Source organism: Embiotoca jacksoni, unplaced genomic scaffold (assembly GCF_022577435.1).
Source record: "Embiotoca jacksoni isolate LCO1_2020_lvr unplaced genomic scaffold, fEmbJac1.0.p SCAF_45, whole genome shotgun sequence".
Classification (NCBI taxonomy): domain Eukaryota; kingdom Metazoa; phylum Chordata; class Actinopteri; family Embiotocidae; genus Embiotoca; species Embiotoca jacksoni.
Genome location: NW_027185398.1, coordinates 462539 through 534627, shown reverse-complemented (window position 1 = coordinate 534627; position 72089 = coordinate 462539). Strand labels below are relative to the sequence as shown.

Sequence of the window (72089 nt, the reverse complement as noted above, 5' to 3'; positions counted from 1 at the left end):
AACACGCAGGATGTGGACTCCTCAGAAAAAGCTCGCAGACTCCGGCTTCCCTGTTTTTTTTGGTTTCTCTATCAGTATTCCAGCCTTTTTCCACCCGAGCAGGTTCAAACCCGTTCAGGTTCAAACTTTTGCTTTTGCTAGATTTGTTACAGTCTCCTGAATTCTTCTCAAATAAAGGAAGGTGATATTTAATGGAACAAACCCGACAAATTGATGGACTGAACGTGGTGTACTTTTACCTTAAATTGAGCATAACTGTTCTATTTGAGGAATATATAATCCTTCTCGTTGCAATATTATCTGTATTTTCTTTACATTTCACTGTCGAGGTCTTGATATAGCTTGCTTGTGTGTGTTTTTAGACAGTACATTGGTTTTGATTTTGTTTTTACATTTTTCTATACAATTTTCTCTTGAATCTATTCTTTTTTTATTCTTTGTGTATTCGTAATTTTTTTTTTGCTTTCGGTGTACTTCTTTCCTACCTTTATTCCTAAACTGTTGTGACAACTAAATTTCCCAACTGCAGGGTTAATAAAGTTGTGTCATTTCTTTTCTTATCTTAGTTTACATATCTTATCTTATTGTATCTTGTCATATCGTATCTTATGTATTGTATCGCATCGTATCTTAGCTTACATATCGTATCATATCTTATCGTACCTTTATTGTAATTTATAAAAGTACGCCAGACTAGCAGTTGTACTATATGGAAGCAGTTTTAAGTGTAGTGTGTGTTAAATGTATTAAATACGCCCTCAAGTTGCACAACAGACATCTATATTTCCGTTGGTGCAGGATGCTCGTAAAGCCTCTTAGGCTCTGAGTTTCCCTGGAACAGTAAAAGCTTTCATAGCTGCCAGTTTATATCACGACGCCTCATCCAGGTTTTTTTTTTAATTTTTTTTTTTTACCTTAAGTGAAATGTAATCAACTAATTATTCTGCATCAAAAGTCATCAAATTAATGTGTCCCCGCTCATCAAAATATTGGTCTAATTAAATTAAATGAATGGATGAGACTCATTAAGGTGATTGAATTAAATTCATATATATGTTCGATTAGATAAACAGTCTTAAAAGTTTTGAATTATGGATGCTCATCTTTCTAATTTGTTAAAGTGCCTGAGATTCAAGGTGCCCGAAGGGGTCTTCTTGTAAACAAACATAGATTTGTTCGCGTTCAACATTACTCACAAAAAAACATTTTAATATCTACAAAGAACAGGCTAAGCAGCAGCGTATTACTCATTACTCATTCAATTTATTAATAAAGATATTTCATATTTTAAGACTGGAATTTAAAAAAAAAAGACACTGCAGTTGCAGAAATGTGGATTGTGTCAGTTACATTGCACGTACTGGTATGCACATCCATCCTGATGGACATGCTGGTACAGATCAAATGAAATTCATGTTTTTGCTACTTTAGGCAATTAAATTTGGAATTGAAACACAACAGTGAGAGAAAGGTTTAGTCTGTATTTAGCTTTTGTTTCACACTGTTTAAATCTAAATAGTGTACACATGTATCTATGTGTGCATTTGAAATTATTCAGACGTTATAGTTACATCCAAAATGGGCATTTGTACAATCAAAAAGGAGCAAATGATCCAACATGTTGCTCGACAGCACTACTAGTGGTAAAAAACTGAAAAGCCACCTTTAAGGTGCACTATTCGCAGGGACGTAATAATCTCAGTGAGGGAATAACTTGTAGATTGTGGCCCCTAAAAGGAGACACAAAATGAATCATTAGGAGAATTACATTCAACATTATTAATCGAGTGCTAAATTCCTTGCTTGGGTGGGTCGGTCGCTCCAGTAGATTCAAAATTCACTTGATATTTACACCCATTAAGATGCAATAACTGCAAACGTACACCCAGTGGAGCATATCCGGTTCAATATATTCATCTATTGGGGTCTTGTCATACCGAACAACTAAATTCCAGCCTCGTTATACATTCGGTCTGCTTGGACTCATTGTCACATCTCAAAAGGAACTGCAGCCAAACCCGAAAGCGCTTAGCGTTGGACATTAACCTCCTTCTATTACGTTGAAGATATTAAGTCCTTCCACCGGCTGAACTCATAATGAAAAAACATCCATCACTTCAATTCACAGCTCACTTGGCATTTTTTCAGCCCTTTCCACCGCTCAACATTCACACAGGCTCTGCCATCTGGGCACTCTGCGAGCGCTCTTCACTGCAGCTCGAGGGAAGCTTTTTCTCTCCGACAATAAGACGCGTCTTTTCACAACTTTAACGAGAAGCAATCTCCGTGTAAGAAGCGGTTCAATGGCGCTGTGTATCCGCGACACAAAATGCCAGTGTTGGTGGCCGGTGCCGCTGTCCCAGAGAAAATAAACATGTGATAGAAAAAAGCCCCTGCAGACAACTCGGTATCTCTGAACACAACCGTTGTTGTCTCAAAGGACACACAAAGGAACGGCATTGTACAAGAGTCCGATGGGTAAAATGTTAATGGTTCTGCATGTTGGACTACAATAGTGCCCCGCATTCAACATGAGTCTCTGGAATATCAGTCTTTACGGGATTTAGTGGGTTTTTTGTGATCGTTGGGATTAAAAATGTTTTGATTTTCTCAAAAATTGTGGAGTTTTTTTGCATATAATTGCAGGAATTCCCCCAAAAATTGCAAGCTGTCAAAATAAGAGCTTCAGATACAGTTTGATTAATGTACATTCAACACATAGGCTGACTGTATGCACAAAAACAAAGTGCAGTCTCTTACAACCTGAAGTGTGTATAAAATCATTTTAGGATACAGTATTGTGAAATCACTTCCATCGATAATAAGCACTTCATTTGAACATTTTATTGTGAAGGCCACATTTCCCACAAAGCTCGTCACTTCTCCGTTTTTCCGCTCATTCCGGTTTCCGAGTTTTATTTGGTGATGAGAAAACCGGTCTTTCTGATTGTAAATGAGTTGTTTTTGTTAATAAAACGAGTTTTGTTTGAAAAGATTTACTTTGTGGCGTTAGTATTTTCAGCACAGCTTCTGTTAACAAACAAAAATCTAAATAAAAATTGTGAAGCTTGCCTGAGTTTGCGTCATTTATTGCGACCGCAGAAATCGCAATTTCCTGAAGAGACTGGAATATACTTCAGACGATACTGAAAGGACTTGCAAGGCGATTCCAACGCAGTAAGATGTCACTTTATACGTCTTTCTCTTTCTGTCTGAAGTCACGTATTGACACGCATGCCTCAAAACTGCAGGAAATTGAAAACATGCTCAACAGGCCCGAAGTTCAGTCGGGGGTACAGCAGTGTTTTAGACTAATCGATAGCTAAATGTGCTAACATGGACAAATTAAACTGACCTGACGGCGCCAGTGGGGGAAAAAAAAAATAAAAGTAAAGGTTCATCCATAGCTGTAAAATTAACTGTTACCACAATGGAACAAATTCCTCTCAGTGGACGTTAGCCCTTCGGGAACTACGCCGAAGTTGTTATTAAATGGATATCGGGGCAGATTTTTTTTTTTCTTGTGTTTGTTTTACATTTGTTATGCAAAAGTTTAGTTATAACCGGTCTAATAAAGCCACTTAGTTACAATCTATAAAGGTTGCTTTATCAGAAAGTAGGACCACAATGTCAAATCCAGACCGGCGTCAAAAGCATTGTTGTGTCTGTAGTTCAGAGACGACGTGTCCCCCAAAATTTGAGGAAAAAAAAAAAAAATCCACTGACGTAGCTTCAAAAAACAAGCTGATGGACCGACCCAAACAAAGGAAGAAGGGAAGAACTGAGCTGCGGGCCTCTTTGAGCTGTAAACACACCCACTCTTTTCTTTTTTTTTTTCCACAAAACTGAAACATTTACAGAAACTCTGTGGTGTTATATTTGGGTTATAAAAATAAAAAGCAGTAACACTTTGGATATAAAGCTGGGCGTAGGCTGCTGTGGGCCCGCGTTGAACCGACACAGTGTCGACTATGCGTCTCCTGCCTCCTTCCATAAATTCCTTATATCTCACCGACAACGATGGAGGAACAGAAGGAAGAGCACCACCACCACCACCCCCACACCAAAGCCCCCCGCAAAAAAAAAAAAAAAAGTCATGGACAATGCCGATTCACGTGCTTTTAAATCCATTTCATTTTTCAGAACCTGCACAGGGTTCCCATAAAAGGCCCATCGTAGCATATAGAAGTTAATGTCAATACACCCTGACTGGATAGCATTCCTACGAAATCTCCGGCACCTGCTACGGCATAGAGGCCACTTTAGGCAATAATTGCATATTGGTTGTAGAGAGAGGGTGGAGGGGGTGAGGGTGGAGGGGGTGGGAGAGGGGGAGGGGGGGCACGCTGTGAATCGCCACCTTTAAAGAGGTTGACAGAGCAATCTTCTCTGAAATGCATTGGATGAGTGCTGAAGCACGATCAAAGAGAGACAGAGGTGGGGGGGGTGAAGTGAGAGAGAGATGGAAAGAAGAGAGAACAGCTTGCGAATGTTGCAGATCATTTGTATATTCCTCGCGGCATTGAAGTCCCCGTTGTCTTCGTATTTATTGCGCTTCCAGGTTTTGCATTTTTTTTTTTTTTTTTTGGTGAAACGTTTTCCATAATGCTTTCTTATTACTGCGACAGAAAAACGCCGCGCCGCACTCGGAAGAATTACATTTTTGTGGACGAATCTTGACTTTTAAAAGCTGCAGCGAAGAAGATCTCAAGAAAAACAACAACAACAAAAAAAACACCTTGGTTTAAATGGATGGAAACGAGGCCCAAGTTTCTTCGAGAGATCCGATGGGAAAGCAAGAACATGCATCTTTTTAGATCCACCGCCCGAGTCTGAAGTCTGGAACCGTTAGACGGCAGGACGGAGCACCAGAGAAACGACCTCTTCATCCTTTAGATTAAAGCATCACAGACTTGCTGACTCGGCGAACGTGAGCTTTTAGTGTGCAGTGTGTTTTAGATTTTTTTTTTTTTTTGTCTAACTACAAGTGGAAATGCCGATTTTCTGAATGTCGACCATTTGGAACTGACGATGATATTGGAGCATTTAACATTTTGATATGTGCAAATATTATTTTGTAAATAGCCGAGAGTACGAGCCTGTTCACGCCCGGCATTATCATGTCTTTACATGTGTCTCGAGGGACCACTTATGATCGGATCTTGCTTCTCCGCTCCATACGCAAACGATTAAATACGTAAACAAGTAAATAAACATGACAAAAAAACCACAAGGACTTGTCTGGAGACTTGAGTGTGTAATTCACAATCTAAGACCATCAGGCAAATGATCCGATCACATCGCTTCAGCGTTAAATTATTGAATTGTCACAGCAGGTTTGAGAGGGTCGGGTCCTGCGCCGCGGTGGACAAATGAACTGTGCGGAGGCGGCGGTGGCTCTTCCACAGCTGTGGGTCTGATTCCTGTTTGAAATTACAGATGTGGTTCAACTTAAAGAAGAAAAAAAAGAAAAGAAAAACCAGTTCAGTTTACAAGTAAATCTCTTTCTTTTTTTTTTCCTGTTCTTTCTACAGGATATTTCTGTTGCTTAATCAAAGGACGTCACTTGATTAGGCGGTCCTTCAATTTGACCCAGGATGCATTTGGGTGCAGACTTCTGGAGGAATACGTACGCACCCTAAACCACCTTCAAACAGATCGGATCTCGATGCGTCCCGGTTGCGAACAGGCTCCGAGTCTTCAAACGCATCGACCTAAAACTAACATAACCGTTCAAACATACAGAAGGCCACTCGAATTTAGTTTACCCCGTCAAAACACGAAATCAGCTTTCACTTAACAACTCCAAGTCAAATACAGCTTCAGCTCTCCAGCCCGTCATTAGTCCCTCGCTCTGCCCGCCGAGTCTTTAAATGATCTTTCGCCGACGCTTATTAGAGCTGCCAGTGGGGAAGTCTGCAGATGTTGTTTTTTTTTTAGTTTTGTTTTCGTGCACAGTGAAAAGAATCGGCCAGCGAGACTGCAGATTCTTTGACATTAATGATGCCTTTGATCCAACATTTCACCGCCCGAGGAGCGATCCGATAAAAACGTCTACAGTGTTTAAGTATAAATGAGGCAAGATATGGGGAAATTGGTAAAAAAAAAAAAGAAAGAAAAGAAAGTGCTGTACTGCTGAGGAGTTCTAGAAATCATTAGGTACTCTGGTGATGCAGCACAATCCTGCACAAATATAACTTAAGTGATAAAACAAATGCGTATATAGGGCTCCCTTTACTTCAGAAGTCTATTCTATGATATTCATGGACTGGATTTTTATCACGGCTGTAGCTTCGTTTACGTAACACAGACTAAAAGAGTTTTTAATAGCAGAAGTTAAAATTGTGGTCAGCAGGGGTGGGGGGGGGGGGTTCAGGGATTTTAATGAGAGACATTTGGTTAATAATTTAATTCTTTTTTTTTTTCTTCTCTGTGACCTCCTGGCAGCACTTTCAAAAGTCCCACAGCTCATGGGCGGGTCGTAAACCTGACTTCAAAAAAATAAAAAAAAACATCCTATAATTTCAGCATTAAAAGTTGAGCTCCGTGAAGAACGGGATGAGTTCAATGTCACTTTTCCAGTTGTGGTTCCTACATGTTGCATGTTTACCGTCCTTCAAAAAATAAAAGGGTTTTTTACTTTCCTTCCTTTAACACTAATCAAAACACTTTTAAATAGGCATTTTTTTTTTTTTTTTTTTTGCGTCGATCCCTTTCATGATTTAAAGATAACCAAGATTACATTATCAGAGTTACGCCACAAAAATAAAACACGTGGCGAAAGCCGCAGTGCAGTGATCAAAGCGGCGTGAAAGAACCAGACTGGGGCGAAGCTGCATTTCTGATTGATTTCCATTTCACATTTCATCTCGCGCACTCTTCTTACAGTGTGTGAAACACGGCTGAGTGTTTTTTATTTAAAGGCTTCAGAACCAGTGAACCAGATTTCGGTTTTCACTGACCGTCCATGACTGTGACATTACCACCACCAGCCTCTGTGTTATAAAGAAGTCCTTGTTTTAATCCAACTCCCCCCCCCCCCCACTGCAAACAGCATTTATGGTGCATTTTATGGCTTCTATACACTGATTCGTTTATTAGAGGTTTTTTTTTTTTTTTTTTTACTGCGTGTGACTTCAGCTGCTCCCCTCTTACAACTTTGTGCGAGTCAACTATAGTCTGCGAGGCTTCGGTCATTAAGTCACCAAATTAGACCATGCGGAAGAGAGAGAGAGAGAGAGGGGAGAAAAAAACCTCAAGAGTGCAGTGACCTCTGACCTCCTCGGCCGGTGCACACTTCAGTGAGTGTGACCGTGTGTGACAGCGCGGGGTTAACTGGAGAGAGCATGAAGTCGGCTGGTACCTTGGATAATTAAGCCATTTGTTGCAAGGTCACTGCAGAGCAAACTCGCCCCCCCCCCCCCAACCCCCCTCCCCCCAACCTCCCCCTCTTTCCCCCCCTTCCCCTCCAAACCCTTGTGTAATCACCCGTCGCGACCGAAGCAACGGAGTCAGCGTTTCGTAGCATGTGTTGCAAAGATAGTAATTTGCGAAGGACTTGTTTTAGTCGTTTTTAGTGTTTCATACAGCGATGAATTCATTTGCAGTGGAAGATTTTAAGTGACAAAAACGACCGGATTGAAAAACATAAGACAAAAAAAGGCTTACTGGTGAATTAAAAACACAGCAACCAAATATTTATTTGTGAAGAAATATTAGGGTAGGATATTTTACTGCACTTGTCTATGCACTTTTTTTTATTTTATTTTTTATTTTATCCACATTGGATTTTAAAACACTTTTTAATTCATTGTTGAGATGGTTACTTTTTTTTTCAAATCATATACTTGTCTCCAATTTAAATGAACCCACGTAGAGACACGTTACGTCACTTTCTTACTTTTTGTTCATTTGCATTAATTTCACGTTTTCGGTTTTCATTTTTAGAACGTCTTCCAAACATGTAAAAACTGCGCTGGTGCCATGTTGGAGTGACTCTAGCGAGCGACACTGAGGTAACTCGTACAGAAATTTTATTGACAAAGAATTTTATGAGACTAGTTGAATGGGAGTCTGTGGAGTCGGGGGATTTTTGGAGTGCCTCTTGTGGCACTCGGCGGTATTGCAGCACTTCCGCATCGCCCCGACCTCAAAGCCACGTGCACTTTTAGATACTTTTAGTGGGCCCAATTCAAGACCAAACGACACGCGAACAAAAGATTTTCTTCCCGTCAAAAATATAACCACCCAACACTCACGACGACGATTACCGATGAATATCTGTTCTGTCCCGATCGGCCTCAACTCTTCTTTTTCTAAAAGGAGGAAGTCGTATAAAAGAGGAGGAAGCCCGGTGAAACCTCGCTGTAATTGACTTTACGGCCTCCTCACACAACAAGCGTGCAAGTTTTCAGCTGAGGGTGTGTGTCCCCGTCAAACAACCCCTCGCTCATAAAAATCACAGCCCAGCTCCTCTCTAAAACACAGTGGGGGAGACGCCGATTGGAGGTCAACAAGTCCCAGACATCAAAGAGAGAGAATCGTTTGTTTCATTTCACGTCGTCCCATGAAATTGTAAATTATAACTGCAACGTGTCCATCTGGGATTATGTACGCGCTTGCTCAAGGTTTATATGCGGCGGGCAGTCCGAGAGGTGGCCCTCGTGTTTTTGTCACTTCGTTCACTTTGGACTAAATTATTAGGAACACCTCTGGAACCCGGCGCGCTTCAGCAGACCCACAAATCGCAGTCTCCAAGCTGACCGAGAGAATAAATCCACGCCTCTCTCCATCAGATCGAACCGCCGGGCTGTTGTATTACCCGTCAGTGGCTGATGGATGGACATTGCAGCAGTAGATTTACATATCACAAAAGAGTGGACTGGCCTTGACGGAGATCTCCTCTCTCTCTCTCTCGGTCTGAACTTCTGTTCATGAATCTATTTGATTACTTTCGGTCTTTATAAAGGTCGCGGTCTCCTTTGCAGGTGTTTGTTTGCAACAACTGCAGCAACAACACGTCCACAAAGCAGCAAAGAGCTGCCATCGCGCTCCGATACACCGTGGACACCAGATGTGAAGAAAGCAGCAGGAAAAGTCGCCCGTAGAAGTTCTTTGTCTGAACGTTCACGCCGGCTGCGTTTCGCTGCTGTCGCGAGCCGTGTTCCCTCAGCCGTCTTCTTTCTGTAAATACGGTATATGTTGGCGATCCCAGTGCGTTTAAAAAAAAAAAAAGGAATAAAGTTAAAAGATGAATAATCAACAGGAAGATCTAACGGAGTGACTCTTCCCGTCATGATTTTCACGCAGTCTTTTTTTTGGTTTCGCGTCACGACTGCAAAGCCGATCCGACGAAATGTCTGTTTATTAATTCGTTAATTACTTTCTTTATCATTTTTTTTTGTTTTTGTTTTTTTATGGTGTTGCTTCAGACAAAAACATCATCGTTTTAATGAATGACCGTACAAAAAAAAAAAACATGCATTCACTCAATCTGCGCATCCGAAACCTGCATCTACGTTTAAAGTCACATTTAAGGAGCTAAAAAAAAAAAAAAAAACAGGACGCACGCCGTGAAAGCCGCCGTTATATCTGTCTGGTATCGTTGCACACAAAGAAAACTGTCATTTTTCTTTCGGCGAGCGCTCAGCGGGTCAAACATTTTGAGGAACGCACTAAAAAGCATTTTGAAGTAAATAAATAAAAAAAAGAAAAGAAAAGCCGGTTTCCGACACCGAACCCTCGGCCTTCAGAAGAGAGACGAGGAACGACGCCTTGGAACTCGTTCTGCGGTGCCGGTTATGTAACAAACAACAAACCGGATGGTATTTTTAAACTGGGTCCTGTGCAGAGGTAGAGGAACACACACACACACACACACACACACACACACACACACACACACACCTCGCTCACCTCCACCTCCATCTCCATTTCCACTTCCTCCTGCACACTGATGCACAAAACTGTACGTTTGACAGTGTTTACCGGTCGTTTTGTTATTTTGTTCACGTCCCAGATTTCCAGAGATGACACGGAGACACCGCTTCCTGTTGCTTGCGATCAATTATTTAAGGCGCTTTATGAATTTACAATGAGAGTTTTTGTTGATTTTTTTTACAACAGGAAGTGTAGTAACATCGTTAGCTCGCAGCAGCTGGAGGGGCTTTTGGCGAATTGAAAAAGACGGATGGGGTGTTCGGTCGTAAAATCGAAGCGCCGAACCAATTTATGATGACGCTGGAATAAAAAAGGAGAGAATCTCCCAACAGGTATTAATCTGTTGGGAAATGTGATGTTGCTGTCGAGATATTTTCCTCTGAATCAAACAAGTCAACCTGCGAGTGGTGCCGGAGGTCAGGGGATCACCGAGGTCACTGCAACCAGCAGATGATCTGGGAGCAGTGAATGTCTGCAACTCATTTTGGACTAATCCATTCCATATTTTTCACAAAAAAAAATTCAGGCCTTCGCAAATGTCTGCACCAAAGTGGAGCCACGATGTTAGTGCGCCTACAAATTAAAAGTAGAAAGGAAGCATGCGTTTATTTCAGTATTTGAAAAATGTGTGCTTTTGAGCAATTACGGCGTAATTCGATTATTCCTAACGATCACTTTGTGTCGTAAACAGTCGACCTCGTCTTTGACTTTCCTCCTTGTGCTGAATGGCGTTTGCAGAATGGTTTGACTGCACCCACATATAACTGTGCTTACGGGGAAGGGAAGCAAAGTCTGTTGCACTTCTTTAAACCGATCGCCAATCGACCCGGGCGCCGCCAATCGGAGGATGCAGCAGCGGTGCGTTTGCGAAACGGTGTCGGGGCTGGAACCTCTAATCGGCGGTGAGGAAGGGGGGGAGCCTTGGTATTACAAAATAAAAAAGACAGAAAAAGAACCGAACCGGCCCGCCTCACGCTACGACCCAAAGCTTTGGCAAACTGCCATTTTCAGCGCGCAGGTTGCTGCTCAGGAGCTTCTTCTTCTTCTTCTTCTTCTTCTTCTTGTCCCGCTGCGATGCGGATTTTCTTTTTAACGCGACGGTATTTTCGACTGCGATCGGCAGCTAAAAAACAGGTTTTATAATCAGATTCCACATCCGGAGACTTAATTTTCGTCATTAAAAACATCTGATCACAATTTGCAGACTCACCTCTGTGTTTCTGTACTAACCTCAGTGGTACGTGTTCAGATTCTTTGTCCAAGGGATTATTATCATCTTTCACTTTTTGGTTTCACCTTCAAGCGAAGCTGACGGAGGGTCGTCCGAACAAACCGCTGGCGTTTCTGTCCCGGTTGTGCTCGACTCCGTTCAGATCGCAGCCATTATTTTGGAGAGCGCGAGGTTACTGATTAACTGATTATAGTTATTAAAACCATGCCGTACTACCTCGGTGTTATACTTTAAGATAGGAAAAACAAAAATGGTCTGTTCTGATTTGTCTGTTGTTGTTTTTTTTTTAATCAAAATGACCTCTGAAACTCGAAATGTCAAAAGTCAAAAGAGATCAACTCGGGACGCAACGCTGCAAAGTAAATATTCTATATTTGCGAGCATCCGGTGACAAATAAGAAAAGGGATCCGTATTTGAGCACCTGACAAAACCTAATACTTAAAAGGAAGTCACAGTATTAGTTGATGGTGACAGAGAAAGGAAACAGCCTGGAGGCACACGGGGAGAAACCTCTGCTTTAATGCAGTGTGCACATTAGCTTGGATGTTATGTTTTTGCTTCTTCCTCGCACTCACACACACAGATTCTCTCCAGAGACATAAATATTTCAGGGAGTTGTTGTTAGTTTCAGTCTGCTGGGCTCGACGAGCCCGTACAGGAAACGCAACGCTTTCTGAAGGGACACGAGTTCATGACCCACTGAGACGAAATGAAGTCGATAAAAAGCAATCTGACTCCATGATTTCATGTTTTGTCGGATCTGGATGAAGTCCTCAGTGGTGAGAGTAAAAAATAAAAAATAAAATATATATATAAAAACAAAAAAAAAACAATTAAAAATCATTTGAAGAGATCACAACAGGTCGTTGCCTTTCTCTGTGCTGTCAGGTGTTTTGTCTCGGATCCGATTCCGTTCGATCACAACAGCTTCAGCGTGGGTTCATTTCCAGATATCAACGCGTGCTTCCCTGCAGGTGTTTTTAAATCGACTGGAAGATAACAGAACAATCAAAAAAATATATCTCGTGTGTCCGAGGTTTTAAGACTTAATACCAAACTCGTCGATCTCAAATTTTGTATTAACGCCGCTTAAGTCTGTATCCTACTAACGTCATACTGATTATGAATATATATATATATATATATATTGAATATGAATCGAGGTATTAAAAAAAAAAAAACTAGATCGATGGATGTTTCTCCAGCGCCATTTGTCAAACGTTCAGAAGATAATTGGGAAATACGACGTGTTAATTTCCTCCTCCTTCCCCCACCTAAAATATGCGTCCAAACTCCCGACGTATTTACCGTCGCGCCGTGAAAACGCAAACACGATTCCTCTGCTTTTCGGCCGCCGTGCCGCCCGGCGGCCTTGAAACTGCCGAGCGCGCTCCCTCATTTTCTGACGGGTCGCTCATCTGAATCGCGCTTATTTTTTTTCTTATTTTTTTTTGCCTGTAAAACTCTTGGCGCACGAGCCTGAGGACAGGGAAGACTTGTCCGATCTGACAGAAAAAAGAACATCTCTGTTTACTCCAAAGGAGCGAACAGCGCAACGCAAATAAGATGCGTTGTACGAGAGGCTTCATCCGACAAGGAAAAAACCGGCCTAATAAAAACACCTGTCAGAGCACAGTGGTGTCTAAAATGACATCTTTCAGAAAAGTTACACGTCGGATTCATCTCGGGCGCAAATGCTGAAAAAAAATCCAAACTGTGTGCTAAATCCACAGATCTATTTCCTCACTAAACACAGCATCTGCACGTTAAGTCATTTCTGCAGGAACGGCGAGCTCCACAGTGATGCTGCTAATACCAACGTTGACTGACTTTGGTTAAAACGTTTTTTTGTTTGTTTTTAATTGGCACTAGGTAAAGGCGAGGATGGTAAGCACGTCCGTTTCGTCGGGACTTTAATGTACGACGACTGAACATTTGAAGCGGTTGACGCGTCTCCGAGAGAGCGACCTCAGTTCATCCAGTGATGAATATCAGAATTTTAAGACGGATCCGTCGAGTCTCCGGCACGATTCATCGTCTGAGGAGGACTTTTCATGTCATTCAATAACGTTTGAGATGTTTTATTCAGGACGAGTCTGAGGATTTTTCCTGCCCACTTGTGCTTACTTCATGCTTCACTGAGCGAACCTCTATTTAGTCTGGCAGGTGTCATAGGGGACCCGTTTTGTTTTTTTCCTTCAGCAAAACGTGTCAGATTAAATGAAACATGTGCCTGAATTTACAGAACAAACCGTGGAAAAGGTTCCTTTTCATATTTTTGAGGTCGCATTTCAGATGTCATGATGCTGTTTAATTGGAAAAAAAAAAAAAACCACATAAAATCCTAAACGCAATCATTAATTTAATGCATAAAAACTCGTCGTCAATGACGCTGGTGAGGCTCCGTAAGAGTTTTCTGAATATGAGTGTTGGTATTCGAGATTAATTCATACACTGAACGCACTGGTAGGTTTTTAAATTAATTTGAAGAAAAACACATTTTTAAGCACTAAATTAGCAGCGAGTACGATTTGAACCTGTGGAACTTTTGCCTCCCCCTTCTGGCGGAGAGAGTAATTACAAAAACCCTGTCGTCATGTGCTTTATAACATATATATGACTTGACATGATGCGAGTTTGATCCATGCGGTCTGATAACATTCTGAAAAATCTAAAGGAGCTAAACAGTTGAATTATTTTAGCACCATTCAAAGTGCTAACTAACGGCTAAATGGGAAGTTCGATCACTCGGTCGCCGGCCGGTGCGGTAATGTCTCACCAGACACAACCTACAAAACCTCTGCACATCGTGTAACGCAGAGATTTACCAGGTAGCGATACGCTTAATCAGCACTGTGGAAAATCATCTGGCTTTGAAGGTTCAAACGTAACGGACCGTCAATTTAAATGTCAAAGTTCTGCACTGTAGCTTTAAGTGAGATTGATTTTTTTTTTTCTTACGGTGAATTTTTCTTGCCATCTGATGTGCGCAGCGTTGCATTGAAGAAAAGCCAAACACCGGTTTATGAATGGAGTGTGTGCCACCACGAATCATTTCAGTGAAATACCATTCAATGAATAAATGGACGCGCTAATTGGCCGCGAATGCGACCAAGGTACATGCCAGGTTTAATCTGTTTTCGCACAATTTATCGTCTCTCACGGTAACAGAAATTGATCATGCATCCGAATTATTTCTGCACTTTGTGACGCACGAGCTCACACACACACACATACACACATACACACAGACACACACACACACACAGAAAAGTCTTGGAGTACCAGCATTGCCCCATCCTGTGATTGCAAATTAGTGCTTACAGGCCTGTAGCTTCGGGTTCCATGATTGCCAATTATGTTTTACTCAGCCTCTATTCAGAAACTGAGTGAAGTGCTGTTGCATGAGTTATCACGGTCAGCATCCTCATTGTTCATTATTTCCACATTATCATTCTGGGTGGTGAAATATTGATTTTGCTTGTTGGGTAGAAAATCTTGCCCCATAAATATTTCACAGATTTCGTTGTACAGGGACGGCTGCGGATATTTTGAGAGGCGGTGGCTGAATTTTTAAAAAAGGGCCCCTATCCTCCAGTCTGCTCACCTTTTCATGTCGCACGCTCATGTGGTTATACGTATGCAAGTGCGCACGCACACACTCACACCAACCCGGTATCACGGCAAAGCATGAAACAGCCACGCTTTGGGCCACCTAGGCGTGAAAGTTACACGTTTTGGAACGTCTGAAACTTTCACGCACGGAAATGTCATGTGACGCGGGATCGCTGTTTACATCTGCTTAGAACCGGGTCGCAATCTACAGGTTGGAGACCCCTGATGTAATTTATTGCAGTGTTTATTGTATCTTACATCCTGACTTATCTTATTAAAAGTGAAATGTTTTGCTTGACGGGTTGATCATAACATTTGACGCCAGTATTTATCCTGCTTGATTCACTGCTCTAATGTCTTCACTGTTAATGATTATTTTTGCCTTGCCAGTCTTGACTAATCTTTGCTTTAGTCTTTTATATCTTATCTAATTCATTTATAGAAATGATTAATAAAGAAGTGAAAACAGCCCAGTCTAAAGATTTAAAGCTTTGCTCGCTGAAATTCTTACTAGACTTTATTGATGCTGCATAGTTGACTCATAATTTCAACTATTTCAGTCTATATGCATTTTATTCAGACAAAGTTTTACTTTTAAGTTTTGACTACTTTTCTTGGATGAAAGAGAGATTATTTTGACTCAAAAACATGTTTATACCCAATCTCATGTCAAATAAAATGTGATTTTCATGAAGACACGGATACTACTTTAAAAATAATACACTAAAGACCATACATTTTCCCCAAATTTTAGCCCACATTATGAATGCCAAACAAATAACAACGAACCAAACAGATACATGACAGCCACACGTCAACACTAAACAGCTTATTGATGTAAATCCGTGAGCTAAAAGCCCGCCTTTAATTTCATCTGTAGTTTCGGTCAAACCTTCAAAACAACCACAATAACTGGCCGACTTGTCTCACCATGAGCAGCCGCCGACCCTGAGAGAGGAGACAAAACACAGAAGGCATGAAACCATCCAACTCAATTTTCTAAAGCAAACCTACTGATCTCTAGCCAAACCCCAATCACCAAATGTGCGTCATCAGGTTCTTAATACCGAGGTGGAGAATTTTTCTGAATATTCACAAAAAGAGGGAACAATAACGGCAGCTCAAGCTGACCCAGCCTCCCGAGCACTACGACTTGGACCGATGGGTAGTTAAATTGATACAAAGAGCAATAAATTGCTGTAATTATGCGACTTTGGCAGATTGGTGATTGGGGCTGGGAATGGATCTACGCATAAAGCACAGTGTGAAAAGAATGAATAAACAGCAGCATGCCGGTTTGCAGTTTTCCTGCGGGGAGGATTGAGCTCTTAACTTGGCTCCTGCTGACAGTGGGATGGCAGGCAGATTGGACAGCACTATAGTGTTTTCCTGAGCACTCTCTTAAGAGCTGCCACACAATGTGCGCCAATGGGGCAAAACAAAAACCAAACATGTAGTACCTACACTCTGGTAGGTCCAGGGTTCATTCTTAATTATATAAGATCCATTTTTTAATTAAAAGGTAAGAGATTCTAGTGCTGGGGGATTTTGACATCGACAAGACGGAGAGTCTGCAGCCGTGAAAGCAGCCGCTGTGAGGCTGTAGCCAATGGTGCGTTCAGTTTCAAGTTCCCATTTGGAAATTTATTTCTGACCCGGGGGAACCTCATCACCAACCTTAACCTGAAAATCCAAGATTGTGGCGCTACACCTAAATCTATGAATATAAATCTTGAAACTGTGGTGGTATTTATTTATTAATTAATTTAACTCCAGCTTTTAGGACCACATTTATTTATCCCTACCCTCCAAATATTATCCAGAGGAATCCTACGCCTCCTTGGTCAGGTATAGTGCCAGATCGGGCTGAAATACGTAGTCGAGGTTACAGAACATTCACGTTTGAAAGATACGCCGACTTTTAGTTTGAAACGAGAAACATCAGTCCGTCGTGTGAAAGCTCAATGTTTTGTTGACTCATCCATCCACCCCGACATCCTCCCCGAGTAGCTAGGCCTCCTCTTTGCTCCACGTAACACAGCCACTAGAGGACGCTGTCACAACAAAGGGGAAACGATTGCCCGTAAAAAGCTGCTCATGGGGTCACTTTTTATGGGAGGACAATTTCCTTTGGAGGGATTTTGTCAAGTCAATTTTATTTACACGGCACACTTTCAAATACAACAAGAGTTGCCCAAAGGGCTGCACAGCATCAAACAAAAGGCTGGAAACATTTAAGACAATAAAGACTGAGTAATAAAAGAAGAAAGAAATTACAAAAAATAATAAGCAAGAGCATTTCTTTGGTTAATATCTGAGCTTGTATGATTGGAACTAAAAATGAACAACACGGAGACGAAAATTGTTTTTTTTGTTGTTGTTTTTTTTAAAGGAGGTGGGAAGTTAAATACTGTGTGATTAATCACTTAGCTTATTCAAAAATGTTTTGGAACTATACTATTATTTACCGATGACTGTGTGAGAGGCCAAATTATCTTAAAATTTATGGTGGGAGCTGCAGTTGTGTACAATATCCTGCAACCGCATGCAGCGTGATTCCAAATAAAGTGGAAGATGTAATGAGCTTCATTTACTTTATGCAGCAAATTATTTCTTTGTCTGGAAATAGAGACCAGACACGCGTGGTGAACAATAGTGCGCACAAATAAATGCTAAGCTGGCAATAGCTGGAAAAATATAGCTTTTGCACAATAACAAAGGGAGCTTCCTTTTTTTTTTATTATTGATTATTACCTTAGAAATAGTGCTGAAACTATAGAACGATTTAACAAATAATGTCATTTATTTATTTCCCTTTTTACGTTATATCTCAGTGTATAATTGAATATTGTTGCATTTAACTCCACTGCTTCAGGAAAGCAAACTAATTAAGGCTGTTACCTTTAATCAAGAAAGTCCTTAAAGGTTTAATCAAGGATGAAAATAATCATTAGTGAGAGCCCTACTCTTAACTGCAGTAAGAGGTAACATTTCGAGACCCGAGGTGTCCATCTTCCTCCCGTCTTCCTCGTACTTGTTTTGGTGAAGGGCAGGCGGGAGCGGATTTAGTATCGTGTAAGCTTGATCGGTGTTTTTTGGATTACTCCGGAGGGGGAGATCAATACATGGATTTGTTTATCTCCTCTCTGCATCCACACAGGGTGGCCCTCTCTTCCACGTTTCCTGCTCTGCATGGTAACACCAACAGGTTGGGCATCTGACAGAGCAAAGACTGAAACAGCTGGTGAGTGCAGAGCCAGTGTTTTCTTCCCCCCCCCTCCCACCCCACCCCCACCCCCTCGCCCCGGATCAGCAGGTTTCCTACGGTGGCAGAGTGTTTTTTTTTTTTTTCCGGCGCTGTTATTATCTCGAACGGAAGGGTTGTTTTGCTCTTTGATAAAGCTATCAAACAGATCTCTATATTTTCCCATCATATTCTGTGTGGAGCTCAGCGGTGGGTGTATTTATAGGGACTGTATCAGAGTTAGGTTTAATACTGTTTTCAGACGTGTAGTTTTTGGCTTTTCTGTGATTTTTTTTTTTTTGTACTTTCTCAGATGTTGTCCACATCTTACAAAACATAAAAATAGAGATTTTTTTTTTCTTTTTGGTCAAGATAGAGCCTGATGCTAAAAAAAAAAAAAATCAACATACGGTATTCCACATATGTGCATACATACTGTATTGAAGGAAAGATTAATCTTTTTGTGGGTACCAGACAAAAAACATACTGAAAATACAATGTTAAATTATATGCACAATGTGAGCAAAACATATTTAAAGTAAAACTCAAGACTGTATATAAAAGTGGACGTAGTGAAAAACGAAGCCTGAAGCTGCAATACCACCAAGTGCCACTAGAGGTCGGCTCCAAAAAGCCTCCAACTCCATACACTCCCATTCAACTTCTCTCATGAAATTTGAAGTCAATCAATTTTTTCCACGATTTATTTTGGTTTTGTTAGCTAAAGTTACGCCTTCTTAGTAGTTTTCTGGCGGTCCACATGAAAATAATCCAGTCATTATTAGAAAAGTGTAGGGGCGTGTCTGTTTGATTGACAGGCCCGTTGTGCAGTAAAGTTTCCGCTATCGGTGGGCAGGACGTATCATCGCCGGGTTTCCAATCAGTTCGAGTCAGATCACCCCTCCTCCCTTCCCCCTTTACAACAGAGGGTAAAATGATAAGGTAATAATGCACTTTCTTTTTGCATATTTTAGATATACTGATTTATATAGAGCTACTGTACTTGGTCAGCAGGGAATCCAACCTTCGAACACTTTGATTCATCATTATGCTTCAATTAGATCGAAAAGTTACTGCAATTCCACAACATTTCCTTCTGCAAACCCACCGTGATGCTTTCAAGTTCTGTCACGGACAAACTTCTGGACTGAGTCTCCAGTTAATCTGCTTCATCAATCAGCTTCGCCACACTTTCTCAGTTTGACAGTTCGCTTGCAGCTACTTTCTTAAGTGAAGGTGTAGTCGTAAGGTTTACGTCTCCAAAACTCTTCAATACTTTCGCTCTCTGTCTCTGTGTTCTGGTGTTTGTGTCTGTATAAACCAAACCTTGTCTGTCTCTGCAACGTCTCCGAGCGATAATATCCATAAACATGATCTAAATAAGGCTCTTATAGACAAACAGAACTGAAGAGGAACCCGACTTCAGCACAAGACCGAATTACCTTCATGTGAACGGAGGCAAGCTCTACTGCAGATACACCTCACAGTCCCCGAAGCAATTCTTCAGGGAGCGGTAAATAAGTTGTACGATCAGCAGGCTCCACTTAGATCAAAACGCATTAACCTGAAAGCCCCATGTGATTCACTGCTGGAAGGAAGAGAAAAACTTGGGGAAACACTTTTTCGGTGCACGACTTGCACTATTTCATTTCTACAGTGGCTTATGTAACGGATATAAAGTCTTTGGTTGAAACGCACAGCACAACCACAAATCAGAGAAACTGGATTTTTTTTGTTTTTTTGAATCACAGGTGGTGTCACTGCAACACAACACAGAATTAAAAAAAAAAGAAGAAGTATGCCGTGACATGACGTCGCAAAGCATCTCTATTATTTTTTTTCCCTCCCCGCTTTTATTTCTAAAATCTCCAAACAATCTGATCGTGTGGAAGGAAACCACCCGGGGAGGGTTTTTATTTCCTATTAAAAACTTTGTTCGATATTTTCTTCAGCGCATCCATAAACACACACATATCCATTTAAAAATAGACGATCTGATATAATCGTAAAAGGTAGTTATGGATGCAGCGGGGGGGGGGGGGGGGGGGGGGGGACCTCTCGACTATAAAAGCTGTAATTCCGCTGAGTGCCAGAAATCGTTGATTGGTTCTGAATCTATTTCCCGACATCGGCGTCTGAACACATCCATCAATTAAACTTGTGCAAATGTTGAAATGCCCTCGAATGAAAAACTCTCTGCAGAATGAAAACGGGGTGGATTTTTTTCCACATGCCGTTTCATCTTTTGAAGACAGAAACTTTGCCAACACCAGATTGGAGAAGCATGTAGTCAGCTACAAGTATGAACGTGATCGGTCTCAAAGTATCTGAAAAACAAACCTGGAGACCTGAGTTATCTAAGTTGTATCTCAAATCAGCTTTTGGTGTCACACATCCAGGTCAGTATTAAAAATGTAAAGACAGTGGCAGTTATTTCCGTGTTGGTTTTAATTGATTGACTTTACTCAGGAGTCTCCAACTCTGTTTAAATATCTTCTCAAAACTGTTTTCTTTGTGGATTCTTTTGGAAATGTTTTATTTTTTCTTTTCTTTTTTGCGTTGACACTGTTTTTATTCTAAATCGTTGCATCTCTTTCATTCTTCCGTCTTATATTTATATATATATATATATATATATATATTATTTATTTTGTCGTCTTGTGTTCTCGGTGCTCATGACCTTTGACCTTTTTCTTATTTGACCTGCCTTGTCTGTTTTTCCTTATAGTAAAATACTTTGCAAGATTTGGAAGAAAAAGTGGTATATTAATAAAGTTTATTACTATATTAGTATTATCATTATTATTTTTACTGCTGAATGGCTTACATTTCTAAAGTCTGAATCTCCCGGTCGTATTTGTCATTATATGACAGTCTTATGATAAAATGATAATAATGTTGTTAAACTTTTAAATACTGGATCACCTGTTCCCTTCTTCGCTGCCGGCGACAAGGAGTTAAATAAATAAAATTTAAAAAAAAAAAAATTAAAAAAAAAAACTCCACATCCCAGAAGGCCTTGCGCCGCGGCGTGTGCTCTGCATGCAGTGGGGAGCACTGTTTGGGAGGCGGAGAGAGTCAGTCGGCTCGCTGTGGAGAGAGAGAGCTTGTGTCGGGCAGCAGGAGGAGCCGACACCGACAGAAAAAGAGACCGCGATTCAAAAGAAAGACGGCGAAGCTGCTGCCCAGATGCACAAAACTGGCTTTTTGAATTCGCGCCGGGAGAAACGGTCGAAAGGGTTATTTTGTTGTTTTTTTCTGTGAAGCGTTTGGGATTTATTAACGTGCACAAGAGAGAGGGTGTTGACCACGGACACGGCAACCTACACCACCCCCTCCAACCCCCTCCACTCCACCACCAACCCGTCCACACAAAAAAAAAAATAGAAAAAAATAGAAAAAAAAAACAACAACAGCAACAAAAACAAAAGGACTCGGCAAAGAGGTGAGAGGAAACCCCGTCCGTGGCTGCGCGAGGCATTTTAAAGTGGAGTGAAACCAGTGAAACGCTCCACAATTGGTTAAATGGAAGTTGAAGGAAACAGTTGCGGTGGAGCTGCAATAACGCGACAGACAGCCTTTCATCGGAACAATTACATTGTGTTGTTTCTTCTCCTTAAAGCGTGCAGTTTGTGAGCTAGTGTGGTCGGTGTGTGTTGTGTTGTGTTGTGTTTTTTTTTTTTTTTTTTTTAACCCCCCCCCCCCCACCCCCCCCTATAGGTGTACATTGTATCCCATCTGAAATGGGTGAGGTTTGTCTGGTCATACAAAAGAGGCTGGCGCTGCCTTTTCGGTCAAACTGAAGTGAATTCGTGTCGTTTTGATAGATTTGATTGTGTGTGTGTGTGCGTGCGTGTGTGTGTGCGTGCGTGTCGCCTTCCGTCTCTCAGAAACACAACTGAGCCCTCGCATGTTGAACATTTGAGGTATTTTGGGAAAGCTTTGTGTCGGAGGCAGGGGAGCGGAACAGTAAAGGTGGAAATGTATCGTTGCCCGTTTAAAAGCCTTGTTATTTGGCAGCGTTACAAAGTAAGACTGCGTGCGTGCGTGCGTGTGTGTGTGTGTGTGTGTGTGTGTGTTTTTTCTTGGCTGGGGGGGGGGGGGATATTTGCATTTGCTCCATAATAGAAGAGCCGTGATGAACGGCTTAATAACAAGGTAGTTAAAGTGTCGTTAGCAGGGGAAAAAAAAAAAAAAAAAAATCGAATCAATAGGAGCTTTAATTTGGTGCCTTTTTTACCCCCCCCCTTTTTTTTTCTTTTTTTTCTGCACTTAAACAACATCCCTGTAATATATTTTTGGGTCACAAAAAAACCCCCTGTTAAACCCATTTATTTTTTAGGTAAAGGACCCCTATAAGTGCAGGATAAGAGGGGTTTGGACTTGCCCCCCCCTCCCTCCCTCCCTCCCCCTTTTCCTCCTCACAGTTCAGGACGGATGTGGAGTGTTTGGGATTTAAAGCCACATAGGAAGGAAGGAGTGTGTGTGTGTGTGTGTGTGTGTGTGTGTGTGTGTGTGTGTGTGTGTGTGTGTGTGTGAAAGTGGGTGGGGTGGTGGGGAGGAGGGGGGGGGGGGATCAGTGGATAGACTAGAGAAAACTGGACGAACCCCTGCCAAGAATTTAGTTGCAGGGCAGGCAGAGAGCAGTGATGTGGGTTGCGGAGGATGAAAGCACCTTTAAAAAAAGCAGCTTGCCCACCCTCTCATAGCTGCAGGAGTCACAGTTTACTCCACTTTCGGAGGCTGGAAATGGATCCGTAACAGTAATGTGCACGATGATAACTGGTGTCAAAACAGCTGAAATGCAGATATGCTTTCAAAGCCAGCGCGTGTTCTGATTTCTGTTCAAAAGTACCCGTATTTTGTGTTTTCCGTGCCGTAATACGGGAAAATCGAGTCTCGGCAAACACCTACTTGAGTAATTAAGAAGCTTAGTTGTGTATTAGCATAGATCATAAAGTTTCAGTTTCAAAGTAGATTTTAGTTGCTATTTTTTTGTTCATAATTTCTGTCTCTTGTCTTTTCCAGGGGAAGGAGCCAGGCTTTTTTTTTTTTTTTTTTTTTTTTTGTATGTTATTGGAGGAATTGACTGTGCACTGGCAGCCTCCCTCCATGTTAATGTAATGGAAACGCGCTTTGGGTCGGCAGCATCTGAAATGCATCAGCGGAAATACATCAGCAGCTCCCATGGCTAATTGTATCAAGTGGTGGTGGTGGCTGGAGTTCGCCAGTGGATGCACTCAAGAGCCGGGTGCCCTGCCATGCCCAGCAGCGCCATGCTAAGGCGACACGTTCCTAATAACAAGGAGCACTCAGTTCAACCGGTGGGGAAGCTGTGGAAAAAGTTGGTGGAAAATCTATGGTTCGAGCCTCGATTTTGATTTCCTCTTTTTTTTTTTTTTTTATTTCATTTTTTTTTTTTTTATTTTGACCTAGATATTCTGTAACGCACGGCTGCCTTTTTTCCTGCCGTTTGCAGAAGCAGCTCTGCTTCTTCCTCTACTTTTCACTCCGGTTGCATTCACGTGTTCGCAAACATCAGCACCGAAGGACGGCTGAACTGCACCCTGCTTCTTCTTTTTTTTCTTTCTTTCTTTCTTTCTTTTTCCTTTTTCCTTTTCCGAGAGGTACATTTCCAGAGCTGACAAAAATGGATGTTCGAGTTTACAGCCGGCCTTTGTTGGAGCTGAAAATGTGAGGGGGAGGGGGGGCAGAATGACGGGACCCCTGTGAAGAGGAGGAATAGCTGGAACCAGCGGCACGAGATCAAAATGGCCCAAACCAGTTTGCTGCAGGGGAAGCGCTTTTACTGCCGGGAGTGGGTCTTCCACAAGATCCAGCATTGCCTCCAGGAGAAAACAAACAACCTCAGCGGAGTGACCAGCACTCCCAGTAAGCAGCCCCCGCCGCCGGCGCCCGGCGGAGGGGCGTCCAACCCCGGCGGCCTCACGGCGGGATCCGCCAAGTCGGGTAGCTCCTGGGGAGTGCTGCTGGTGGGGGGACCGGGAAGCGGGAAAACTGCGCTGTGCACGGAGCTGTTGTGGCCCTCGTCGGCCCAGGGGACCCACCGCGGGCTGCACCAGCAGAGCCTGGCGTTCCACTTCTGCCGGGCGGACGACTCGGACACGTTGTGCGTCGGCGGTTTCATCCGAGGTCTGGTGGCTCAGATTTGCCGCGGCGGGCTGGTGTCGGGATACGAGGAGAAGGTGCGCGACCCGGCCGTGCAGAGCTCTTTGCAGCCCGGGGAGTGCGAGAGGAACCCCACGGAGGCGTTCAAGAGGTGAGGCGGCGCGCACGCACACACGCACACACGCACACACGCACGCACACACGCACGCACACACACACACACACAGCCGCGCACAAACACGTCAACACGACCGCCTGACGTTGTCGCCGGCTCTGAAGGCGACTGAAATAACAATTATTTGAAAGATTAGCGCTCTTTTAGATGGAGAAGAAACAACTTAATTCATGTCGACAGCTCGTCATTCTGTTGTTTTATGAATTATCAGCCCAAAAAAAAGCAAACATTTACTCGTTGGCAGCTCTCTCAATGTGATAATTTGATGCTTTTCTCAGCTTCACATCCTTATCTATTAAATACCATCGAATAGTGGACTAATTAATGGTCGGTCAAAACAAGGTCTTTTGCAGTCATTTCTAACATTTTCTAAATCAAATGATTCATTTAAAACAGGTAAATAACTGCTTTTTGCATCCCTACACTGAACCAGCTGGTGTATTATCTCTCTCTACCAACCCGTCAGCTCGGAGACCTCCTTTCAGTTTTTAAAGGACTATTCGTCACCTCTAGGAAATCTAGGAATTTGGCTTGCCTGGAAATGGAAAAATGCAAAACCAGCCCCTCCCCCCATCCCCTCCTCCACCTCCTGACCCTGACGCACCCCTCCCCCATATATATATATATATATTTTTTTTTTTTTGCTGCTCACACTCATCACATAGCTCCGCCTCGGCAGCCTTTCCACTTATTCGATGTCACGGTTTTGTGACCCCCCGTTGTGGCACGTTGGGTGGGACCCCTCCCCTTGCTTGGCTTCTAGTTTTTAAAGAAAAGGTCAGATATTTTTAAAGTCTCAGGTGGCCGGAGACTCGCGAGGGGGAAGGAGCTTTGAACTGCGACTGACTCACTTGACCCGAGCGACTGCGCCGCAAAAGAAAAAAAACAAAAAAAAAAAAAAAAAAAATGAAAAGGAAAAAGAAGTTGAAGCGCACGTGTAGAGGCGAGGTACAGTAGAGGCTTGTGGACTTCCAGCGCCCTGCCCGGGCATGTAACTCGATCAAGATGGACTGTTTTTGTAGGCAGAGGCTTTACAAAAAAAAAAAAAAAGGTGTGTGTGTGTGTGTGTGTGTGTGTGTGTGTGTGTGTGTGTGTGTGTGTTACTCGCACGACTTTGTCTACACAGTATAGGTCAGACCGTCTATACAACACAGGCAGGAATGCAGCGCTGAACACGCACACTCACGCTTCTGCTGCAGCCATCTGGTGACACTTATTGCACCATCTCAACATCACACATGGAGAGTGGAGGAGGGTTGGGGGTGGGGAGCGGAGCAGGGGGGGAATTAGGTCAAACGTTCAGCAAGGTAAATCATTTTTTAAAATGCTCACCAGAGTCAATGGCTCACCCGACGCCGCTGCTTCTTCTTTCTTTTTTGAACACACTCATCCCCGAGGAAGCGAGTCGCTCCTCTTGTCATCTGCTCGTAATCACGCGGCCTCAACCGACGACTCCTGACTTCAGTTTGACCCTCGCAGATAAAAGGCAGGTTATCGCCCGGGACGTAAACACAGACATGAAAGCCCCGCGGGGGCGGACGGACGGACGGACGGACACTTATCTGGCTCTGCTCTGTCACGCCGGACGTCGCGCACGGGGAGAAAAAAGAAAGAAAAAAAAAAAGGCCAAATATTCAGTTGCAGTCGAGACCTCGGGGTCCTAATCTGCAAAGACGACAAAAGACACCGAAAGCTTATTATCACCGCCTGCTTTGTTTGTCAGCCAAAGAAGCTCTTCTGCGAAACGGCCTTATCGCCTTATCTCAGGTGTGAAGAAAAAAAAAAAAAAAGAAAGGGAAAAGCATCCCAGGCGCTTGTGCACAAATAATCTTAACGGCTCCCCCGCCGTTGGAGATGCTATCTGCTTTCAGATTGTCAGTCGTATCTGGCGGTGTCGTTTTAAAAGAAATAAAAAACACAGAGCGGAGACGTGTAAAACAAACAAAAACAACCACAAAAAAACAAACAAAACTCAAGTGTTATTCCAGCATTATGACCACTAATTTATATCAGGAATATAAACATTCAGAGGGTTGCATACCTTGCTTAACCGATTCGGGCTTACACTCAATAAAAAGTTATACGAGTTTCATTTAGGCTCTTGTTTAACAGTGATTTTTGAGGAGCTTTTGACCACCTCCCTCCTCCTCCAGCTGTGATTTTAAACATTAGCTAGTGAGTGAGTGCAAAGAGGCCCCGCCGAATTCTTTGGCCGAGTCAAAGACAAACAAGTGTGTTTGTTGGTAGTAATCACCAGTCATGTGTTAATAACATCGAAAACCGGTTTCGACACGGGTTTACGTCCGCTCCGTGCAACCTCGCTCGGTTTCCTCTTTTCCCCCAGAACAATCTGCAGCCACGATAAACCAGACTTCTGGACATTTGGAAAGCTTCAATTTTGGATCGATAAATTTCCATCTCAATATAATGTAATTGCAGGGTTTGTTTTTTTTCCCCCCCTAACATTTTTATTGCGTTTTTACTACTTCAGTTCTGTGTTTTTTTTTCACTGTAAATGAAAACAGCTGTGCCATGAGTTGTAAAGTATAACTTAGTTAAGTCAAAAAAAAAAAAGTGCTCATTAAATCGTGCAAATGGCTTTAAACTGTTTGGTAGTTACATTTTTAACTATTATAGGTTCTCTACCCGTTATTCTCGGGAGGATTGGATCTGGTTGTTCAATACAAAGACTCCACTATTTATTTACTTTGTTACATAAAAACTGTCTGGAAACAGAAAATCCATAGCGCGCTATTTTATCTCCGTATTGCTGAAAGTCCAAGTGCAAGTCTCCGGCGGTCGAGCGCCGGCCTCGTCGCCTCCATCGGCACCATTCAATATCTGAATGTCAAATAACCATAAAAAAAAACAACCAACAACAACAACAACACTCGTGGATTGGAAGAATCTCAGCTGACTGAGAGGTCTCCCAACAGATGATTTGACGAGTTGACTTTCAGGGGGGCAGCCCGTAATAACAAGGCATAATATGACACTGTAGTGTAAGCTGATTAAAACATTTTTTTTTTTTTATATCTGCAGTTTAAAGTATCCGGTTCCTATAGCTGTCAAATAAACAGTACAATATTTCCCTCTGAGATCTCCAGGGCTGTCGTTAAATGAGCAAAAAAAAATGTAAATACCCGAGTGAATAAACGGGATTACAGCAAAAACCTGAAAAGACTTTTACTTGTGTTTACTTGTAATAGTCGTAGTTGAATTAGTAAGAAGCAAAATACAGCAACGATACATGAAATTAGCTTCAGTATCTGAAGCTTGTACAAACTGACGAGCTAATCGATCAACCTTTATCTTTCCTCTTGTAACGTAGCGTTGAAGAAACTTCTGTTGGCCCAGTGAACAGATCCAAGCCAGTTATATACGAGTTATACTGGCAACGGCTCTGTAAAGAAACAGTTCACTCGAGTCGAGCTTCTCAAATTTGAACTATTTGACTGTTTTATTCTATTTTATACAGCACTTGTCTTTTGTGCGAGTTATTTTTTTTGTTACTTGTTATTTCTCCAACATTTTAATCTTACACCGAGACAAATTCCTTCTCGGTGAAAATGTACTTGGCGATAAATCCGTTTTCTAGTTCTTCATAATAAATGCATTACATGATAACCCCCCCCGCCCCCCACGCTCCTCCAGTCTTTAAAGCCTTTCTTTCTTTTTTTTTAATTCATGTTCTACAAGAAGTAACGTGACGCATTAGCAGGACAAATGCCTGCCGGCAAAGGTCACGAGCCGCAGCTCTTCAGATAAAAGGCAGTTTCACCTTTCAGTTTGCTTTTCTTCTCCTTGCAGTACGCCAAGTATTTCGCTGCCGTCTCGTTCAGACGATAAACTCGATACTTCTGGTCCATCCACATGCTCGGACCGGTCAAATTCATCGCAATCGGCGCTATCTGAAGGCTTCGACTCTCGTTGTCTGATTGTACCGTCCAAGGATATCAGTTCCAGACAAAGCCGAAGCGCATTCCTCCCGTCTTCATCGCGTCTGCATCAGTCTTCGTCTTCGCCGCTATCCAAGGCCGCTTGCCTTTGTTTTGACTGCAGTCCTCCATTTTCCAATCGGTTTGGGATTTTTTTTTTTTTTTTTTTTTTTTTAAACAACCCAGTCAGCGTCCTGTCATCCAACGTGCCTCACTTTTCTCCCTTCAGGTCAAAAGAGCCGGCTTTTGAATAGGTGGAATTAACCCAGTCATGTGGGTCAAACTACAGGCAACAGGGTTGTTGTTTTTTTGCTGATGAGACAAAGCTGCCTTTTAGTGTAGGTGTGACTGTATGTGGTTCTGTTGTCGGGGCTGTTTTCCACCGAGCGAGTTTGAATTGCAGCTGGACGAGTTTCTACCTCTTTGTAAAGGCCACAGACATCAGAAAGGAGGAAATAACCACGGCTTGAATTTGTTCTTGGCCACGTTTTTTTTGTTCCCTGATTGTATCTGTGGAACAAACCGATGCTGCACTTTGGAGATCTTTTTTTTTTGTAAAAGATGGCTAAAAATGTTAATTTCCTGGAAGCGACACCGAAATGTTCCTCGTAAAGCTTTCCTTGTCGCTTTGTTACACAAAACTGTCGATGAGTCAGAAAATTTGGCCCATTAATCAAAAAAAGAAGCACGATTAGCGCGTATGTGGTCGCTTCCACTGAATATGAATATTGTTGGACTTTTTGAAGACAGCCTTGGCATTACAGGCTCACAGCAGACGTTTCTTTTACAACATCGTGACAAGCAAAATCCAGTTATTAGCTCTGGGAGATGTCGGAGACAATGAAGTACAAAGTGAGAGCCATAAATAAATAAGGTGTTTGCAAAGCTGACTTAACGTCCTGCGAGATAAAACCCTCAAATTATGTAAATTTAGTGACAGTGTCAGCGTCTCCTTTTTTTTTTTTTTTTTTAAATCTCATTTTGAGCTCCGGAGTTCAAATTGGTAGACGTAAGTAAAAACCAACGAAGACATTTTTCATTAAGTTCGTGCGGCAGCTTTGTTTTTTTCTGTGTTGACTTTTTGACTGTTGCACGTTGGGCGGCCCCTCTTATTGGGGTTAAGGGACGATAAATGAAAGCAGCTCGATGGCTTTCATGTGGTGCGCGGCTGTGGAAAACTTGCTGGAGATTAGGGCCACATTTTAGAAACCCCCCCCCCCCCCCCCCCCCACACACCACCACCACCACCACAAAAAAAAACAAAAAAAAGAGCTCTCACTGTGACGCATCAACTCCATTTGAGCAGATGAGGAGAAACAGCAGCACTGGTGCGGCTGCAACGATGACTCAGCAATCTGATGCCAGCGTCTGTCTCCGCACCACCGGCGGTGTGTGTGTGTGTGTGTGTGTGTCTGTGTGTTTGTGTGTGTGTGTTTTCTGTGAGGGTTTGTTTGTGTGGATGTGGATGTGTCTGCCTACGTGCTTGTGCGGGCATACATAACTCATTCATGTAATTGTTATCCCACTCAATAAATAAACTCAGAAGCTCATAGTGAGCACTGCTGCAAATTCATACTGAAGGCAGAGGAGGGCTCGAACCGGATTTACAAACTTTCTGAATATTCATTCAGTCTACAGACTAACAGAAATTTGTGAGGACTGTCCATCGTGCGTTTGTAGAAACGAAGGCTAATCCCAACCGTTTGAAAAGATAACGAGGGAATGTTTACCAGTTTTTGCTTGACATATTAAAGGTTAACACTGAAAATGTAAATCAAATTGCATTTAAACGTTTTCAAATTGTAACTCAGTCTCTATGACTGAACAAGTAGAATCAGAAAAGTCTGAAAAAGCGTTCTGTAATCATATAACGTTTAAAAATCAATTACTGACCGACTCGGCTTCATCAGGCTTGTGTTGGTGTTTGGATCTCCTTTGATTTATGGTAGCCTGGCAACATGAGCAAACACCCTCACAGCTGTCATCACATTTTCATTCAAATACTATAAAACCTATTTAAACGCTTGATTGCACCACATAAATATGCCATCAAGCTTTTCCACGATGAGACCTCCGAACTTCAAACCGGGGATGAGTTTCATGATTTTTCGAATATTTGAAGATTCCTCAAAATGTAAAAGTTTATCTCATAAACCATCGTACTGCGTTACTTCTCTTGTTTTGTTTTTTACTGGCGCATGGTAGTGATGTGTTACTACTGCCAGAAGGTGGCGGTAATATACCGACAAGCTGTTTGCCAAACGCCATTAAGCTACAAACTACCAGGCTCCGGTCAAAACGTGAGATTTGATGCTACGGTACAAACAAAGACGACTTCACCCGTCAGAAAGTGACAAAGAGTTGCAGAGAAAACTGTGCCAGGTAAAGCTTGTACGTCGTAATTCTACCACAACGCACAGCGATCGCAGAACAAACATCAGCCCTCGTCTCAAAGACGACAGCTAAAGACACGCTTCCCAACAGACCTGTCAAAGGCAGAAGGTTTTCCAAGCTTGACGGCATTTGAAGGAGTCGCTCTCTTTCTGTGTGGGCAGGTGTTCGAATCAAATTCAAACTAGTTCCCAGTAAATATTTTAGGACCTGATATTCCCACCCCCACTTAAAAGCTGTGAGAAACCCAAGGACAGCAATGGGAGAAATGGGAAACAAATGGAACTGCTTTGGTTTCATCTAGAACCGTAATGCTCATTGCAAAAAAAAAAAAAAAAAATGTCTTCAGTGCTTTTAATCCAATTTTTGATTGCATTGAAGATTGTTTTCAGATAAATTGGCTAAAAGCTTCAGCGGCCGGTATGTTCTTCTCTTTTTGTGCCAGCGAGCTCCCCCGCTGCTGACCCCTTTTTGTCACCGCAAATCTGTCCAAATGAGGTAAAGCTGTGCACAAAATCCCGTCTTGGCCGGCGCCGGACAGCTCAAAGGTTTTACCTGTTGGTGTCGAAATCACTTCCCGAGACGCGTGTGCCGAGCCCGACGCTCGCCCATACACGGGAGCGTGAGCATAGCAGGGCCGGAGCAAGAGCGCTGGATGGGGACACGGGGGAGGGGGGGGTGGATGAAATTTCAGATTCCTTTGACAGTATTGGATAGCTGGCCAGGAATGCACACCTCGTCTGGGTTGGAAAGAGCTTCGGGGACTTGGACTAGTTCTGGTATGAGGAGGTATGTTGTGCTGGCCAGAAGAGAAGTGTGCAGTGTGTTTACACTTTTGGCAAATCATTAATAGGCAGCATGAGAGGGGAAAACAAGTATGATGTTGAATGAGGTGAGCGTATTTTTTTATTACTCTTAATACGAATTTGGTCGATTTTTTTTTTTTTTTTTTTTTAATTGCTGGAGTGATCTAAAAAGAAGATGGTTCTATTTTGACTGACAGCGCTCGCAGATTCAACCCCCTGCTTTCAGTCTCTACAAAACAATGTGATCACTGTGATCACTCTGCCCAGTCCCATAATAGTCCTTTGAAAGTGTCATAAGACTCGAAGATATTATCTTAAGTTTTCCACTTTGATTATAGGGGAACCTTTAGGGCTTTTTTTTTTTTTTTTTTTTAAAGAAATCATTGTTTTATTGTTTATGTAAGCTCCACCTCACGGCTCCTCATCCCCCCCCCCCCCCCCCCCCGACCAAGCAATCTCCAGGACATTGTTTCCTCAGACGGCCGCAGGCATCCGTCTGCTTAGAGATCCAGCACAGCATCGATTGTGCAAATCCATTAAGCCGAGATCAAATTCTCGCAATTTCCAGCATGTTTAAAGAACGTCAGAAACGAGCACCTTTGAAATACTGACAGGACCAATTGGAACGTTTTTGGGGTTATTTTTGCTGATGTTTTATGTCGTTGTGTGACGTCCTCTGCCTTTGACCGAATATGGACAAAAGGTGGGACATGAAGGAGGGGACATCATCCTGACTTTGTTTTTGCACCTATACCAACGTGCTACATTTTTGGATGTCTTACTTTAAAGGGATGTAACTGTAGTAATGAATTGATCTCTCGATTACAAAAAGAAGACATCGCATGGGATAAATATTTACTATCGCAAATGAGTCCGTAATAAGATTAGGAAATACATTTTTATAGAAAAAGGAAAGGCTTTGAAATGAACCAATTTCTGGGATGTGACCCGGCACTCTTGATGTTTGTTAAAGGTTGGAGTTAAAATTCAGACACAAAATCAGCTCACAATCGGAACTTAAATTTAAAAACTGCTGAAAAGGAGCTCTTTAAAAAGATCCTATTTCTCTCTCATGATTTTCTTTTGTTGAGTATAAATGTTTATCGCACTTTATATTTTTTTTTTTTTTACCTGATACAGAAAGAAACACAACAAAAAATATGAGGGCGCCTGATAAAGAACCAGCAAATCACCTTTGGCTAACAGGAAGCGAAGGCTCTTATTTTTAGCCTCATAAATCTGACACTGGAAATAGAAACAATCATATTCAGTCTCTTATCCTCTCGTACTTATACGACATTTAAAAAAACATATATTTTTCCGTGTATTTTCGCCGGCTCACTCTCGCTGGGTTTCATTTACTTTACTGCACGATTTTGTGTTGCTCTGCATCACGTGGTGTAACTTAGTATTTGTTTCGATATACCTAATGGACATGAGATTGCATCGAGGTACGAATGCCGTTTTTAATATGATTAATCGTGCGGCCCTACCGTGTAACAAACAACTCAATGAAATATGCAGAGTAGCGTCCCGTCAGGGGAGACGTTAACAAACTCCGCATGTAATCAAGAAAATGTCGACATGTTTTTTTTAATCTCATTTGCGTCTGGACACGATATATTTGTTTGAGCTTAATAAGGATTTTTTTTTTTTGATATATTAAACGCTGCCCAATTCTCTACTCAGTCGTTCTGAACAAAAATTATAATAATGGCCATTTCACTATTTTTGAAAAGTAACTCATTTACTGCTGCGACCTTGACATCCACGGAGGATTATCTGTGTAATGAAAGGCTCTCGGCACAAATGAATGTAAATATGTGGGTCCGCAGCTTACATAACTGCACTCGGGCTCCTGTGTAACCACTCTGCATCAAACCTTTGATTTGTAAAAAGCTTTTTAAAAAAAAAAGAAAAAAAGAAAAGGGAAAAACAAGCTTTCTTCAACGCATTTTGCACAAAAAAAAAACAAACAAAAAAAAACCACACACCCAAAACACTAATGAAGCCTTTGAATTGGGAGTTTACGTCCAATCAGACGGAAGTGGAGTGAAATGATAACAGGCCGAGGAGGAAAGGGCAGCATATGGCCGACGTAACGAGGAGAATACAGTTAAAGTGCGCGAGCTGGGCTGTGCGGAGCACCGGTCGCTCTTCTCGTCGTTCTCATCAGCGTGATTACTCCGAACGGGATGATTTGCAGCAACGCTGTGCATAATGTAAGAGTCGCATAGGAAAAGTGGGGAGGAAACGCTCTGTAGGATAAGTTGTCTCTTTCAGTTTGGATGAGCCAGGCGCATGAGTCAGCTGTTCGGCTCCGTGGCACTAAGCTCTTCCTGACTTTGCAAAGACGCTGAGCACGCTCCCTCCAAATTGACTCGAAAGCTAAATGAAGAGATGGGAGTTCTTCTAATAAAACAAAACAAAAAAAAAAGCCTCTGTCGTTGATTACGGAAGAACGCTTTGTCACTATCGCTCCGTGCTGCGATCTATCTGAAGCACCTGCTTACCATTCTTGTATTAATAGAGCGGAGTCGAGGCCAGACGTGGATTTTATGATTCACCGTTTGTGAGCTTTTCCCCGTGTCCTGGTCCTGGTCAGTGTTTATGTGTGCGAGTGCATGGCTGCTGTGTTTGGGTATGTGGCATGGATTTCAGGGCTCCGCGCCCGCTCCATAAAAACGAGCTGTGTAAATTTGTAAGGCGCTGGCTCGCTGCCCGGCGCTGCTGCGCCGTCGGTGCCGCCGCCGCCGCCACCCCCCCCCTCCCCCCCTCCACCCGCCTCCCCGACATCTTCACTGAACGTCGCACACCGAAAGCTCCACTTTGCGCGTTGCGGTGGGAGCGACGGTCGCGAACACGACGTGACAGATGGTGAGCGCATTAGATGCATTTCACCCCCCCCCCCTCCCCACTTACTCGTCTTTTAGTTGTTTTGTTTTTTTTCCGTGTCTTAAATAGCAACTGGCATCAAGTCGAGCATATGTTGAGGACTTCAGCGAAAAACCAAATTAATTGGTACAAAAGTCCAAGACCACCATGTCTGCCCCGAATTCCTGTGTTTGGCCCAGGTATGCTGCAGGTTGGTCTAAACTAAATCGGCTTTTCCCCGAGCTTATTTTCTCTCCATCTCCCGTATCCCGCTGAGTTTTCTTTTGTCTGCAGTCCTCGTCTTTTGACTCTTTGACAGCCCGAAAAGTAGCTGAATTGTGAGAGAAGAAAGGCTCTTTGTTTTGCCCACTTGCTGTCACTGTGGATTTGATTGTCTCAGTAGGCAACATGGCCTCGCACACACACACACACACACGCACACGCACACGCATGCACACGCGCGCACACGCACACTCTCGCACACAGTCACCCCTGTGGACGGACATTCCTGTTGGCGGAGCTCCCAGATGGCGCTGCAGGTCGTCTGTGGCGCTGCGGCCGTAAGAAGGAGTGATTGACTGGGTTTGTGAAGAGGTTGAGGCCACATCACCGGTGGAGAGCGAAGGTTAGAAGACCTTTGCGCTGCTTTTCTTTTCCCGCTGAGAGTTCGGACTGTTTGGAGAAACTTTTTCGATGCAGGATTGTAGAAGCCTCGCCAAAAAAAAAAAAAAGGTTTAACTATCCGATAAATGACGAAATAATAAACAAGTCAGCCGACGACAACAAACATTTTAATTCTAGCTTCTAAACTGTGATTGTTTGCTGGTTTTCTTATTTTATTATCAGGGTTTGAGGCTGTTTGTCGACAAAACGAATAATTTGGAGACTTTTCCTCGGGCGATGTCATTTGTGGATAATTTTCTTGCTATTCTCAGATGATTCTACATAACAGCGATAATAAATTAATGGAAATAAAGACCACAAGGTAAATCGTTACCGATGCTAATTTCCAGAATAATTTAAAAGTCGTACACTTGCTGAAACGAATGCGTGCCAGACAGTTTGACAAAGTTTCCAATCCGGTGTAGTTTTCCTTTTGTGTGTAATTTTTGCCGCATGATTTTGCTAACGTAAATGTTGGCAACGTGGTGAATAGCACAAGACGGCGCCGGTTCGTATGGACTCTTCTCACGTTTAAATACCACCCACGTTTGAACGTAGCATGTACTCCAAATCATACGTACCATTAAATGTTATCAGTCACATTCCCAGTAAACGAAGGGGGAAGTCCTCCTTCAGTATTTTAGTCTAAAGAGTCAAAGTCTGAAGAGACCTTCACCTAAGCCACTTGTCCTTCCATGTGCTTAAGGATAATTAACTCGGGGTAAAATATAACTGAAAGGGTAGCTGCTTAAAAAGGAAACGACTTTGGAGCCACGAGGTTAGTGACAGGCTGTTGAGCATCCAAATGAAGTCTCGTTAACGCTGCATTTTAGTGTTTTATGACAAAGCTTACAAGCAACGTCAGTTCCATTAAGGAAGCGTGGTAGTTAAAGCGGCCGTCCCATCGTCCGGAAGGCGGCTGATTTTTTATCTGTGTGACAGCTACCTGTAAGGAGCCTCAAACGCCCCCCCTCCCTCCCTCCCTCCCTCCCTCCCTCCCTCCCTCCCCCCACCGGCACCCACCAATCAAGTTCTTTTTTAATGTCGATTAATTGATTTGTTCAACCCCTTTTAAATGTTTAATTAACCCAGACCCAGATTAAAATGTCCCTAATATGAAATCCTCAGACCCCCTTTATGGCAGCCAGTGGAGCTGGAAGTAATTTCACGAGGCTCGATCAATGACATTTCCCCAAACGGACGTCTCGTGGCAGACTTCAAACTGTCGGTCGCAGTGGAACGGCACGAACGCGACCTACACACAACAGAACGGAGAAAAAAGAAAAAGAGCGTTGCCGTGTGAAGGTACACATTAGCGCCGGAGCAAGTCGGCTCGCAGGTTCGCGTTGATAAAAGGTTAATGTGGCGTTTAAAACGTCGCACTCGGCTGAGTATTGATGTGATAGAGAATGCCACGCATCGTGTTTGCTTTTTCCGCTGGATGCCACAGGGCTGGTTTTAATGGGTATTCATAGTCGGGCATCAATATTAATGTTGCGGGGAGATTTTGTCGAGATGTGACTCGGAAGAATATCCTGCATGTTTAGTTGTCATGGATGTTGCCAAACACATTCCTCTCCACATCTTTGATATCATCTCCAAGGCTGAGCATTTAGCCCCCGGGCAAACATGTTGTTTTTTTTTTTTTTCCTTTTTCCATGAAAAAAAAGAAAAGCCCACTGAATTATAATGGTTGCATCTGCTCTGTGTGTTTCTTTGAGCTCGGCTCATCAGCAGCGGGGTTGTTAATGCGTCCAGGTTGGGTTGGATGGAGACGTATTTAAACGCCTACGCCGTCTCCCAGATGAGACTGTGTGAACTGAGATCGGTTACCTTTGTTTTCATAGTAACTGCTTGTTATTGTTATTTGGGTGTTTCGTACCTTATCTTTCACGATAAGATCACTGTGAGTTATAGCACGATGACAAAAATTCATAGCGTGAAAATGCAGATATTTCAACCTGTCGACGTAGTGATGCCGTAACGTAACGGAGCTGAACCGCAGGTGAGGAGTGCAGGTGTGGGTGGAGAGAGAGGACATGACTATTTGTATATTCATAGATACAAGCGTATTAAAAAAAAAAAATTAAAAAAAAAAGGGCAAAGGTGTGGAGTTGCATTTAAACCTTAGTGGATTTATTTATTTAAAAAAAAAAAAAAGGTGTGGATATGTAGAGAGGGACTTTACAGGATAAACAAATAAGGATAATTAAACCTTGAGCCCTACAAGGAAGGCAAATGGGAATTATTTCAACCAGTGCAATTATATTTGAGCAATATTACACAAGAGGGTTTTGCTTTAACGTCATTATTGGCACAACAGTGATGCAGTCGGTCTGTTAGTATCAACAGGTTATACAAAAAGTTACCAACTGAAGAAAATGTGTGATCAAAATGTGTATTCATATCTTGGGGCAATTCACTCTCAAAATATACAACTTTTTGTCAGTGCGATCTCCGTTTCCATGGAAACACGGGGTATGAAAAAGAACTGGAAAACAATCGGTCGCGTCAGCAGACTCTTATGTAACGTATGCAATGTTTACTACTCCAGGAAGCAGGCTGACCCTCAGCAACGACCCTAGCAACAGAGCATTTCTAGTCCGTTTTATTGCTTTCTAAAGACCGTGGGATTTCTTAAACTGAATTAATTCCACACATTGTAAACACAACACTGCTTTTTTTTTTGGCTCAATCTTGTTGTATACAAGATATCTGCTGAAAAAGAAATCCGTGGACACTTGTGTATTTTTGAAGATAGTAGCGCTCATGATGTGTTAAAAACCGGCCAAGCTGGCGGCCGCTTGGCTTTTAAGTGCTCGACCGAAAGACCCAATTTAGCCAAACGGGTCACATTTAATAGGCCTAATTGAATTAAAAAACAACAACATTATATTGCATATTATATCAAATTCAATTCCAATTATATTTCCCCATTGAGACGGCGAAGTGCTATTCACTAGTGACGAGCAGGGTGTGATGTCATGCTGATTTGTTCCAAATGCACAGTCGACCAATCAGATCTCTGGGTCGCAACTACTTTGTCGTACAAGTCACACTTCACAAAGATGAAACCATTGGAAACCGTCTGACCTTGCTTCGTCCTTCTTTTCCCTCAGGTGCGTGCTCTTACCTCTCCTGAGTGCGAAGCCCCCCCAGCAGGCCCTCATCCTGCTGGTGGACTCCATCGACGAAGGCTGTCAGCTGGGCGAGGGCGAGCAGAGGTCCTCCCCCGGCTCCCCCAGGACCATCGCCGAGCTCCTGGCCAGTCATCACGAGTTCCTGCCTCCCTGGCTGCTGCTCATCTGCTCTGCGCGGAGACAGAACAAGGCCATCACCAAACTCTTCACAGGTAAACGAGCGCCGGGCTTCGACTCGATTGAGCTCGTCATTTTGAGCGGGCGAATTTTTTTCAGAAGTGCTTTAAAGTGTTGTACGTAGCATTTTGAAAATCAATACATCGTCGTCCAGCAGCCGCCCGATAGCTTAAACGCAACTGAGCCGGGCTGCCGTAACGCGAGGCAGTTTGATGTATGAGAAAGTATTTGCGCTTGTCAGTACCGCTCTGCGCTCGTTTCTGCTCGCTGGAAACAATTTCTTGCAGTCTTGATATGATACATATCAAACACTCCCCCCTCCCCCCCTAATAAAAAAATGCAGCTCCAAACAAAAAAGCCTGCGGGGCCTTTTTCTGTCACGGCTTTTTGAGTTATACAGATGTACAAAAAAAAAAAAAAAAAAAAAAAAAAAAGGGCTTTGTAACGGCACGACATGCCCGAAGAGATTAGGGTCACCGCCGCAGACCTCTCTGGAAGAGTTGCAGCGGCTTCATGGTCCTCTGACACTCCACTACACCAGCTGCTGTTATCTCCTTGTCAGGCCGCAGCAGCAGCCGCAGCCGCAGCCTCCTCCTCTGTGGTGATGCGCTGGCGTAGCATTAATCAAGCAAACCTGTCTGCGTGGGAGGAAGTCTCCTCCACACTGCCGCGTGTACCCCCGCTCTACCTTTCCAAAAGCCACCGGAGCTTCTCCGTTGCCCTCGGCTCACCTTCTCTGCCGTTACGTAATATCCCGACTGCCTTCGACGAGATGCGCGGCTCCCGAGCGAGCCGCCACCTTCCTCCCGACGCTCGCGTTAAAACCCCCGGACTGTCACCACGGTGATTTGTGTCCGCGCGACAGCCATCCGTCTCGGATATTTTAGCCACAGCATGAAGTTTGACCCTCATTTAGTCGGTGGTGTATTTGGATTCTGGCTCAGTAGATTGCGGTGAGATTTTGCAGCTTTGCAATAATAATCGTGATCATTTTCATCGGTATGGAGATCAAGATTATTTATCACGATTTATTCATCGATTTTAGTGGACAAAAATGATTTGACATTTAAACAAGCAAAGCAGCTGATCTCCTGTTATGTCTTTTGCCTCGAAAGAAGCCTTAAAACCAAGTTTCTCTTATTCATGAGTTCCCCGCTCCGTCTTCTGCTCCAGACAATTTAATGCTCATTTATTTATTCATTTTTAGAAGCCCAAATTAGTGACTGATATCCGATTAACTGCGGCGGTAGTCAGGCGGCAAAGTGTGTCGGCATGTGCGATTTCAATGGAAAACAACACAGATACTGTACTTCTACCAACACATAGAAGGCCCACGCAAACTGTAGTTTCAGCCGTCTACAGTTAAAGTGTCTCTCTGAGTGTTTCTCTCATAAAATACGCTCTGCATGTAGGTTAGAGCCGAAACAATCGACCACCACAAGACGCAACTCTTTTGATAATCGATAAATCATTCAAGTCACACTGAAGCCAGATGTCGGCCGGTTCCAGCTTCCTCATCGTTGAGGGATCGTCGAGCTTCTTGACCGTTAAGCTGCACAAAATGCAGAATCTGAAGAAATGTGTGAAATTAGAATAATATCTTCTGGCATTTTATTGATAAAAGAATTAACCGTGAAACGAATGCGTATATTCTTCAGTAACCGTTGGCTGCAGCTGTAAAGCACATAACACAAACAACAATTGATTGGATGTGATTTCACTGAAGGCATCTGTGTGTGATGAAAACAGCTGTCGTGTGTTTACAGTTGAAGACATAATTTGAAGACGGGCTGTCGATGATTTGGGCTCACGGTGTCGGGGGGGGGGGGGGGTTTGTGGGGGTGGGGGGTTAAGAAGTGCAAATGTGAAGTGTAGGTGTCAGACTGGTGTAAGTGCAGCTTAGATGAGTGTACTGGAGGTCTGATCAGCGGCTGGCAGTGGCAGTCAAAGAGGAGGGGGGGGGGGGTTTAAGGACATCAGAAACTCCATTTGAGTCGTCCGTGTGGGCGTCACACGTCTAATTCAACAGAGCAACTGTGACTCAAGCTGCACACTTTATAAATCGCAGCGACATGCCCCCCCTCCCCTCCTCCCCCCTCAACACTCCAACATCAAAGCGTCTTACGTAGGTGCCCGTGCTCGATTAGATTCTGGATGTGGTGTCACAGTTGTGCAGTAGGAAAGCATCCTCACAATAAAAACTTTAGAGCCCTGCAGAACGACACAGATGGAAGAAGTTTTACATTCGATTTCCCCTTTTTTCAGCAGCAATTTGCATTAAATCTCATTTTCTGGTTTTATCCTGAGTGCTTGTCTGCCCCCCCCGACCATTGATTCCAATTGGCAGATGTTATTTTGGGTAAAGTTGACAGCGGAGTCACACAGATGTAAAATGCTAATGGGAGGTTGTTATCTGTGACTATCTCGGAGTATCTGTGAGTTGTGGGACTGCCTGTTTGCTTTCGCTCCTTCTTGTGTTTGATGAGCTGTCTGCTCTTTTTGTTTTTGATACGGTTTGAATGGAATTTCATCTCAGTGCAATCTGATAAATAGCAATTATCTTCTTTTTTTATTTTTTTATTTTTGGGACTGGTTCAGTTCCTTTTTTTTTTTTTACTGCCTCTTTGATGATGGCCAAGCTCTTATTCCGAGGGCCAAGCAATTGGTTTGGAAAAAAAAAAAAAGAAAAAGAAAAGGTCAGTCTCCCTTTGAAAAAGAGGAACAGAGCCAAACTCTCATCAGATTTGACGCTCCGAACATATGTCATGTCGGGTTTTTTTCTTCTCTTTTCGACTTGCCTGCGTTGCTCCCAAAACACAGATTCTTTACGATTATTTTCCAGTTAATGGCGGGATTATTTTCAAATGGACCGCCAGAAAATGAATAAAAAGGAGCGACTCCAGCTATCAAACACAGAGACGACTCGTGGAGAAATTTTATTGACTGAGAACTTTATGAGACTAGTTCAATGGGAGTCTATGGAGCCGGAGGCTTTTTGGTGCCGACCTCTGGTGGCCCTCGGCGGTATTGCAGTTTAAGGCGCTTCTGCATCGGCCTCGTTTTTCAGAGCCGGAAGCTACGTGCACTTTTATATGGAGTCTCTGGTTCGTACCATCATGCTGTTCTAGATTCAACGCCGCCTTTGCTTCAGTGTGTCATTGAGTTTGTGCACCGACAGCCCCACGTTGAGCCTCGACCTCTTTCCCCTTTTCCTAATGCTTTTAGCAGCCTCTTTGTTTTGTCTACATCCAGTCTTCCGCTTTTAGTTCGGCTTTTGGAAATTCTTCTGCAAGACTGGCTTTTTTTTTTTTGTTTGTTTCCTTTCTTCTTTTTCTTTTCCTTCCCTCCTCGCACACAGACGGATGTCGGCTCGAGCGACACGCGCCCACTTAGCGTGGCTTTTGTGTCTTATTATGAGTGCGGCAGTGCGAATGTGCCTTATTCATGCAGCGCCGCACCTTAAAATAGACCAAAGGGCTTCGGAGTATCAAATTGAGGCCAAGTGTCCCCTAAAAATAAACCTCCATATTGTTTACAAGTCAAAAGATGGCGGTGACCTGCCAAAGACTCCACTTTCATGCTCCGCGCGAAGCCAACTCCTGATTTTATACGAGCGGCCTATTTGGTCTGGGGTGGAGGTTGTGTGGGTTTCCCTGTATACTCTGTGGTGATGGGAACTTTGTGGTTTTGTGAATGCAGTGTCGATAAAGTTCGAGGAACGACCTTTAAACCGCCCGGTCATTTTTTTGTAGGAAACTCAGAGGACCGGTACTTTTAAGCTCCTTTTTGAAGAGAGAAGCTGAAGGTCTTTCTGTCCATCTTTGATTTCAACTCACTCCAGTCTGACACTTTGTAATTACATCGACTGGAGTGGTTTTTTTTTTTAATTTAAATTTTCCTTAAAAGAAACGACTCTTTTTTTTCCTCCCAGGAGCAAAAAAGAAACCCAACAACCTCTGACTTCCTCATTCCTTTTTATTTTATTTTTTTTGCTCGACTTGTTATTCCTGGTGTCTATCTCCGTGTCTGGAATGTTGCTTTGGGAAGTTTTCAACACCTCTGAGACCGAGCAGGAAGAAGAAGAAGGAGCCAAACGAACGAACTCGTGTAGCAGAATCCCTCTCGCTCGCATCCGCTCTGCGAGTTGCCTCACAAAACAAAGGCCGGTCTGTCTGTGAGGAGGACCACGTTGCCCGGTATCTCCTCCTGGCTGACTCGCATTATAAGATCACTCAAGGTTTGATTAAGCCTCAGATTTAAGTCTCTCTTAAGTCGTACTTTAAAACCTGAAGTGGGTGTCTTTTTCTGGGGCTTCTTTACGTCAGGCCTTTGTGGAGAAGCTAGCTTGCCTTTATTTTTTCCAGAGCCTTACCCCCTCCATGAGCCGTGCTACTGTAAGGGCATGATCGGGGTAGCAGAGTGGAAACACTTAGGCAGCGATTTTGGTTGGGAGCCGGCGTAGAATCTGTGCCAATTTAACAAGGCCTCCGGCAGACGGGAGAGCAGAGAGGAAAGGGGGAAGGGAGGGTGGAGGTGGGAGATGGGCAATGGTGGTGGTGGTGGTGGTAGGGGGGTGGAGGGGGTGGGGCGGAGGGGTCGGGGCGTTTAAATAGAAGCAGCATCGTAGACGTGTAGTTTTATTCGGCAGCTCATACCTCCATCCCTCATCATCTTTGTGAAAGATTTAATTTCTTATAATCTTAACAGGACTTATAATGTGCTGCCTCAGCCCGACACGTATCTTCTCAGATTCCAAGGTTATTCTCCCTACGAAGCAGATTTTTCATATTATCTATTTCTTAATTTTTTTGTGGGGGGGGTGGGGGGAGGGAGGGGTGTATTTTGGCATTGTTATTCAAATAAAATCACTTTTCCTCCGGTCTCACTGCAAATAATTACAGGATAATCTCGTTCATAATCCCCCTCACAGCGTTTTGATCCAGCCTCTTAGTGTGTGATGGTTTTTACAGTGCGGAGGCTTCGCTGAACTGTAACGGCTACCATCTGCCCGTTATTGGTTATGATTCATGCCTGTCAAACTCACTGTTTCTCAAGTAGTAAATATGTGTAGGAACTCCCCTAGAGGCGCAGAGGAGTACTGCGGAGGAAGACAGGAGAGTCGCCGATCACATGTTGATAATCATTTCGTTTTTTTGACGAGGGAGGGATGATGGCGACGGTTGTTGAAGCACAAGATTTAGAGCTGCAACGATTGAGCCAATTGTAAAAAAAAAAACAAATCTGAATTGACCAACTCTAATTAAATATGTAATTTATTGATATTTACTTTTGGCAAAGGTATACCTATCCATTCTTTGTGTTTTTCTTAAGTATACTTACAGATATTTCTCAGCCTTCGCTTTGATATTCTAGATCTTTAAATGATGCTTGTGACCAGCAGATTTAAATAACTACAGAGGCAGAAATAACCTGCTTTTGTTCCTTTGAAATTATTGATATCCAGCTAATAAAAGTCATCCGAGGTCACAACCTTAACATCTGGACAACAGATGCTAAGATGTAGAAATAAAGATACTGCTTGCAATCCTATTATTACCCCACCATCTCCTTGGCAAATGTCAAATTGGAACAAAATTTTATATTTATATAATGTTATTTTTTTTTTAATATGTAACCCATTTGGCAAAATCAGGTCTTTCTTTGTCTTTTGCTTTTGTTTAGTAGCTAAAGTTTTAAGTAACTATGATATTTAAGAACTAAACCTTTTCTATTTACCAAAAAAAGAGATATCAATTTCTGCATCTCAAACTGGATCCAGATACTAACAGGAGTCAGAAAACATACCTACACGAGATATAAATGCACGTGTTACGATCTTAGATAGTCAGAGTGAGCAGAATACTGCGATACTCAAATCTCTCCTCCCGCGTGGAAGCATCTCATGACTAATCCTCGAATACAGGGGGAGGTAGATGACAACGATACAGCCCAGTTTCAAAGGAAGCAAAACACAAAACCCTGTGCAGAGCTGCACTTAGGATTTTTGGAAGGAAAAGCCAGCATGAGCGAGGGATGAGGACGGCCGGCCGGAGAGAAAAAGGCACGGATACGTTAAACGCAGTGCCGGTAAGATGTAATAATATAGCATCCAGTGTGCTACTGCATCGGCGAAAAGAGAATAGCTCCTCTAAAAAAACTAAAAAACAACCACAGTTTCCTGCTGTGCAGTGTTACAGCAACTTCAATTAGATTGATTTCCTCCGTCATTAAAATACATCACGAGTTAAATTCATTTCCCCGGTTTCACTCTGGAGTTTCTCCTGGTTGGCGACAGCGACCGCTTGGCCAGCGTTAAGGAGACCTTAAACCTCGGAGGAAGAAAAAGCCACACACATACACACAGAACCACACATGAAAAGCCCCTCTCAGGTTATGAATCACAGCTTGAATTAACACGGTTGTATTCCCGGCTCAGTCGGAGGAATGTTACAGGTCGTCCTGTGAGGCATTTGGACGGTGGGGGGGTGGTGGGTTTTTACTCATTCCCTTCTAAGATGACACAAAATAATCAGTATGTCTGTGTACATACCACGTAGATAAGTCATTACAAATTTTCACGGCTCAAAGCTACACTTTCAGGAAATTGTGAGTGCGGGGGTGGGTCTGTGTTTTTGTTTCTTTTTCCAAAGGCTTTAAAGAAAAAAAACAAAAAAAAAGGTGAACTAAACTCTTTAACATCTCCTTCGGTGTGCGGTGTTTTTTTTTGTTTGTGGTACACTTTCTTTTTTTTGGTCAAATCTAAGCCCCTCTCTGGATCTCCTGGCCGCCTGACAACACAAACACAGTCGTAAAGCGAGCGAGGACGGTTTATTTCTTTCTCGGCTGTGGAATGCTCCCCGAAGAGAGACAAAGAGGGCTCCGCTTACGGACTCCCCCAGTAAATGACATTTTGCGGCATCGTTTGGACGACTGGAGTCGCGCGACCGCAACAGATGAATGTGAAACTGAAGTGTATAATAGAATTGTAAGTATTATGAGAGGTTAGATACCGAGAACTATTTTTCAGCACTGAGAGAAGAAAGGCAGTCGTTCACTGGAAAATGAAAACAGCCTTTATTTAACCTTTCGTCCCCACCTTCAGCGTTGCGCCACGTGAAACGGTGGATAAATGGAGGATAAGTGAAATAAAATGACTTGTTTCACGATCTGAATTTAATTCAAATTTGATACGCCTTGAATTTGAAATATTTTATCCCAATTTAGGGCGAACCGGAGGGTTAGCACCTGAAATCTCTGCTGCCTCCTCCTCCAGCTGTAAAACTGTCGATGAATCAACGTTTGAATTTAAGAAAAGGTGTCACAGCTGTTTTTCTTGGATTTGATCTGAAATTGAATCCATTTGAATTTCAAATCTTTTTTTTTTTATCTCCATTCACGGTAGCTTAAGGGCTACAACTGGATAAATCCACGCTGAATGAAAGAAACGGCGTCACGACTCACTGGTTTCCCTCCATTTGATCCATTTTGGCCGACAACGTGTAAAAGTTTGTAGGAGTTTGCACGAGTTGAATTATTTTTTAAACCGTATTCAAGTTAGCGTAGGGCTGAAGGGAGGTTAGCCGACTCGGCCGGCCGAGGTCCGGTGCTAGTGCTTAACGGACGCTCATTTAAATGTAAAAACAATAAAGAAAGAAACTACAAAACTTTTTTAAAAAAAAAACAACAACTCCAACACGTTTTGACTTTGCTGCGTCGGAACTCAACCAAAGAGCTCAGTCGATTAAAACTCCTCTTAGTACTAAAAACGTGACGAAGCCCTTTCTGTCCTCTCTCTTTAGTTTTCAGTATTGATCATCTCTGCCATGATTCCTGTCTTAACAACAGCAAGGATGATATTTTTTAATTAGCCTCCACCCCCCTCCCCTCCCTTTCTTTGAATTGGCTTACGCAGACAAGCTGATTTATGTCTGTATTCATGTATGACTTGTCGTCTGCGAGGCTGCATGTTGAGCCTCCCTTTGGAGGAGCTGGAAGACCATAATCCCCCCGCTGAATACTGTAATTTACCACCGTGCAGTCTGACAGCCGGGCAAATTACAGGTCTACCGTGTCTGTTTCTGTAACACCTTTGGGTGCTGCACGGCAGTAACATGACTCTGAACATGGCCAGCCAACCCGGCTGGCCTCGACCCTCCCCGAGGCGATGCCCGTCGCTATGTGGCATGCCTCTCCCGCATTTTTCTATGAACTTATGATTATTATTTTTTTTTCCAAGGCTTTTCGAGGACAGACCAAGACATGTCGGTTTTTGATTTAATTGAAGGGTGTTTTAATTAAGTCTTAATTGAACTCTAGCTGGAATAAGTGCAGTGCAGAATTCCTGGGAAGTTTTTCGTCTGGTTTCGCTGCAGGGGGGAATCGTCCTCGAAGATAAAGGCGTTTTTTTTTTTTTTTTTTTAATACCGAGACGCTTCTTGACCCGCATGCCATGGATGACTTTGCAAGTACCTGATTCCACAACGAGCTGTCACCGGCTTTTTTTTTTCTCCTCGTGCTGACTCTGTAGTCTGAACATTTCCATGTGAAATCTATTCCAAAAGCGCTTCCAGACCTTCCTGGCGCTGCTCGTCGATAGCAGATGATGGCCTGTTTGATTTGATGGCTAAGAAAAACACGAGCGGGGCTGAGTGGGTTTTTCTCATGCAGGTGAATGGAAACATGTGGCGGCGGGGCTAAATGAGGTCGCGGGGAGGTCAGCCCGTGTAATGATGAACAAAAACACGGGCAGAAAATGTGGAAATTTGATCCGTTGGTGGGGCGAGGGAAACTCGCAGCGCTACAAGAGCTTAGAAGCCTAAAAACCTGTATCCTCAGAAAGAATTTGGTTATTTTGAAATATGGCCAAGTGAAAACATTTTTTAAAATAACATTTTGTTTGGAATTGAGTCCATGACAATAACAAAACCTATTTAGCTCATAAAAGGATCGAGACATGAATAGAGGGATTGTTTGGCGTACAAGTCTTTTTCTGACTACCGACATTGGTAAACGCGCAGTTTGACTGTAGTTCCTACTATTTATGAGCTTTTTTTGCTTCTGTTTGATGTGTGAATTCCAAACTTAACACTCCCGTTACCTCATATTCTCTTCTGCAATTCTTTTTCACTTGGATAAAGTTTCCAGTCATCTGTGCAGCTGGCGAGAAGCTCCCCGTGATATACGGTGACAGCTCTCCCGGAGCAGATATCCATTATGGGATACAGTGAGTGAAGGCATGCGCATGTGACCAGGTGCACTGCCTTTGACTCAGTCTCTTGTCACCATCTTTAATGAGCTTCTGTCATTCAAAAAGAAGAAGCGAAGCTCTTTGGTGGTTAGAAAAGAAAAAGGACTCCTTTCTGCCGTGATTTGCACAGTTGATCGTATGATTGACGTTTTATTCTCCACTCCAGGTGGGTTTGATAGCTTCATCAGACGGCACCCTTACAGCTGAGCCATGCTGTGTGTGTGTGTGTGTGTGTGTGTGTGTGTGTGTGTGTGTGTGTGTGTGTGTGTGTTTTATGTATTCCTGTTAAGCTCACCCCCACCCTCCACCACCACATCAGCTCTTTTTCAGTTGCCCTACAACTGGTTTGACTGGAAAACCCTTTTCCACATCCCCGTCTGAAAGTCAGCGTGAGGCGTGTTGGGGCAGGAGTGTTTTCATGCGCTCTGCCTTCGAGCGAACGCATAAATTAATTGTTATAGTGTAATCATTCCAGCGTCTCGCCTGGTGGTCGTTAAGTGAAAATATACAGTACGCGGTTAAAAAAATGATTTTCTTCTTTGCACGGTTAAAATGAGGAGCCCAGTTAGACTCTTCTCACTTCTTGACTTTGCCTTTTCGCCACACTTGTCCCAGATAAAGTAGAAAAGTGCGGTGTCTCTGTTTGAATATATAAAAAAAAAATGAGTGTGCATATAATCTAAGTGTTTTTTTGTTTTTTTAAAGATTCAATCGCAGCGTGCTCTTGAAAAGGGGGCTGTTGTTTGCAGACCATTGGAGCTAACTCTCATCCCACATACTTGTGTTTAGGAGGTTTGGCACTCTTGTGTTTTTTTGGAGTCGGGAACGCCGCAGCTGTCGAACAGACGTTTTTGTTGAGCGCGGGGTTTTTTTTTTTTTTTTTTTTACTGGAGAGCCTGAGGAGAGGGCAGCGAGGCTTTGGGTTTCTGTTTTCTTTATGGATCCAGTGACTTAAGATGGGTGTCTCACAAAAAGAAAAAAGAAAAAAAACGAACGTGCCGAATCCCTAAAAGCTGCCGTTCTTAAAAAAAAAATAAAAAAAATAAAAAAAAATCCCGGCCAATGAGCTCGGACCTTAAGTTTTCTCGACGCGCGAGCGCCGTCTCGTTTGTCATCTGTAAAAATTAATCTAGAAAGCAAACAGTCCCTCTTTTGTATGCGGGTCTCTGTCTCTGGTGGCTGGTATCCAGTTCTGTAACGAGCAGCAGCTGGCTCAGAGGCCTGTACTCGGGAGCTGCATCCCTCGCCCCGATGAATGTGTCATTTGTTGCTTGTTTAGCAGTCGCTTTTGTTCATGGGTCCAAACCATCATCATCATCATCATCACACACACACACACACACACACACACACACACACACATAAATACTCAGCTACAGTTTGTGTAGCCTACTTTTTTTTTTTTTAATGCTGCAAAAATCGAGGTCTTTTACGACTGCTTGATCTTTGGAAAAGAAAACGGTTCTTGGAAGGCGTCTGAACATTCGTAGCCGTCGAGAGTCCGTCGCATTCTTGCGTAGTGCTTAATAGTAGTTCCTGTTACACCGCAGTCATCAGAAGCAGATTGGATGACTTTCCCCTCTGCGGTTCTTTTCGCGCTTTATCGGCAGCGCGTATTGCCAATGACTTCACGGTTTGCTGCGAGTGGAAATTGTAGGCCATCTCCCAGCATGTACGGCAACACAAGGGGAAAAAAAAAAGTCTTGTTGTGAGTGAAGGCCCCTGATCGGTCTATTCTTTTATTTCTTAGAAATATACTGAAGAAAAAAAGCTTAAAAAAAAAATTTAAAAAAAATCTAAAAAAAAATCGAGACAAGTGCTTCATTTCTTGGTGGCAGCAGTAAAATTTCTCTCTCTCTCTCTCTCTCTCTCTCTCTCTCTCTCTCTTCGTCCTCTCCTCCAGCTTTCCCTTTTCACTGTATCTTCATAATTGGTGTGTCAGCGACCGTGGAATGTAGGAGAAACTGTTTATCATAAACTACAGCGCAGACGCATTTTTCTTCTGTTCCCCGGAGAAAAATATTCATGATCGAGTAGCATCTCCAGAATTGGGCTGTAATGCATACGCAATGTTTTTCTTAGTCCCACTGTGAATAGAAACAGAATCAACATCCAGACCAAATATTACATGTCACACTTTGCTGAAGTCACTGGCAGGGTGAAAAATTGTTCTTCTCTCTTTTTTTTTAAAAGGTCCCTCTAAAAACCCCTGAAGTCTTTTTTTGTTTTGTTTTCGGTTTCCCCTTTAGTGGCCTCTTTGCCCCTTCTCAGCTTGTGGGTTTCCTGTCCCAGCTGGAGCAAACCCAGATTGTCCAAAGAAGGATTAGGTCCTGAAGAAGTAGGAGGAGCGGCCACTGACGTCAGAGCATCGAAAAGTCACACGTCGGGCTGAGCTTCAGCGTATCTTTCAAATTAAACTGTAAATGCTAAATCTATTATAGAGTAGAGATAAATAAATAAATAAAAAATGCCAATAAAGGGGGAAGGAAGGGCGTACATCAGCTAGTTTCGCCTTCAAGCAACTGGAGAAAATGAAGAGCGGAAGAAAGCCTGAAATTTGATCTGTAATGCTTGAAGTTTAAAGCAGCGGAATAGGGAGCACACAGAGAACAGGAATTCACATTAGCATCAATGTGGTACCTTCAATCGCTGCTGTATCTTTTGATATAAAACTTAAGGTAACCCCAGAGTCATAATAACTTTTTACAGTTCTTCCAAGACGGCTGTGAAAGTGAGTAATCACTCAGGGTTTTGGAGAGAAGGTTGGAAATATTCCGAAAATCTTCACGGTCTCTACTCATGATTTTCACAATTTCCTAATGGCCAATAAATAAAAAGAAAATCAAATGGTCTATGCAACTATATCTTAAAATACGTTTTTCCTTTTGTTTACTGGCGCTTGGTAGTAACGCATTTCTACCGCCAGAGGGTGGCGGCAATGTGCCTAAAAGCTGTTTGCCAGCCGACCGTGAAATTAGATGCCGCAGTACAAAAACAAGTGGAAAAATGAAACGATGACTACGACCGTCAAAATGTTGAATGGAGCTACTTAAAAGAAACCAATGAAAACTCCTGCAGGTATAAAGCGAGCACGTCACAGCTATGCACAGTCATTGGAGAGTGAAGCACTGGAGCAGACGGACGATCCCACAAGTTAACAATCAGTGATTGGCTTCGTCACGGGACGAAGTCGGTTTGATGTTGGACGTGCAGAGCAAAACAACTCCTCTGATCTCAAAGATTGCAGCTAAAGACATGCTTCCCATCAGTTTGATGCCATTTGTTGAGTCTCAGTTCACTGCGTGGATGCCTCTCTCTCTTTATGTGTGTGTGTGTGTGTGTGTGTGTGTGGGAGGGGGGAACAGTTTTTGAATAGTGGTCAAATAGTTCTCAGTGAATGTTGAACAATTCAAATCAATGTCATTTTCTGCTGAGGGAAACAGGCTCTAAGGGAGTGTCGGAAAGTTCACAGCCACTGAAAACAATGAGACTGACATCGGGGTTAGGGTCATTGAGTTTCTGTATTCGCAAGGCAATTATATGGTATGATGTTAGAGAGTGGTACGAGAGCTTCACCAATTTAAACCGTGTCTTTGTCAAACATTAACTTAAATCAGTCGTGATAAATATAGATTTCTTTAATGAGAAGTTATTTGTTTAAAAAAAAAAAAAAATTCTCAGGGTTTCATTCTCACACTGTCGAACCGAAACTGGATATTTACAGAGATTACACGCAGACAAAGATGAAATGTTGAGACAACAACTGTGATTTGCTGCTTTGTGTTTTGTCTGACATGTTTCTGAAGCTGGTGGAGTTTGTCGAGAGTGTAAACAACATTTCAAGATTAGGAAACATCAGGGAGTCATCTGCTTTTCAGTAACATCAAAGACAGCAGTTACAGTGCAAAATCTTAAGCTCATCGCGACTGTAACAGCAGACATTGCACATCAGCAGTCTCTTATTCTAACTACGCAGTGAAATAACATTTGAGGTCACATGGATATAACTGTGCTGTTGCTCTGCATCACAAAATGAATGAAAGAATGTAGAAAATAAAAGCTACTGTTCGGAATGTAAAGGCACATTGCAACCTGATTTTCATACAACATAAGTAGATTGAAATCCTGTGTTGTGTTAGTTATTATAAAGTGATTTATTAGAATTATTCCAAAAGCAGTACTTTTCTTCTTCCCCGTGCATCAAAGTTTAAAAATTAAATCTAGTCGCTACCTGAGGCGCGACTGCTCTAATTGCATCTCGGCACCGACTTCATCTTGTTTTATCGCAGTTTGAAATATAACGAAGGCCTCCAGGACAAAGTAAAAGGAGATTATTGCTGTTGAGGAACTGTCGGTTTGCTTATCGTAAAAACAAACTCAGAAGCCAGGTGATAGAGGAAAACCACGGCTCCTTTCTGTTTGCCAGGATCTGTTGTGCAAACTGTCAGTACCTGTTCGGGGAACTCTTGTTTAAAGCTCATCAGGTTTGTTATCTCGCTTCCAGGTGTGTGCTTACCACTGGGCCTGTTGCAGACTAAGATTTCACAGCCCTTTTTTTCCCCCCTACCCACACAATAGCAGTCAGAGGAACAAAGCGCTGCCTCAGGCTCGGTGACAAGAGGCGGATTCATATTGTGTAGGGGAATGTTATATAATGAAAGCGGTCTCATTTCACTGTTCGGGATAAAAAAGTTCTGTTCGTACATTATTTTCAGCAAAGTGTTTTTAAGAGTTTTTTCCCAGCAGTACGTGAAATGATCAGTCAGTTACGAGATGCCCAAAACTTAAACCTTTAATTGAAATAACCTTTATGTTAAGTTATTCCAGTCGGGGTATATAAGTGCAGCGTTTTCCCACAGTAGGGAGGCTTGTTAGGTACTGAATAAAAATCAACAACTCCGAGAGAGCCTCCGGTGACATTTTTTTTCCTGTCCCAGTAACCCTCGAGAACCATGGGAACTGTAAATAAAAGTATGCAGAAATGCTCCCCTTTGCCCTCGGGCTGCCGGCTGCACAGACCATGAACAGATTGTTTTAACATGGAGGAAAGTTCACTTCATACCCATTAGCCAAGGCCATTACAGAGCCTTTTTTTTTTTTCCCCACCTCTCGGAGAGGAATTCCCATTAAAGATCCTTCATTAAGACCCACTGTGACAAGTTTTTTTTTTTTTTTTTTTTTTTCCAGTCGGATTTCTAAAGGTCTGCGTGGGGAGCGTGTAGCACGATAAGTGAGGCATTGGAGAAATGTTTTACAGGCCATTGATGTGTTACGGGGCATGGAAATGATGTCTCCCCTCGCTCTGCCCCATTTTGATTGCCCGGCCCCTTCAGCGGATCTGCTCCTGCTGATTATCAGCCTCCGCAGTCAATGAATGGGTTGAGTGACCAATGAAGCGGGCTTTAGTGTTGAAATAAATGATATTTTTTTCTCGGGGTTGCCATGATATGATTGTAGTTAGGAGGCTTTCTGCTATTTTTGAGTATTTTGATTTTTGGGTTTAGTGGTACATGGACAAACCAGCATTGACATATTTGTTTGTACTCTTATTTTTTTGCTTTTGTTTTCTGACACAGGCGCACTCTAAAGTATTACAGCTGAAATTGCCTCCGTATCAGACACAGTGTAGTGCACTAACTTGTTTTTGTTCTATTTTTTTATGGGCTGATAGCGAAACACCTGCTGATCTCGTCTGCTTCCAGCAGCCACAGAGGTTACGCTCTCAGTTCCTCTGAAAGGCTTTTCTCCTTAACAACATGGCTTTACTGTTAATTATCTTATGCCTTAGGAAATTAAAGGCTTGGCTTAAACTAATTATACAAAAGTACATGATCAGTGGATAAATATTAGGTATGATCTCAAGGTCGGACGTGGCCAACGAGGAGGAGAGTAACACAAAACCACCGTCTTTGTTACGTTTATCCCTTTGTATTAAGTTATTTCTCTTTATGTTGTCCATTTGTCACGAGACTCATCTGTCGTCCTTTTCTTTGATTTCAGGATTCCGCAAAATCAGCCTGGATGATCTGCGCAAGGCCTACATCGTCAAGGACGTGCAACAGTACATCCTTCACAGGCTGGACCAGGAGGAGGCCCTGAGGCAGCATCTGACCAAGGAGACGGCGGAGATGCTGAACCAGCTTCACATCAAAAGCAGCGGCTGTTTCCTCTACCTGGAGCGCGTGCTGGACGGCGTGGTGGAGAGCTTCATCATGCTTCGCGAGATCCGGGACATCCCCGGCACCCTCAACGGCCTCTACCTGTGGCTCTGCCAGAGACTATTTGTCAGAAAACAGTTTGCCAAAGTCCAACCGATTCTTAATGTAATCCTGGCAACTTGCAGGCCACTCACAATCAAGGAACTGTACCATGCAGTGTGGACCAAAAATATGACTCTGACTATGGAGGAGTTTCAGAAAAAGATGGACATTCTCTCCAAGTTGTTGGTCGATGGCCTTGGGAGTACGAAGATCCTTTTTCACTACAGTTTTGCAGAGTGGCTACTGGACGTTAAGCACTGTACCCAGAAGTACTTGTGCAACGCAGCGGAAGGACATCGGATGTTGGCGATGAGCTACACTTGCCGGGCGAAGCAGCTCAAACCGCTGGAAGTGCAGGAGTTTGCGCTGCACCTCGTCAATTCCAATCTGCAGATCGAGCCTTTTAATCTGGCTCTTTGGATGGTTTGGAACGGAACCCCCGCTAAAGACTCTCTGAGCACCTCCATACCGAGAGAACAGGAGGTTCTGCAGCTTCTGGTCAAAGCTGGCGCTCACGTTAACAACGAGGACGACCACGCTTCGTGTATTGTACAACAGGCCCTAGAACGAGAGGACTCTATACGGACATTACTAGACAACGGGGCGTCTGTGAACCAGTGCGACTCCAGCGGAAGAACTCTCCTGGGCAATGCCGCCTACAGTGGGAACCTCGACGTGGTGAACTTGCTCATATCGAGAGGGGCAAACATGGAGCTGGAAGACAACCACGGACAAACGGCACTTACTCTTGCTGCGAGGCAGGGCCACACCAAAGTGGTCAACTGCCTGATTGGCTGCGAGGCCAACATAAACCACACGGATCACGACGGATGGACTGCCCTCCGCTCGGCCGCTTGGGGCGGACATTCGGAGGTGGTGTCCGCGCTGCTTTACGCCGGCGCCAAAGTGGACTGTGCCGACGCGGACGGCAGGACGGCTCTGAGAGCTGCCGCCTGGGGAGGCCACGAGGACATCGTGTTGAACCTCCTTCAGCACGGGGCTGAAGTCAACAAGGCAGACAATGAAGGAAGAACGGCTCTCATCGCGGCAGCGTACATGGGGCACAGGGAGATTGTCGAGCACCTGCTGGACCACGGAGCCGAAGTTAATCATGAAGACGTGGACGGACGGACTGCCCTGTCGGTCGCCGCTCTCTGTGTTCCCGCTAGTAAAGGCCACGCGTCGGTCGTGAGCCTCTTGATCGACCGGGGAGCGGAGGTCGACCACTGTGACAAAGACTGCATGACTCCTCTCCTCGTGGCGGGCTATGAAGGACACGTGGACGTGGTCGATCTGCTTTTGGAAGGTGGAGCCGACGTGGATCACACGGACAACAACGGTCGCACGCCTCTTCTGGCTGCCGCGTCGATGGGCCACGCATCCGTTGTCAACACTTTGCTTTTCTGGGGGGCCGCCGTCGACAGCATCGACAGCGAGGGGAGGACTGTGCTGAGCATCGCCTCCGCTCAGGGTAACGTGGAGGTGGTCCGAACTCTGCTGGACAGAGGTCTGGACGAGAACCACAGGGACGACGCAGGCTGGACGCCGCTACACATGGCTTCGTTCGAGGGCCACCGGCAAGTGTGCGACGCCCTCATCGAACAAGGCGCTCGTTGCACGGAGGTAGATAACGATGGTAGAATACCGCTGATATTAGCTGCACAAGAGGGACATTACGACTGTGTGCAAATTCTTCTTGAAAACAAGTCATGCATTGACGAGAGGGGATACGACGGCAGGAATGCTCTCAGGGTAGCTGCACTAGAAGGTCACAGGGACATTGTTGAACTGCTGCTGAGCCACGGCGCCGACATAGATCACAAAGACGCAGACGGGCGCCCGACACTCTACATATTGGCCCTTGAAAACCAGCTGGCCATGACAGAGTATTTCCTTGAAAATGGAGCGAATGTGGAAGCCTGCGACACCGAGGGCAGAACGGCCCTCCACGTATCCTGCTGGCAAGGGCATGTCGAAATGGTGAGGCTGCTGATTAACTATCACGCTGACGTGAACGCCTGTGACAATGAGAAGCGATCCGCCCTCCAGTCTGCCGCGTGGCAAGGCCACACAAAAGTCGTGCAGTTTTTGATCGAGAACGGCACCCACGTGGATCATACGTGCAACCAGGGAGCGACAGGACTCGGCATAGCCGCCCAGGAGGGTCACATCGACGTCGTGCAAATACTTCTCGAAAACAGCGCCGACCCCAACCACGCCGACCAGTTCGGACGCACAGCGATGAGAGTGGCAGCAAAAGGCGGCCATTCGATGATCATAAAGCTTCTGGACAAATATGGAGCCACGACCCTAAATGGCTGCAACCCCTCCCCAGTACACACCATGGAAGAAAAAAAACCTTTGGCGGTGACTGGTAAAATGCAGTCCCTCACCATCAAGTCAAGCAGTTCTGGCAGCACCGGGGCGGGAGACGTGCAGTCGTCTGGACGCGGTCTACCCAACGGGCCCGTCCATGCTTTCAGCTCGCCGTCAGAGTCTCCCGATTCCACTGTAGATCGGCAGAAATCCTCCCTGTCCAATAACTCCCTCAAGAGTTCGAAGAATTCGTCCTTGAGAACCACGTCGTCTACAGCCACGGCGCAGACCGTGCCCATCGACAGCTTTCACGGGCTGACGTTCACAGAGCAGATTCAGCAGCACTCGTTGCCTCGCAGCCGGAGCAGACAGTCTATCGTGTCCCCTTCCTCTACGACGAAGTCCATCGGTCAGCAGCCGTCGTCTCCATCCAACGACTTCGACTGGTCTCAGCTGAAACCCGGTCTGAAGTCGACAAAGGGAACGAAGACCGGAAATGGGACGTCGAATAGCAAAGGAGCACTGGGAGACAAGAAGAAAACCAAGAACAGCGGATCCAACCAAGGTCAGGTTCTGGAGTACGAGATGACCCAGTTTGACAAGAGAATCGCCCTCAACAAATCAGTAGCTAACATCGCAGTGAAGGATCCTCACTGTAAGATCATGATCGGTGGTTCAATTCAGCAGGAAAGGGGGCAATGCCAAGATCAGTTCTTCCTCCAGCAGCAGAGCATCGCTGAGAAGAAGAGGAACGGTATCATGACCAACCCCAACTACCATCTGCAGGGTAATCAGGTTTTCTTGGGTAGGGTGTCGGTTCCTCGGACTGTGCAGAACAGGGGGCACCAGGATGTGCTAGAGAACTATCCCATAGGGGAAACAGAGCTAAGCCTTAAACAAGCCCTGAAACTGCAGATTGAAGGATCAGACCCCGGGTTTAACTACAAAAAGGAGACTCCATTATAGCTGGTAAGAGACACTTCAAAATAATCCTCCAGTGTGTACTCTTGCTGAAATGCATCAAGCGTATGTCTAGAAGTTGAAATCAAGGCCAACGTGACAGCACACGACACACACTTTCTGTCTTGCCTTTTTCCTTTGCAGTGACTAATACAGAGAGGCAACATGACTTGACACATAGTTGATTCTGGGTTTGTAGAACAACAGAACCATTACGAGTTGAGTTTAATCGGACCTGCATGAAGAATGCCTCAATCTGGATGAGCACCACCCAAAACTAAACATTAACCAAAATCATTGCTGTACTGTTTCAGATGTCTTGAATGCCATTCGTCATGCAGACGTTGGAGGAAATGTGCCAAAGCAACTGTTTTCATCTGCATTTAAAAAAAAAAAAAAAAAAATACTCAATTTTTGTGTTTTTTTTCCATCGGTGGGAGACCTCATAATAATACCTAGGGAAGATTGTTGATCGCTGCCTAAGGCTTACGTGAACTGATACTTCGATGTGCCTACATCTGTTACAGCCTTCTTCATGTTATTCATGCAACTATCATTTTAATTTAATGTAATGCTATTTAATAAACAGTGTATGCACTTTTAAAAAAAAAAAAAAAAGACAGACACGCATTCGTTCTATTCACTTTGTATCCCATCCATGTTTTATCAAAGTAACTGTTTGAGAGAAACATACCAATGCTTTTTTTTTTTTTTTTTTCATTATTATTATTATTTTATATTATGTTTGTTCTCTCTATCGTTTTTTTTGTTTTTTTTGCACACTGACAGCGATGTACCGCTCTGTACATTGTCACCAATCAGAGGACACAACAGTAACTGATGCCATGGTGTGAATTCAAGCGCATTGATAGTCTTTCTTTCTAGAGACCCCAAATAATCTGTGTTGACTTCCGATCAGTGTGCTAAACCTACGTTGTGTGTAATATGTTAATAGCTATGGCAGTTTACTTCACAGGTATATACGAGCGTATTTATTTTTGTTTTTGGAAAAAAGCCACTTTCGTTGCATTTTGTGTTGCATTTCATTCTACCATGGTGCTGTGTTCAGAAGTTGCCTGCAGTTAGTTATTTTTATTTTTGGACTCCCAATTTTGTTGGCTTTGTGCGTTTGTGTATTATTACAACTATCCAGAAAGAGGGAAGTTAATGCAAAAAAATGTTAAAAAAAACAAACAAAAAAAACAGTTCATTTTTGTCCCTATGGGATTTTTCAGTTGTCGTGTTGTGTGTTCTGTTTTTGTGTGCGCATTAAGAATATTTAAACCACCCATCGTGTAACATCAAGCAAAGGTTCGGTGCTAAAACGCAGCAATTTTCAAGCGAAAGCGGTGATTTAAAAAAAGAAAAAGAAAACACGCATATGTCCGCAGTGTTATAACCTTCTGCAGTGCAAGAAACAAAAATCCGAGCTTTGTTTCCTTAAGTGTCATGTGGTTCGTTTTCACTTATTCCTGCTGGATTTTTCATGGGGCACGAAAAAAAAAAAGAGGGGGGGTGGGGGGGTTCGGCCGTTGAAGACAACTCTGAGCTGTTGCTGCGATATTGTTTGAAAAGGCAGAGTTGTGAAAGCCAAAGTTGAAACGGCACACTCTGTCCCACCTCCTCCCGGCGAGAAGCCGAGTGTCGGTTCAACGGGACTTAAACCCCCGCTGGAGACGGAGCGGTTGGAGGAGGAGGAGGAGGAGGAGGAGAGGGAGGAGGAGGAGGAGGAGGTGCTCCGGCTGTGACACCGAGGGAACCGAAACATCTGTTTCTCATGAACGGCGCGGAGAGCTGCGTTAGCGTTTACAAGGCTGTGTCATATTTTGTGCAGGCTTTTTCATAATGTTAACAGTGAGCTATTTTTTGCCAAGAACCCTGAATCGGTGGGAGGCGGGGGAGGGGGGGGGGGAGTAGAAAGCTATCGCATGCACAAACACTTATGGAAAAAAAAAAAAAAAAAAAGCCCCAGTGAAAGCTCTCAAGCTCTTCAGTACTACAGTAGCTCCCAAGGTGTGCCGGTGACGGGTCGGCGGAAGGATTGCAGGCAGGATCGGGTCTAGAAAAAAAACATACTGTATAGTCTTATGAAGCAGTTCTCTTCGTTCGTCTTGACTGTGTTGCGTCTGTCATCTCTTTGGTTTGATTTGTCAGTGATTGGATTGTAAATAGCTTCCCATGTACATTCAACTTTCATTTAAAAAAAAAAAAAAAAAAAAAAAATTCCTGTATTATACGAAGTGGAATTTTTCTGATGTATATTAAAGTGCTTAATAAACATATTTGCTTTACTGCTGAAAAAGACATCTTATACATTTTTTTTTTCACTGAGGAGCGCGATAACTTCATATTGTAGTCGTCAAAGTTCCTTCTTATGATGGACATTTGAATTAATGTCTGTTAAATTATACTGAAGAGATATTTTCCTGGTCAAAGTGCCAGATCCTCCAGGCCGTCAGCTCGCGTTTGCAACAGGGACGTCTGCGTCCTTTCCGAAGACGGAGACCAAAAATGGCTATTAAAAGAAATATGTGTGATTGATGGGGCGGTGAAACTCCCAGAAACCGACAAAATCTGCACTAACACAGATTTCTTTTTGGTCCTCACAGATATCCATTTATATCTCAGTTTCTTCTTGTTTTCTTAAAAAAAAAAAAAAAAAAAAAAAAAAAAATCACTTCAGTGTTTTGGTTGTTTTTTTTAAAAACCGCAGCCTGTGCCGTTAATACCTACTTTGCTGTTGGTCATTTCATGCTGAGGGCCAAACCGGGACACTGCAGGCATCACAACACATGGATCAAACTGAAGTGGAGCAGACACGTGTGCCAAGTGCACCCCCCCCCCACACACACACACACACTCACACACACACACACACTCACACACACACACACACACACACACACACACACACACACACATACCCCTCTTCTTCCCTTTTCCAGTTCACTCAGTTCAACTTAGTTCGAGAGTGGGAAGCAAGAGCAAAAGATCAAACGTAGATATGGTTTCACGATCAAATGCTGCAGCAAAAGGCCTGTAATGATGAATTATGCTCGTTTCAATAAAAAAAATATATGCATTTTAATAAACTGCAAAAAAAAAAAAAAACGTTTAACCGAACAAGCAGCATTTTAGCTTTCGGATCAAAGAGTAAAGTCTGGACGAAGTTGTTTTCTGAGACTAATTTGGTCTAATTACTGTCGCCCAATATTCAGGGGAATAGATGCACAATCGAGCAGTAAAACATTTGGACCTGCTTTTTGAGTCTTTTTCTGTCTGTGCGGAGAGAGAGAGAGAGAGAGAGAGAGAGAGAGAGAGGAGGGTGTTAATGAGGAAACCATCTGGCGCTGATGTCACGTAGCTCGGACAGCGAACCGTCTGCCAGCGGCCACATCTGCTTCTTCTCCACCCATGTCCTTGTTTTGGATACCGCGCTACCAGTTATTCGCAAACACGGCGACAGTCGCGGCCAGCTTGTTCCTGAAGTTTTTTTTTATTTTTATTTTTTTTTAACCCGATTGGCTGAGAGCCACGAGCGTGCTCGCCGGCTTTCATTCCAGAAACACACTTAAAGCAAAAATATGTCTGTGATTAGGGCTAAGGCAGCCAGAAACTACCGAGCGATCAGCTGATTCGTTGTTTCGGATGCACTGAAAACCGGCCCATTTTTTTTTTCAGCTCGTCAAATAAAAAAATGTAATTCAGATTCTTTCCCCACAGCTCGTCCCGGGATGAAAGATCTTCACAAGACTCGTAACAGATTTATTTTGCAAGCATGGCAGGGCTGTGCAGCTGACGTCTTACTTTCAACTCCCTCTCTGATCACATACTGTATGTTGGGCTTTAAACGATCACAGTACAGATGTTATCCCAAGACGGTGTTGCATTAGTTTTTTTTTTGTCGACAAGTCTCTGAGGTCTACAACTTTAGTACGAGACTTAGATTTTCAAAAAATATCCACTTTGAAGATAAAATCTTTGTGATGGCTGAAAATGCCAGTTTAGTGGGACAAACCTGAAAAAAAAAAAAAAGGTGCGTTTTCAAAATCTTTTTTCGTATAAAGTACCCTGGCATGACTTGTGTTGTGATTTATTGCTATATAAATAAAGTTAAATTGAATATCCTCAATCATATGACTTTGGCAAAAAAACAAAACAAAGCCTGAAAAAAAAAAATCTTGTTTCAGTAGGAGAGAGATTAATTTAATGCCAACTTTTTGCTTCATGGATTACTTCCCTAATTATAATCTGATTGCAGAGTGGAAACACCGCCTCAATTCTATGTAATGGACTCACCTGACAGTTTGTTTGACAGTCTTTGACCGATTATATGAGCTCGAATCTGCATTTGGACACGTTAACTCGCTCTCATCGAGCGCCCGAGTGAGACTTTTTAAGAGCAGATCTTGTCAGAATGTTTTTATTCTCCAAATGTTAATTGCTGTTCTGGGAAACTGGCGTCGGTACAAGCATAAATAGTCAAGTTCTGGGGATCAGTGCCAGCCGTGATTGGGTGCGGAGGCAGCCAAGTGGCAGCCTCGCGGAGAATTTTTTACAAAGGGGTATTTAAATCTGTCCATCCTTTTTTTTTTAATTTTTTTTTTTTATAATGACACTAGTGCAGCCGTGCAGAGCTCTTCATCACGCCGGCTTTCAAATTAGATTGACTGGAGCTGCTACAGTCAAGGAGCGCTGTTCAAACTGGGAACAGGAAGAAAAAAAAAAAAAGCTTGACAATTCAGAAGAGACGTTCTTCAAAAGTTGGCGTAAACCTGCCGTTGCCCGACTGTTTCAGACGCTCTCGCCCCCCCTCCCCCCTCCGCGATCCAACCCAGTATCACGGCGAAGCGTACAACAGACACACCTATACGCTACGGCGAAACATGAGGTAGCCACGCCTTGGCCTCTCTGGGCGTGACAGTTTCACGTTTTGCCGTGATACCAACAACAGGCCTCACCTCCCCACGTCCAAACGTTCAACCTAAAGAAGTTGCCCTCAATGCTTTTTTTTTTTTTTTTTTTTTTTGCAAGATCACCTCTGTTGCATACTTAAGTTTAGCCCCGCCCAAGTGGACTGTGATTGGTTCAAAGAAATACATTCTCCCCAGAATGCCATATGGGAGCAGCCAGACCAATCTCCGGTGCTGGCACAGCCCGGTGGAGGTCGGTCTGGCTGTGCGAGATTACTGCTACATTATCAGTGGAATATTGTTGGGGTTTTTTTAGCTACAAGTTCTGCTCCTTTAGAGACGCTAATTTTATCCAGGAGAGACTTCTGTTGGCCACACTTGGTTCTTAGGAAAAACCCTCCTTCAAACTTTCACCAAGCAGCTGCCCTCACGGTGACACCGCATAACGTACGAGGGAAGAAAATGCCCGTTGATTTCCTTCCAATTAAAGGTTGAACTCAAACTCTTTACAAGCATTTACAGTTATCTAAAAACTGCCACATGCAGAACAGTTGTTGATATTTGGTTTTTCCTGGAACTACGTGAGATTTCCTTTGCAGATTGAGTCAATTCACATAATTTCAAACGGTTACTTACCTCTTTTGTTGTCGAAGGAACACCAACAGTTCTTTGGAAAGACTTCTGCGAACCTGTAATCCAAACAAAATAACGTTATACTTTTGCAACAGATAGGAGTTAGCTACCCGAGTGCATTAAAGAACGATACTTATTAACACGGGTAACAGACGGATTAAAAAGCAAAGTCTGTTAATAATATTTTCACGAGTCTTTTGTTCAGAGCCTTCGTGGCTGAAATGAAATGAATATGAGGAAACATTTGAAGTTAGCCAGATCAAGCGGACATCTATGTCTCGGGTGGGATTCAAAATATGAACGTACTCAGAACTGCAGTTATGTCCAATAACTACTATTTATTGACATAGTTTAGCTACCTATCTTGCCTCCGAAGGCTTTCTGCCAATAGGAAACGCTGACGTGGAAGGAATGTCGCGTTAAATGGACCACGACTATGGCAGGAACCTTCTTGATTTAGCGGGCCTAATATTGCTTTAACAACATCGTATCACAGCAACCACTCAACACAGGGTACATGGCATATAGTTACTGCAATACAAACCAGTTTAAAAAAAAAAAGGTTTACCCGCCCTTTAATGGCCGGTTGCTAAAAGCCTCAATCAATGGTAATTTAAGTCTAATCCATTAAAAATTGTGTTCATGACAATCTCAACATAGATCTCAACATCAGTCATAGAACCGGAGTTCCAGTCGTAACCTTTCCTTTTAGTCCCAACGGCCCCCCAAGCTGCGTTTGACTGAGCCACTGGTATTGAAGAAATTTCCCCTCGGGGATTAATAAAGTGTATAAAATCAAAAATCTAAATTGATGTAAAACACCATCATCCTCCAGCAGATACATTATGATCACTTTGTGCTTTTTTTTTGGAGGGGGGGGGGGGGGGGGGGGCACCGCATAAATCTTAGTTATAGCTCCTATATAGTTTTGGATTCCCACAATGCCAACAAGCAGCAATCACAAAGCTGGTTTGAGATGATGTTGTGACAGCCAGCCTGTTGAAGTTTATGCTCTCTACTGGCAACAGTTCAAACACAACTTGAGTTGAACAAGGCCGCGGAGGTCTGGATTTGTGTAGTGCAGCAGGTGGGGACGTGGGCGGGGGCGACGCGGGCGAGTGGGGGCATTCATGGGCCTTTCAGGGACTAAGCATTTCAAAAAAAAAAAAAAAGGGCACGGACACATTCAATATACAGCTCTCAAAAGCAGTGAATGCACTTTTATGAATGCACGTTTTACACAAGGAGGAATTTCAAAGAGTTCACACACAAAAAAAAAAAAAAATTATACCCTTCTATCTCTCGCAGTGCAGCATCGACTGAAAAGTTCAATTCAAATTTTGGACAAAAAAAAAAAAAAAAGCCAGCGCCTAAAAACAGGCAGCTCTGAAAGCAGCCTCCGCTCCCGACAACAATACAGCAACTCATGACCGGCAAAAGCTGGAGAATGAGAGATTACTGACATACTGTATTCGTCTTTGTTGCCTGTTTACATAATCCCCGCAGTCTCTCATCAAGCAGCACAGATGAAAAGCTTTCATCGTCGTCTCTCTGTGGAAAAACCTCCTTTTTCTTCTTTGAAAAGCCGACGCGGTGGGCCCCGCATGCATACAGGTGTTCCACTTTCGCTAAACAGCGAACGGGATAAGTAACACGCCTGACGGGGAAATCTTAAGTCAAAAACGTCTGGCCGGGGGGGGGGGGGGGGGGGGGGGGGGGGGGGGGAAAGACAAAACACCCAGACGTTTCCCGCATCCTTTGAGCTCGGGGTGAGCGGTCGCACCGGCGCACCGAGCGCCATTAATCATTACGGCTGAAAGCCAAAGACAATAAGTCTCGCCGTAATAAAAGGCCCGGTGCTCCGCGGACCGAGATACTCCGGCGCGGAGACAAAAGCGGCCGCCTGTAAACCGGAGAGCCGGGTATTTCGCAGCGCCGCGCTCTCTCTCCATCACGGTCACTCTCGGATGCAAACCCCGTATCCTCGAAATGTCAGCGGTTTTTGAGGAAGTAAGAAAAATGGCATTGTTTACAGCGCGAAGACAATCCAGTTTGGAAGAGCAGCCGGCGCTTTTGTGAAGGCTTCATAAACCTCCGGGGGTCAGAGAACTTTCCCGGCCTATGAGGCGTGTAATCCTTCACATTCATCCTTATTGGTGTTGTGGGGCTTTGGCGTCTGACGGCGATGGATGTGTGAATCTGCAAAGAAGCAGCCGGGAGTTGAACGCTGAAAATATAAACTGAAAGACTCACTGGAAGCTCGCGATCTCCTTTTCCGGTGCAGCGTCGAGGCTGGAAGGGTGTAGTACGACCGACGGTCCACTAGAGGGCAGCGAGTTTTAGTGACGCTGGAGGTCACCTGTGTTTTTTTTGTTTTTGTTTTGCTTTTCGTTTGTTTTCGAGGCGAGGCCGTGACGCTGGCACGCTGCCCTCTGGCGGACCGGCAGGTGTATTACAGGCTTCACCGGTCGCTATCCGAAGGAGCGTAGAAAATAATAAATCGGTGAAAGAAGATGCGATTACGAGATAAAAACATTTATGAATTAAGTAGTGTACACAGCAGTAGGAGCCGAAGGCAAAGTTAGAAAACGACCACATTTAGCTCGTGGGAATATTTAAGTGGTGGAGGCGAACTGTAAGAAAGAGTGTCCTACAGCGTTCTGATTGTACTTCTGTTTCTGGGAGACTGAGTAACCGGAAACTGACGCTCAAAAACTTCCAAGGAATTTCCAAATAAAACCGCAGCGCTCGGCAGAGTCAAAGGGAATTTTAGAAGTGAAGGAGTCTGGTGAGGTGCAGTAAACTGTTTTTCTTTCAAGTCTTCAGCATGGAAATATCAGTCAGTGCAGCACTTCGTCCTGAGTGACATTATACGCCGACAAGTAAAAGATGCACTCGAACTGAAAATGATTCAAGGTCCTGTATGGTACCCGTTCACGGTATCGCATCAGTCACCGGTAATTGAAAAAAAAAAACATTTCCGTTTTCAACCTTTCTTGTGATGTATTATACACATAAACATATACGTAAAGTTTAGTTTGATAATTGACAAGTGTGACCTTTTCGAATTTGAAATAACAGCAGCATCAGTTTTTAAAACATTAAAATAGTTGAAGTTTAGTTGGTTCCTCGTCTCAGTTCACGAGTTCATTTCAGTTTCAGGGTCCTGAAGTTTCCATTTTTATGAGCGAACTCTCGTCCGAACGTTGCTGCTTTATTTATGCAAGTTTAACCAACTATAACCAAGAACAGATATTCTGAAAGGAACTCGAGCCGAGATTGGACCTCGAGAGGAACGAATCTGGTTGACGCTAAGAACGAGTTCGGGAACCGAGACGCACTGAAATCTGTTCAGAAGCTGGTTTCCAACCTGTTTTCTGTGAAGCGTAGTTTGAGTGCCCGGACGGATCGATAAACTCAGCAGCACCGTGTTCATTTTCTTTAATCATCTGCGATTGGAATAATCACTGACGCCATGTGATCCTCCTGCAGACCCCCCCCCACCCCCACACACACACACACACACACACACACCTCCCCCCCCCCCCCCCCACCTCCTACTTTTGCTGTGGCTGAGTGCAACACCGACAGAACAATGAGAAGCAGATTTTTTTTTTTTGTGTTCCTTGAAACGCTGGTGTTTGTCTGTCAAGCTGAGAAAAGTGAGCACCACCTGGGTGTTTTATTGGTTCTGAGCTGCTAAATCGGCTTATTATGCAGAGCTATTATCGCCGGGAGTTGAGGACATTTCTGAGTTGGCAAAGGTTTTCTCTCCCCCCCCCCCCTCCTCCCTCCCCACCTCACCTCCCTCCACCATCCCTCCCTGGCACTCTCCTCTTTATTTCTTTGGCTCGGCTTCCTCGTTGTTTTTTTTTTTTTTTTGTTTCTCTTTGTTTTTCATGCCCTTGCTTACTTGCTTTTAGTTTCTGTATTTCTTCTTGTCATTCTCTTTGTTTTCCACTCTCCATCTTGCCTCCCCCCTCCCCCCCACCTATCTTCTCATTTTGATTCATCTCTCCTTCCTGGTCAGTGGTTTTTCTTTTACCATACCCTCCCTCCCTCCTCCCACCCCTATTCTTTGAGATTTGCTTTTTTTTTTTTTTTCCTTTCTCTTGCCCCCTCGTCCTTTTTTTCTTTTTTTTTTTTCATTATCCCCTATTTTATTTTATTTTTACTCGTTTTCCCGTCTACCTCTTTGTCTCTATGCTTTTTCTAATCGTTGCGCTCCTCCACGGCTCATAACCCCTCGTTTTTTTTTTTTTTTCCTCCCTCTTTGGCTCATTTTCAGACTTCTCTTCTGTCTCTTATTTGTCATGTCCGCCTTTCTCTGTCGCTCTTCTTTTTTCTTTGTCAGTATTTTTTTTTTTTTTTGCTTTTGCGCCCTCCCCCTGCCTTTTCACTCTCCCTCCCTTCTGTTTCTTCTCTCCTTCAGCGGACTGCTGCAAGAGTTCATTTCAGGACAAAAACCCCTCCTCTTCTGCTGCTGCTGCTGCTGCTGTTGTTGCTGCTGCACACACACACACCACACACACACACACACACCACACACACACACACACACACACACACACACCGTTCGTCGACCAAAAAATCAAAGTGTTGGGTGTAACGGGGGCCCGGGGGACAGACGGGGACAGATGGAGAACACTGAAGATGAAACAAAAGACCGTTCTCTAGGTTCCACTGAGCAATATTGGAGTGACGAGCCCGGGCTGAGGCGACGACGACGTCACACGGTATCACAAATGGATGTTGCTCAACTGTGAAACTGGCACAGATCTGCCCCTCTTTGGCTTCGATTTTGCGATCTGTTTGCTCCGTCTCGGCTCCTGCCAGTATTTAAATTTGTTTTGTCAGGAGTGCTTAACAGATTTGACCTGATTTGACTTCTGCTGCAGATGTTAATCCACAGTCTCCAGGACTTTGCTCGATGCTGGTGGGTTTTTTTTCCACGACGCGCTCGGCCCGAACGGAGGTGAAAATTGAGGGATCCGATTTTTATTTTTTTATTTTTTGCTGGCACCTCCTGGGATGACAAATCCCAACTTTGTGTATCTAATAGCCTGCGACAATGATGCGGTAAGATTAAAGGAAGGTGGGGGGGGGGGGGGGGCACCAGTATACGTTTGCCAGAAAAGACGCTCCTGTTTTTGGCTCCGAATGCTGCAAACCGACAGGATTAGTGATGCTAGCACCATTTCTCTGGGAAATGTAATACTCGCCAGTTTATCATCTTTCCAACACTTTCATTGAGATATCGAAAAAAAAAAGTACTGAATATATAATGTGAAATATGGTGAACCATATATACTCCAAAAGGGGCTCGCGACCTGTAAGCGCTGCAGTTGGTGGAGACCAAAACAAAAAAAGCTAAAAGGAGGCTCACGTTTATCCGGTTGCCAGACTCAAAAAAAAAAAAAATCCTAATGAATGCCAGAGTGGCTACAAGCCCGCTGGCTCTGATAGAGGTTGATGTGATAAAAAAAAATTAAAAAAAATTGATGCTAAAACTTGGTGCAATAGTAGTTCACATACACCTTCAAATGCTAACGCAGTTATACCGTATGGTGCGTGGTAATATCAGCTGAAAATGCCACATCTTTTTTTTTGGTCCACTTAAGGATGTAAAAATAGCAAAAATGTTCCCTTTCTTCTATTTCGGGTTTGTAATGAGCAGCTTTCCGTAAAACCTTTGGCCCTGTAGCCTCCCGTTTACCTCAGACACACATTCGGTTACACAACCCCAGACTCCAAAAAGTTGCTGCACAGTTGCTACAGTATTGGTAATGGGGTCCTGCTGGGCTCCTTTGCCCCCCCCCCGACCCCCCTACTCCCCACCTCCCACCCCCCCCACACCCCCCCAGACATTCACTCACTGGCCATTCAAATGAGTGGCCGAGCTTTTTTGTGTGTGTGTGTGTGTGTGTGAGACACCAGACCTTGAAAGTAGCCGCTATTCAGCACAACCGGTGCGTGACATTTCAAATCAGGACTCCCTTAAAGAAAAAAAAATGTGAATTTGGCCTGACCTGGCAAACCCTGAACTCCCCCCCCCCCCTCCCCCTCACTCTCCCCCCCCGCCCTCCTCCCCACCACACACACACATTTCTCCGTCACTCTCTCCGCTTCTGCTCGTTAGCACACCAACCCTATTCCAGGTCATTACAGAGAACCCCCCCCCCTCCCCCCTCCCTCCGCCCTCCCCCCCTCCCACACACACACACACACCACACACACACACACACACACATACTTTATACACACTTTCTCTTCCTCATCTTCTACACACACTCAGGCTTTCTAGTTTGCTTTATCCCGGCCTCCCCCCCTCCTCCCCCCCTCCTCCCCCCCCCCCACGCCCTCAACAGAGTGACACACATGCTGCTGATCAGGGGAGGCCGAGCAGGCGGCAGTCTGACCTCATTAGGAGCCGTGGCAGTCCCGCCGAGGGAGAATCCGTCGACGGATGACCAAGTAGAGCCGCTACGGGAGCGGGAACGGACGGATCTGAAGAGCCGCAGAGGCGAGATCTAAGAGTTTCTCGCCGCCGTGGCGGCCACTAAATAAACTCGCCTACTTTGCTTTTAAAAATAACGGGAAGGACTAATTTACGGCTGCCGATGCACGAGCTCGTTTCAGTTGCGCGCATATGTGAGATTTAAAGGAAAGTTTAAGAAGCGATGCGTCTTCAACACGCTGCAAATTACAGTCAAAATGTACAGACGGGTTTGTTTTTTTAGTTGTTGTTTTTTTTAGGTCAGTCAGTGCATCAACTTTTGGTGCAGACTCAAACATCTGTATTCGGGCTCCCAGGAGGATAAAATCATGATGACTTTCCTCATCCGCTGACTTTCATGAAGAATGTCAGACTTTCCCCGAGATGTTCAGGGACGCCAGGTGATGTATCATACTGACTTAAGGGATCATCTCACTTGTCCGCCTTCCACCAGAAGGTAGTTTACACTGAAATATCTCAACACTGCTGAATTGTCATCGCTCCAGTGATTCTCCGATGTTTCCTAGCAGCTTAAATCGGACCTAAGTACCACCGAAACGTCCCCGTTAGTCGCAGATGTGCTTTGTGTTTGGGGCTAATTCGCAAATGCCAGCGAGCTAACACCCTTAAGGCGGGTAATAATGGTAAACATGCTGAGAAATACTTCGACAAAATGAAAGTGTCCCGAGAGCTACTCATGTTTGGGGACATTTGTTCACATAGCTGAGCTCCATCCAAACCTGTTGAATAAGTGGCTTTTAATGTGAGCAATAACAATTGATACTCAACACACATTTTGTATCACAGAACCGCCTAAATTCAACAGCATGGGGATGTTTTTTTTCTGTACGCATTTCTGGATATTTCTTTTATTTAAAAAAAAAAATAAAAGAATAAAAAAATGCTGAATTGAATGGCCAAATGTACCTGGCTGGCCGTCAAACCTGGGCATCCCAGTAAGTCACTGCATATTGTTAAAACCCTTCAGCAAGCTACTCTGAACTGGGTAATAAGCTTCGTGTCGGTGACCCCTGATTTATATCATAACATTGTAAGTATTTCAGTCATACTGGTGTCACCATAAAACTCAAAGCCCTGCTGGTCTGAGAACAGCCTTAACCCTCCTGCTTGTCCTCGGGTCAAAATGACCCGCAGCTTGTGTTCAACCAAGTTCTATTTTATTTTCATATTTTTTTGGGATCATTGGTGACGAGGAGTCTGTGAGGGTTTCTTTAAAGAATGATGACCAATGATCCCAAAAAAATATAAAAATATAAGAAATAAAATAGAACTTGGTTGAACACAGCTGCGGGTCATTTTGACCCGGAGGACAACACGAGGGGTTAAAAAGACGCATAAAAAATAGTGACATATATGCAACTGACATTTGAGTCTGAAGTACGAGATCATTAGTTCAGTGTTGAAACCTTTTTTTTTGTAAATATTTTTTAAATATGCAATATTTTCAAAGAGAGTTCAGCACAACCCCAAATCCATTATTTCTCCTCTTTCGCACAATCGCTTCCATCCCGATCATCTGTCTCTTTCCAAGGTTTTCAACAGCGCATCTGTTTGCTTTAGCGGCCTGTGAAAAATCTCTCGTTTCCTCCTTTCCTCCCAAACATTTGCCACTAACAGTCTGCGAGCTGCAGAGAAAGTACGGTCGATCATCACGCGTTCAAATTCCCTACTTTGTCTTCTAGATTTATGAGCAAAGTTAATCTCGGCGTGCCTGGCTGCTCTATATTCAGCTTGATATCCAACTAGTAGTCTTCTAAATAAATGGAGGGACAGTTGCAGAGTTGAGAGGGGTCCACGTGATGCCAAACCTCACGAGTGATAGATTGCTACGACACCACGAGGATGTATAGGCTTTCCACCGCCGTCAGAGTACGGCCGGCCCGAATACATTACCGAACCGTATGCTGGAATCGCTCAAATCCCGACCAAGGTCCGCACACAGATTAACATATAAATGAAAAGTACAGCCAAGATCCTGCCCTTCATTTCCTATCTGTTTATGCCGACGATGTGCAGCAAAAGAGGCTCGGCGGATGAGACCGTCAGATGTTAAACCTCTGTATCATTAACAGTCGAGAGCTTCGTCCTTAAAATGGAAGAAAAGGCTCCGAATGGCCAGCCTGAGCGGCTACTCGAATGCCCCCTCACAGTAGGGATGAGGCGCGAATTTCAAATATTCGGTATAAATCTACTAAATCGATTAGTATGGGCGACCGTCGTTCTTCCTTATTTCCCCTGTTTTTTTGCCGGCCCTGGTTGTGATTGCGTTATTCCCGTCAGAAGGTGGCGGTAATGCGCCTAAAAGCTGCCTGCCAGCCGCCATTAAACAACTTAGGGGGAAGAAGAAGACGCTGCTTTCAGGGACCCGGAGCTTTGCAGGTAAAGCTCATAGACTGTATATAAAAGTGGACGTAGCTTCCGGCTCAAAAAAAAATGAGGCCAATGCGGAAGTGCCTTAAACTGCGATACCACCGGGTGCCACTAGAGGTCGGCACCAAAAAGCTCCGGCTCCATTGACTCCCATTCAACTGGTCTCCTAAAATTCTCAGTCAATAAAATTTCTCCATGAGTCGTCTCGGTTTTGCGAGCTAAAGTTGCTCCTTCTTATGAGTTTTCTGGCGGTCCCATCATTAATTACAAAATAAGCTTCAAAAAGGCAGCAAACGGCCTTTCTCTTTATATTCGTGTGTGTGTGTGTGTGTGTGTGCGTGAGGTCGTGAGGTCGTGTGGTGGGGGCGGGGCCAATATTCGATAGTTACGATCGGATTTCGAACAGTAGTTTTGTTCGAAAATGCCCATCGCTAACTCACGCGGGTTTAAACTGCAGCGCAAATAACTGACAGACATAATTTTGTTCTTATTCATTACTTCTTATTTTTTAGCTCAACCCAGAGCTTTTTCTCTCGAGAGCAAAACAAAC

The 72089-nt window shown here is 43.7% G+C and overlaps 1 protein-coding gene across 2 annotated transcripts; it reads left to right on the top strand.

Moving 5' to 3' along the window:
* Nucleotides 1-21112: 21112 nt before the first annotated feature.
* On the top strand, nt 21113-59408 carry ankrd50 (ankyrin repeat domain 50). Of its 2 annotated transcripts, XM_069169500.1 has the most exons (5): nt 21113-21475; nt 23059-24310; nt 38126-38358; nt 53571-57115; nt 57421-59408. In XM_069169500.1, the coding sequence occupies exons 2-4, from the start codon at nt 23802-23804 to the stop codon at nt 57110-57112; spliced, it is 4284 nt and encodes a 1427-aa protein (XP_069025601.1). In that variant the 5' UTR covers nt 21113-21475; nt 23059-23801; the 3' UTR covers nt 57113-57115; nt 57421-59408. The 2 variants fall into 2 exon arrangements, with proteins under 2 accessions (XP_069025601.1, XP_069025600.1); XM_069169499.1 differs by having other exon boundaries at nt 53571-59408.
* The last annotated feature ends 12681 nt before the right edge of the window (nt 59409-72089 follow it).

What these genes read in the sequence shown, in the direction of transcription:
- ankrd50 (XM_069169500.1), top strand. Translation starts at nt 23,802, where the DNA reads ATGGCCCAAACCAGTTTGCTGCAGGGGAAGCGCTTTTACTGCCGGGAG. An exon ending in CCCACGGAGGCGTTCAAGAG is followed by an intron (nt 24,311 to 38,125) that starts GTGAGGCGGCGC and finishes CTTTTCCCTCAG; the next exon opens with GTGCGTGCTCTTACCTCTCC. An exon ending in CATCACCAAACTCTTCACAG is followed by an intron (nt 38,359 to 53,570) that starts GTAAACGAGCGC and finishes CTTTGATTTCAG; the next exon opens with GATTCCGCAAAATCAGCCTG.